General features: G+C 34.3%; 6 protein-coding genes and 2 pseudogenes across 9 annotated transcripts in view; 2 read left to right on the top strand and 6 right to left on the bottom strand.

Annotated features, from left to right (window-relative positions):
• LOC143531870 (homeobox-leucine zipper protein ANTHOCYANINLESS 2-like) overlaps positions 1-3,327 on the bottom strand; it is a 3,394-nt gene extending 67 nt beyond the window's left edge. Inside the window, exons 1-8 of the mRNA XM_077027073.1 lie at positions 3,158-3,327; positions 2,979-3,057; positions 1,880-2,183; positions 1,454-1,773; positions 1,261-1,362; positions 980-1,174; positions 373-903; positions 1-281 (exon numbers count right to left, since the gene is read on the bottom strand). The exon at positions 1-281 is cut by the window's left edge and continues 67 nt beyond it. Of these exons, the coding sequence (XP_076883188.1) occupies positions 1-281; positions 373-903; positions 980-1,174; positions 1,261-1,362; positions 1,454-1,773; positions 1,880-2,183; positions 2,979-3,057; positions 3,158-3,327 (1,982 nt within the window). The remainder of the gene's footprint in view (positions 282-372; positions 904-979; positions 1,175-1,260; positions 1,363-1,453; positions 1,774-1,879; positions 2,184-2,978; positions 3,058-3,157) is intronic.
• Positions 3,328-28,018: 24,691 nt separating this feature from the next.
• Positions 28,019-31,209, top strand: LOC143531857 (PI-PLC X domain-containing protein At5g67130-like; annotated as a pseudogene). The gene is made up of 8 exons (XR_013135091.1): positions 28,019-28,099; positions 28,187-28,309; positions 28,394-28,531; positions 29,202-29,300; positions 29,391-29,694; positions 30,378-30,600; positions 30,671-30,757; positions 30,823-31,209. The product of XR_013135091.1 is annotated as a PI-PLC X domain-containing protein At5g67130-like (transcript).
• Positions 31,210-32,171: 962 nt separating this feature from the next.
• Positions 32,172-33,908, bottom strand: LOC143531856 (tRNA nucleotidyltransferase cca2-like). The gene has a single exon (XM_077027064.1). The coding sequence runs from the start codon at positions 33,906-33,908 to the stop codon at positions 32,172-32,174; it is 1,737 nt and encodes a 578-aa protein (XP_076883179.1).
• Positions 33,909-36,413: 2,505 nt separating this feature from the next.
• On the bottom strand, positions 36,414-37,853 carry LOC143531869 (uncharacterized). The gene has a single exon (XM_077027072.1). It carries the CDS (start codon positions 37,851-37,853, stop codon positions 36,414-36,416), a length of 1,440 nt encoding a protein of 479 aa, XP_076883187.1.
• Positions 37,854-41,463: 3,610 nt separating this feature from the next.
• Positions 41,464-43,423, bottom strand: LOC143531855 (F-box protein At5g67140-like). Of its 2 annotated transcripts, none has more exons than XM_077027062.1 (5): positions 43,317-43,423; positions 43,059-43,205; positions 42,014-42,170; positions 41,830-41,928; positions 41,464-41,756 (listed from the first exon to the last, which is right to left on the bottom strand). In XM_077027062.1, exons 1-5 carry the CDS (start codon positions 43,415-43,417, stop codon positions 41,547-41,549), a joined length of 714 nt encoding a protein of 237 aa, XP_076883177.1. In that variant the 5' UTR covers positions 43,418-43,423; the 3' UTR covers positions 41,464-41,546. The 2 variants fall into 2 exon arrangements, with proteins under 2 accessions (XP_076883177.1, XP_076883178.1); XM_077027063.1 differs by having other exon boundaries at positions 42,014-42,149.
• A 3,519-nt stretch (positions 43,424-46,942) lies between these two features.
• LOC143531868 (uncharacterized) lies at positions 46,943-52,600 on the bottom strand. The gene is made up of 6 exons (XM_077027071.1): positions 52,565-52,600; positions 52,444-52,491; positions 52,074-52,133; positions 48,720-49,773; positions 48,209-48,340; positions 46,943-48,108 (listed from the first exon to the last, which is right to left on the bottom strand). Exons 1-6 carry the CDS (start codon positions 52,598-52,600, stop codon positions 46,943-46,945), a joined length of 2,496 nt encoding a protein of 831 aa, XP_076883186.1.
• A 6,233-nt stretch (positions 52,601-58,833) lies between these two features.
• LOC143531877 (transcription factor SPATULA-like) lies at positions 58,834-61,310 on the top strand (annotated as a pseudogene). The gene is made up of 5 exons (XR_013135093.1): positions 58,834-59,049; positions 60,596-60,700; positions 60,773-60,838; positions 60,921-60,986; positions 61,067-61,310. The product of XR_013135093.1 is annotated as a transcription factor SPATULA-like (transcript).
• Positions 61,311-61,861: 551 nt separating this feature from the next.
• Positions 61,862-69,050, bottom strand: LOC143531867 (PI-PLC X domain-containing protein At5g67130-like). The gene is made up of 7 exons (XM_077027070.1): positions 68,841-69,050; positions 68,621-68,758; positions 63,924-64,022; positions 63,522-63,825; positions 63,224-63,447; positions 62,080-62,166; positions 61,862-61,999 (listed from the first exon to the last, which is right to left on the bottom strand). Exons 1-7 carry the CDS (start codon positions 69,048-69,050, stop codon positions 61,862-61,864), a joined length of 1,200 nt encoding a protein of 399 aa, XP_076883185.1.
• Between the last annotated feature and the right edge of the window lie 3,039 nt (positions 69,051-72,089).

Below are 72,089 nucleotides of genomic sequence, written 5' to 3'. Positions count from 1 at the left end.
GTGCTGATGGTTTCCGTCATGAGGTTTGGGGTAGCTTGTAATATTTGGTATCTCACAGTCACCATGGATCCACGTTCACCATCCGGTGCACCTATGCCATATTCCCCATAACCCGGGATAATAGATAACCCTGATGGTAAGAGAGCCACTGAAGAAGTGTCTTTGCCATACAGCAGCGTGGACACTGTTGGGGAATCTACAGTTGCATAGACAATGAGTGATCCTGTTATGTCACTCGAATTCTCTTGGAAAACCATAATTTGATCTTCTTTCATGGGTCTCTACATGAAAAAAAAGTATATAAAGTTAGAAAATAAGCATTTGATCATTAAGACTAGTAAATATAAGTAGAAAATAGCTTTTCAAACTTACATTGGAATTCAAAATCAAGATGCAGTTAGAGTCGGTTTTATCTTGGCCCAATGGGAAATGGATCATGGCATTTGTAGCAATCCTATGGCACATCATATCCCACATACACCTCAAGTCTTTTCTTAGCAACAAACCAAACAAGTGGTGATGGTTTGTTGGTATCCACACTGAATGGGTTGCACTAGTGATTAGTCCTAATGGTTCGCTAGAACCAACTACGCACTTGCGTGCCATGATCGTTGGACTTCCCGGTGCATCCGAAATCAAATCCCATCCTTGACAATCAGTCAAACATATCCCAGCACAAAAGATGCTCTTCATGCGTTGTGCTAGGCATTTCAAGCTTCTTTTTGTATCTTTAAGCAAATGGGTGTTAAGAGTGGGTGACGTGGTGGATCTTAAGCCCTCACAATGCCGCATAAGTGCGGTAATCCATCTTATTGCTCCAAAGCCAAGACCAGAGCTAATTAACTTGCGATACTGATGCGGAACCGATTGCTTGTTGTATTCAACATGTTCAATCCATATGATCTACACATATTATAATTATATTTTTGTTAGTTATTATGCAATAAGAATATATATACAAATGATTATATATATGTACCTTTGATAAACCATTTGGCATATCATGAATGATACAACCAGACGGACACCTTCTTGTTACGTACTGTTCCATTCCATAATTAATGGATACATCAGCCACAATCCATAGCCCCTCTGCTTGTTGCTTGGCGAATCTAATAAACTTCAGGACTCGAACTGGTACTAAAGGTGAGATGACTTGAATTTTGGCTTCCATCTGCAAAATTTTTTGATCGTTTAGCATTAATTAAACAATAGTTTTAATACAAGATAGTAAAAGCAAAGAAATCCAAGAAGGCTTACAAGTTGGAGAGCACCGCTTCTTGAACCACCTACGCCTTTAGAAATCACTTTCGTTGTAGTACAACTTCCGATCAAACCCATAAACATATCTCTCCATTGATCCTGTAATATACAAAATTAATCAAATTTCCGTATAACCTAATAAAACCCTTGATTTTCTATTAAACTAAGAAAGACAAAAAAGAAAAGTTACCTCATTGAGTAATGCTTCTACAAGGGTTGAACCACTTATTGGTACCACATTGCTAGCCCTTGTAGCCTCGGATACGAATCCAGGTGGTTTTGTGCCAAGGCAAGGAGTAAACGCCTTTACATATTCGACGAGCTCAAGGGTTTCTCCTCCACATTCCTTGTTTCTTTTCCATAGTGGAGCATTGACTAGCCCAAGCCTCAAGATCTCTTCCATTGCCCTTGATGCTTGCTCAAGATATACATTCCTTTGAATATCTATTTCGTTGCGGATTTGTGATTGCGACTCCATTGGGCTTATAATATTATTGCTGGAGCTTCCTTCTATGCATTCGACATTATTATTTGTTAGTAACAAAGCAAGAAATTTTATAAGGTGAAACATTTAAAATTTATGAGATGTATTAAATATGTAAACATTTATGTATACCCGTTAACTCTTCCATGTTTATGTCATTAGAACTTGTCATTTTGTTTGGCAATGAACTAGAAAGCGTCGAAGGCGTGCCAAGCGTGTTATTCAAGGCGCGTGTCGCTCTACTAAGCTTCTCTTTTAATCGCTCATTCTCTATCTTGAGCTTTTGTTGTTCAATGGAACTATCCAGAATTGTTGCTTGCGCACCACATTTGCTGCAAATTGGGTTCTTTATAGCTTCTTTCAATGCTAAAATCTCAAGCTTAAGTTTCTCATTCTCTTTCTTTAGAGAAATACTTTCATCACGCTCCATTTGAGCCTACACAAATGTAGCTAATGAATTATAATACCAGTTAATTAGATCCCATCCCAATAATAGTGGGTCTAGGTCTAGGAGTAGGGTGCAAACCAGGCGAGCCACTGGCGAGCTTCTCGAGATCAGCTTGTGAAAAATCTCGATCGAGCCGCGCTGAATCGAGCTCGAGCTCGAGCCCGAGCTATAGCCTAAAACTAAGCTCGTAATAACCGAGCCCAAGCTTCACTTATCGAGCTTGAGCCGGCTCATAAGCCGGAACGAGCCTGTCATTTATATAATATTTTAAAATATAAATTTAATAATTACTAATTATTATATATAATATTATGGGAAAATAACTAAATAATATATATTATTTTATACATAAAATTATAATTGAAAAAAATATAATATATAAAAAATAATTAATAATAGTAAAAGAGCCGAGCTCGAGCTTGAAAATCTACTCACGATCCGATCCCAAGCTTTAAAAATAGAGCTCAAAACGAGCCGAGATCAAGCCTAGTCGAACTCAGGCTTGGCTCGACTCGACTCGTTTGCACTACTATCTAGGAGTGGGTAGTAGAAGTAACATATTTTAAAAAAAAAAATAATGGGTAAAGAATTTCTTTTCCAAATCCATATATATTAATATAAGAAAATTATTTGAAATTTATGCATTAAAATGTCAAATATTTGTATATTTTTTAAACTTAAATTTTTTATCATAGAATTTTCACATATCTCACTGTTTCAAAAGTAAATATATTCAAACATTACCTTTATTTGAGTTCTTCTATTTTGAAACCAAAATTTGACCTTTTTCTCTTCGATGTTGAGTTTCCTTCCGATGTCTGTCCTTTCTTTCTCACCAGGGTGATCGTTCTTCTTAAACAACCTAGTAACACAAAACAAAACAAACAAAACAAAATAACTATACATGCATGGACTCAAATTTAATTTAGCAAATACTAGAAAGAGGAAAAAATGAGTATTACTTTTCGAATTCTTCAATTTGATATGGCGAATGACGAGTGTATTGTACTCTTTGTGAAATTAAAGAACGATGGATTTCCTGTTCGTTACTAGATGCGAATGTTGAATTCTCGTTTTCACCAGATGTGGTTGTAGACACTATTTCTTTCCCATAATAACTATATCCTTCCATTTTTGGCTTTCGTCTACAGAATCATAACGCAAATTTCACTTTAATTAAAATCTGCTACTAATAAAGACTAATGGATTCTTAAAAAAAAAAAAAACTATATATGAGAAGACCATAATAAAAGGTGTATGTTTCTAGTTTTTTGAAAAATATTTACTATAAATAAATCATATATTAATCTTGAACTATTTTTTATTTTTTATTTTTTTTAATCTTTTGTAACAAACACCTCAGACGTGATAATATTTCATTTTCTGTTATCAAATGATAAAAATAAAAAACTTTTCTTTTTCATGCAGTTAAAAAAACAATAAACAATACGTTATGACAAAACGTCATTGTTTGTTTAATTTCACCACCTAAAAGATCTAACCAACAAAAAAAAAATTAACAAGTTTGGGTGTTAAATCGTAAGACTTGTTTTTTCTTGCGTCATATATACAAAAATAAAAATGGTGTATTATATATAAAAAATAAGATGTGCATTAATATTTATTATAGCAATTCAGATTCGATTTTCTAGCAGGTTCAGTTCAAAAACCAACATTTCAAGATTCGATATGAACAACAAATGTGATTTTTTTTTATTTATCTGCCAAAATGAGAAACCAAAATGCAATTAACATAAAATTTAAGGTACGTTTTTCATAACAAAAAAAAAATGCAGTCTTTCTTTTTTAATATATTTTTTCTGAAAGGCAAGGACTATGTTAGAAAATCTCCATCGGTAAGAAACTAGAAAAGGCCAGACAAAATCCAATAGAAATATGACCCATTGTTAAAGACTCACAAAAACATGAGCAAGACTAAAAGATAAATAAAAACATGTACTAAAAGATAAATAAAAACATGTAACAAGTACAAAATAAAAATAGAAGAAGATACTTTATCACTTGTTAAGAACTTTTAATCAACAAATGAGCTTTCTCCTTAAATATTTTAACTAACAAGACAAATTGTGCTAAGTGATGTAGTGATGTGAAGAGATGCAGAGATATATATATACACACATCAAGAAATGGGATGTAAATCGAAATATGTTGAAATTTTTATTTTAATTCTTTTCATTTAGTTTCAAATTTAATATTCCTTCTCAATATGAAAATATATCCCGTTTCACATAGTCATTGCATTAACCTAACCTAACTTTTAAATATAAAACAAATCTCATAAATTAGTACCTAAATCTTTTATAAGAAATAAAATTAAGTCTAACTTTATTTGTAATATTATAGAGATTAATATAATACCTCTTAAACGAATTAGGAGTAATTATGCATCTACGAATTCATTTGTACATTAATGTATATTTGACCGATTCAGTTAAGTCAGATGTTGCCATCACCACTTTGGTGGGGGTGGTCAGAGAGGTTTTCCCAAAGGTTCACTTTCTTTGGGTGGTCAGGGGTTCGAGTCATGGTAAGGGAAAATTTGTTAAAAGTACATTTCAAGAACAAAGATGTATTAGCTGTTAAAACAAAAGATTAAATCAAATGTTGTAAGTCTTCAGAAACAATAAGTATTTAATTGATTGTGTGGTTCATATAAACAATGAAACAAAACAAAGATTTAAAAAAAAGTTAAAAGTTTATCGTGTTGTATAATATTATAGCTATCATACTAATAATTGAATTCATATATGCTGTCAAATTTTCTTTACCTTGGACACCTTTTTGTTTATTAAATTATCTTAAATGTACAAAGCAATCAATTTTTTGTATTCCTATAAATAAATGAAAATCTGAAATAGTAAATATATTAAATGGTGATTAAAATTTTTTATCCAGTAATTAGCTGTGATCCTTCGAATTAAATTATCATTTGTTTTTATTATTTTTTATTTTTTATCTTTATCATCTTATAAAAATGGTTTTTTTCTTTGAAGTTATTACACCATAATATTTGCATCTACTACTTTTTTTTAAGGAAATGCAAGATAAATATAATATATTTTTGAAAAAAAATAGAGTTTTTAAGGTGCTAACTACTAAAGATAACATACAAATTAACAAATAAAACAAAATAGAAAATTGTAATGATATAAATATATTTCCATCTCATAAACCAGAGATCATAATAAAATTTTGGAAACAATTATAGCTAATTATTATTTTCATTGTATTATCATTTTTCCATTAACTATGTACAATAACAAATGATAATCTTTTGGTTAAATTAATTACCATAAACTATTGATTTTTAATTAGTAAAAAAAGAAATATTTAACTTCTTTAGACATTGAAGTTGAACTTAAAATATGTTATACATATATTAACACATTTTCTAATTTATTGCATGTTAATTTTAGTTTTTATTTTAATCATCTTACTAAATTTTTAGAAACTTAAAAATATTTCAATAAAAAATGAAATGTAAGCATGTTCCATTGAACTTTGAGGTAATGACAATAAAAACAATATATTAATGTCAACCCAATTATATATTAATTAATGTTTGAATAAAGAGAATACGCATATTATACTTTAACACTATTTAATAAAAGAACAAAATATACAACATTTAAATTATCAATAATATATACACCATGTAACATAATCAATCATCCTAGAATTTTTTGATTTAGTTATTATTATAAATATAGGCGTTTTAAGGGATTAAAATTGAGCCGGTTCCAAACCGGTTAATTGAACTGAAAACAGTCCAAAACTGGTCGAGAAGCGGTCAAAAACCAATCATTAACCGTTCAAAAAACTGGTTTAACCCGAATCGAAACCAATCATAAACCTGTTTTGAGTTTTGACAGTTGTTGACCTAGCGAACAAGGTTCAACCCAAACCGGTTAAGGGATTAAAATCGGTTTGTGCATCTCTACATATAACAAGTGAAATACTAATGCATTTTCTAAAGATCAACTCCCAAATAACTTTGATCATCAAGACGTTAATCTAGAAAAGTAGTCATAACTCTGATTTGCTTTTAACAATAAATGAAAACCAAAATAATAATCTAGATTACGATTATCGTATATAAATGTCTTTAGGATTAATATACATGTGTAAATAAAGAAAAAATCTCGCAATAGATTTTTTGAATGCATATGAATAGAATAAAATGAATGACATGTGGTAACCTGAATGAGAGACGGATTCAAGTATTTCATAGCGGAAAACCATATCAATATAAAGAGGCCTTTGTTGGAGTCTTCAATCAGATGACAAAGGGCTTTGATCGCGTTTTAAGAAGTAACAAGAACTTGATTGTGTTACAAATAATATTATAAAATAACCGGTTAAGAAAGAGACTTTGTTTTAGGGTAACGAGACTCACAATTGAATATTTTTTTTCGTTTGAGTACCGATGTTAATATATATAGCGTTTTTTCATTGAGGTTATAATCTTCTGTGTACACAATATACCTTATTGTATTGAAATGCTTGGAAAAAATCATAGTTTAATTGCTAGAAATAACTAAATAAAAAAGTTACATATTTGATAAATCTACTTTTATTATGTTATTATAATTTAGGTACATTGGCTTTAATTAATCCCAACTATCATCTTTTGGTCGCTGTCGGTCCCAACTAACGAATCAGCTGCTGACGGTCCCATCTTTTTACGTATTTATTCCCAACGGTCCGCGGCTGACAGAATCCTTGTTGGATTTAAGGACCGGTTCAGTTAAATAAACGTGGTTGACCGAGTTATGACATGTGAGAGTTACACCTTGGGTAACAAACATAAAACCCGCTTAAACTAGTTAGCCGGGATGGACTATTATTAACGAGATTATTTATTTATTTGGTAAATAAACATAGACTGGGCTAAAAGGATGAGATGGGCTTGTATGGACTTGGGGGGGCCCGGTTAAACTAACTAGTATATTATTAACTAGTTAGTTAGGGTAAACTAATCATATGTCACACCCCGGTCCAGGGCCTAGGGGCGTGACACCCAATTGGTACCTGTTTTGTAAATATATCAGAGTAGCGGGTTCATTTTAGCGTATGACTTTATAAAATATTAATTTACATTGAAAATTTACCCGGGAATTAAATACTTTAGTATTCAGTTAAAAATATTATTGTATTATTATTACAAGAATTTTTTATTCAAAATTGAGCCATCTTGAGCGATCTTCTATCATCATGACTCCTAATCCTCGTCTATTGCTATGAGCATTTAATTACCTGCAAAGGTTGGAAAAGCACGTCAGTAATGAGCTGGTGAAACGTTGACTTGATAAAATAATTTATAACAGTCATTAAATACAAACATAGTTTTCTGTTTCACAATCTCAGCAGGAACGCTTGTCATTCTTGGGATTTGTACCACTTCCCTACACACAGAATTCGAAGGTTCCCAAGTTCCATAGCCCCCGTTTCGGAGACAGTCTTCCCCTTGGCTATGTGACCCTGTTGGAAAACTGGTTATGACTGACTTGGTTTTGTATGCCAATTGCCAGCTATGTATGGATCCAGACACATGTGTATTCAGTCTGAGTTGCTTTTTATTATCTATTTTGTATTATAACGATTTTAGAGACAAGTAATCTCATGCAAACATTTATCAGACTCTTTTCAATAAATAACCTGTTTACTACAAGAGTAAAATCAGTTCAGTTGGTAAAAGGTTTAACGTATTCACCTGTTGTTGTCAGTTCGGCGTTGTTCAGAACCTTTTCCTTTCAGTGTGTTGTCAACCTATATTTGAAATAGGTTTGCATAAATACCTAGATGGTGTTTCTTGATTAGTCAGCAGACCTTTAGGTCTGATTTAACTCAGCAGACTTTAAGTCTGATTTAACTTTGATAGAGTTATAGTCGTTTTATGAAATATACTTGTATTTACAAATGACGTTTGGGTTAGCATGCTTTGGCCTAATAGGTTCTATCACGTTGGCAAACTTCTCCAGGTAAGTAAACGGGTCCCGTAGTTGATTGGGATTTGTACGAATTACTTACCTTATGTAAGAAAAGTCTACTAATGACATCCCCCTTCCAGTTACTACATGCCCGTCAAAATATATAGTTTGATAACATTACTTTTTGTGAAAGTAATGTCATTACTTTGGTAAAAACATTGTTTGGAAATCATTTACAGTTTAACGACTATACTCTTAACTAGGTCTTAAATAACTATGTAATAAAGTAACTAAAGCATAATCCCTACCTTAGGTGAGTACTCGAGAATGAGAACAAGAAAAGATCAGCAACTCGTCAATGGAACTTCACTTAACAAAATAGTAGGTCATTAACAGAGCTTCGGAACCTCGTTTCTTGCATAAACCTCGCGAAAACATGTCGTCGGAACGCTGGAAGACTTCGGGCACTAAATTCTAGGCTAAAGGTGTGTTTTATAAGGTGTTTTGGGACGGGATGGTTGAAACCGTAGCTTCCCTATTTAAAGTTGACTTTTAGCTCCTTCTCGTCTCGCGAAGGACAAACTCTGCCGTTCGCATCGCGCGAAGCGGGGGTCTGACATGTCAGGCCACGCGGCTTACCAGAACGTGCCACGTGTTGACACGTAGTTGGACACGTGCATCAAATTACTTAACGAGGTTTCGCGTAGCGTGAAGTATTGCTTCGCGTAGCGCGAAACTCCCTTTTTCTTGGTTTCAATGCCAGCTACTTCGCGTAGCGCGAAGTAGTTCAATGTTTAGCTTCGCGTCGCGCGAAGAATCATTAAAATCAGATTTTTCATTTTTGGCCCTTTAACTTTCATAATTGGCATTTTTAGCCAAATTTAGATGGGGTATTTTCACGATGTTACATCATAAGAGGTTAAGCAAAACTCTAGACACCAACTCTCTCCCTCTTGTCTCACTACCACCACTGGCTGGCCACTCCACCGAAGAGCCTCCACCGCCGCCGCTGCAGTATTACCCCGCCCCATCGCCGCAGCCGCTGCCACCGCCACCGCCACTGCCGGTTCTCATTTGGTCACCTAGCGAAGTTCGTTATCCCTTGGTGTCTCAACCGGTTATTTATTAAACGAGGTAAAATTAAATATATATTGTTTGTTAATAATTATATTTAATTGATTGTTAATATTACTGTGCTCGTATGGTTTTGTAACCGGATCCTGGTGGGTTCGTTAAAGTATTGATTACTCATTTTATTTCGTTGTGCATATATTGATTATTTGGATTAATTAATTATTTGACATATTATTGAACCGAGTTTAATAATAAAAACTTTTTTGACTGATCACCACTGGAACCCTACAGTAGTATCAGAGCCTTGCTTACAACATACGAGTCGGTACTGATCTTTTAACCAGAATTAGAACACAAACTTTAACCGGCTTTAAAGTTTCTGATCTAATTGTGTTTAGGGCAACTTTATATTTTGGTCAAAATTTTATTTGTTTTGTTTGGCCAAAAGCTTGCCTGAATTATTGTGTGATTGTTTTATAATATGTAAATCTAGACCGATCTTGTTTTGTGGTTGTTTGTGATGATTTGGTTTTTGGTTTTGATGATATTGATGGTTCAAAGTTGTAATAGTTAGGGTTTTTCCTTTATTGTATTTATTTATTTTATAAATATTGTATTTTCTTTATAAATAATGTAATAAACGAAAACCCAAAGACAAAGGCCAAGGAGGCTAAACTTGAATCACAAAGTCCGTGGGAGTTGCTTAGACAATGATTGGATGCACTCAAGTCCATCCTTGTGGTTGTTTGTGTGTTTTGACTCCGTGACCCGTTTGATATTTGCTAATAGGCTCTAACAAGATCGAACAAATTTTTGGCCATATAGATTTACATATTTTTATTGCTTTTGTGGTTGCTTATATTTTATAAATGTTATATAATAACCTACCTCACACCAATATATATATTTTAGAAGGAGTTTTAAAATATTAAAACAATCACATTGAAACAAGTTCTAAAGGGTTTTACAACTTGTCACTGTTTCCATTTACGTTATTGAACTTTTCACTGTTTCTAGCAACACATTGGTATTTGATACCGGATGTGGTTACCACATCGTTAACGTCTTGCAGGAGCTTGAAAAATGGAAGAAACTGAAACAAGGCAGCATGGCTCTCATCGTTGGTGATGGAAAGAGAATCCCAGTTTTTGCAACTGACACCTATCGTTTTGCTTGTCCATCTTTCCTTGTAGTTACTTTCAATAACTGTTTGTTTGCACCTAGTGTGACCAAAAACATTATTTCAGTTTCTTTACTTTTTGAACAAGGATTTAAGTACGCTTTTAATGGTATTGCTAGTTCTGATTACTTGAATGTTTTTTTTTATTTTGAGCCTAAACCATGAAATGGTATTTATGAGATTGATGTTCAATCAAATTAACAATAATGTATATAATCTTTCTAAACGTATCAGATATGGCATCTATGATACATTTCTATGGCATTGCCAACTTGGTCACATAAGCAAGGGACGAGTTAAGAGACTCCAATCCGAAGGGATTCTTGAATCCACAGGACCGGACTCTTTTAAAGATTGTGAATCTTGCTTAGCTGGCAAACTCGCCAAAGATTCCTTGACTCATATGAATGAACGAGCAAAGGATCTGTTAGGACTCATAAATACTGATGTCTACGACCTTTTCAGAACCACGTCAAGAAATCATGAAAGATACTTCGTTTATTTTATTGACGATTACAGTTGATATGCTTATGTGTATCTTATGAAACACGAGCATGAAACTTTTGAAAGGTTCAAAGAGTTTCAAAACAAAGTGGAAAACTAACTTGGAAAAAAAATTAAAATAATTCAATCAGATCGAGGTGAAGAGTATCTCAGCTCGGAATTCATCAATCATCTAAAAGAGCGTGGAATTGTTATACATCTCACTCCACCCGGCACACCCCAACCTAATAGCATGAGCGAGAGGAGAAATTTAACTTTGCTAAACATGGTCTGATCGATGATGTGTAGAACTAACTTGCCTCATTCCTTTTGGAGATTTGCCTTTATGACTGCCGCCCACATTGTGAATCTGGCTCCAACTAAAAAAAGGTAAACAAAACCCCATATGTCATATGGCATGGGTATAAACCCAATTTGTCTTTCCTTAGAGTATGAGGATGTGATGCGTATGCCACCAATGATTCTGATGACTAGCTCGATCCTCGTGGCGTAAAAGTTGTTTTCGTCGGATAATATAACCAAAGCAAATATTATTTCTTCAATCCTGATATAAATTTGATTTCTATCAAAAGGAAGGGTGATGTAACACAAAGTGTACATCTTATTGCATTGAATTATCCTCATATTTATGCCGAACTCCATGCAAGTTCATTGTTTTTGGTACTTATTTGAGTTATTTGTGAATTTGCAGGACCGGGCGCCCGCCCGACAAAGAAAACATGAAAAGATGGCGTTTCGGAAGCAAAAATAGCAATTTGCCAGACTTGCACGGCCATGCCAGGCCGTGCACCTGCCCGTGCCAAACAGGAAATGTGCCAGTACAAGCCAGTGCATGATCTAATGCTGAGAAAAGTCAAAATAACCAGCTAGTGCCAGCCCGTGCAAGCCCATGCCAGAACAGAGAAATCTGACTTTTTGGTCAGATTAAAGCCAATGGTTGACTTTCCACAAATAGGCACGGCCATGCAAGCCCGTGCAAGTGCCCGTGCCAGACGTCCAGACAGCATATATACACATCCATTATCCTCATTTTTGAGTGTGGAGTCTTGGGATTTTCTCTCAACCAAGTGCAGCAATTTTAGGGGATTCTTGGAGGCTTCCACCAACATAAGATTCATCATTCCATCCTTCAATCCTTGCTTAATTTTGGTTTGCATTTCTATGTTTAAGAGCATGTTTGTAAGCTTATTTCTAGTTTAATTGTAGTTGTATCAAGCCTTATGGGCTAAAAACATTTACTATCTATACATTGTTGAAGCTTTTACTATTGTGATTTTTATCTATGTATGGTTATGGTAATTTGGTTTTCTTTCAAGGAAATGTTGAAGTTATGAGTTAATATTGATGGTGTTCATGCTTGTTAGAATTGCATACCTTGTTAGTCTTACAAATGTTTAGGCATTCATGTTGGAAAACTATGTTCTAGATGTTTGTTTGTAAACTTTGAATGTTCATGTTTCTTTGTTTACATTGCTAAGTTAGGAATGACTAGTAAAGATTAGTTTGATTATAATATTATTTATGAGCATGAAACCCTACACTTGATATTGGAAAATTGATGAGTGTTGTTATGATTCTTGACTTGGTGATGACTTGCTAGTTAAAGTTTCATAAGTTGATGTTTAATTCATGAGTTTAGCTAATTTAGTGTAATTTTAGGTGGTTAGAATGTTGTTCATGCTAGATTTCCTTTGATTATGAGACTTTGTTGTTTTGATAAACAAGTTAGTCTATGTTTAATTCTTAATAGAAAACCCATCATGATGATTAATTGTTAGTATTGGGTTGCTTGATTGTAATCTAGTATTTATGTTTAGATTCATGATGTTTACCATATCATTGCTATTTTATCACATTGGTAGAGTGGATGCATGTCTAGGTAGTTTTGTTGGATTGATTGTTTCTTGTATTTTTACTTGCTTTGTTGTATGCTAGTTTAGTTAGTTAAAAACTCAAATTAAGATTTCTTTGTTCGGTTAGTCATTTACAAATATTTAGTACTAGAAAATGACCGTATCCATGGATTGACACTCGGTTCTTGCCGAAACTTTATTACAAACGATAGGTACACTTGCCTTTCGTGTGTGGTTTAGTTGTAGGTGAAAACCTATTTTTAAAACCCGATTTGTGTGAAACTTTTATCCATATATATATATATATATATTCACACACATCAAAGGGTCACTTCCTCGAGAAGAAAATTCTCGATCGAGGAACTGGAAATAATATTGTCGATCTTGAAGAAACTCAAGAACCACAAACAACTGCTGAGAAAGTTGGAACGTCTGATCAACAAGATGTTGCTAATACATCAGACATAAACACAAGCCTTCGCAGAAGTGGTAGGACTCGCGTACCAAATTCTAAATACCTATGGCATCTATATGGTCCCGAACTCCTATTAGTAGCCGAGTCAAATAACGAACCTACTAACTATAAATCTGCTTAGATCCAGAATCTAAGAAATGGCAAGAAGCCATGAACGCCGAGATGCAATTTATGCATAACAATCAAGTCTGGAACTTGGTTAAGCTACCCCCGAAGGTAGGGGCAGTAGGGAGCAAGTGGATTTTCAAAAGAAAAACCGACATGCACGAAAATATACAGACTTATAAAGCATAACTAGTCGCGAAAGGTTTTACTTAAACTCAGGGTATTGACTATGATGAAACCTTCTCGCCCGTTGATAAGGATATTACTTGCTGTAGACGCGTATTCTGACTACGAGATATGGCAAATGGATGCCAAAACTACTTTTCATAATAGACATCTTTCTGAAGATGTCTATATGTTTCAGCCAGAAGGTTTTGTCGATCCCAAATATCCTAACAGGGTGTGCAAACTGAATAAGTCTATTTATGGACTTAAATAAGCATCTCATAGCTCGAATATTCATTTTGATAAGCAAATCAAAGAGTTTGGTTTTATCAAAAATGAAGATGAGCCTTGTGTATATAGAAAGGCTAGTGCGAGCACCACCAACCGATTCCGACGACGGTTCTAGGGTTTCGGCGCTCTCAATAATTGGGAATTTTACTAGAAAAAGGTTCCTAGAGGTCCGAACCAATGTTATAAAGATGTTTGGGACGAAATGTTGAGTTCTCTGGAAAAAAATGTGAGTTTTTCGCCCAAAAAAATTTTCCCGGTGACCTGCAACTAACGACATTAAAATTTTGTTATTCGCGGACCGTTGGGAACAAATATGATTAAGGATGAGATTGTTAGCAGCCAATTCGTTAGTTGAGACAAATAGAGACCAAAAGATGATAGTTGGGATTAATAAAAACCAATACACCTATAATTTATACTCTCCATTAAATAAATGAGTAACATGGACAGTTAATTCCATCAGCAATTCATTAGAGAAGGCAGTTATCAATGGAAATTCGTCGGCGGAAAAACGATTGTTAGTTGTTTCATGAAATGCCCTGCATCCAAGGGTATGAACGGTCGAGTTTACACATGCAACATATTTCATAAACATAGAAAATTTATTGAAAACACGCACACACAAAAGAAGAATAAAAAAACACCAGTCATTAACCTGTCCACAACTAGATTACAAATCTTTAATTGAATTACACTTGTCTAAAACATAAATGCTGGGATGCCTGTCTTCAGCTAGGTAGCCCTTGTTTCAAAGCTATCTATGCCCATACTTTCTCATAATAAACTGTTTAACCTGACATGCATACGTAAAGTCAGCGTTGTTGAATAAGTTATAGCTTTCATAATTAAATAAAAGGGATTTAACATAAATATAACTTTAGCACTATCGTACATGCTAAAAAAGACTTTAACAAGCATGTCACAAGAATATGCAACTGTCAACTATCCGTTTGTCACCATTATCAAGCTATCATCATTTAATATAAGTCAAAATAGTTAACGGTCTAAGTTTGCAACTATTTTATACTATCGAAAATCGTCATCAAACCAACTATCAACCAATTGTATAATTTTGGTGAAGACTATGTTAACCCTAGGTTTAACGTAATTCCTAGACCGATGATGGAATGATATTAACCTAAACCCGGGTGGGCTCAGCTTAATATTCTCCGACGAGTCAATACTAAACTGTTATAAGTCCCGACAGCCCTAACCTGCAAAACCAAACACCGTGAGCTCGTTACGAGAAGGGGAATAGGGGGGGTCTTCTCGTAACCACCCTCCGGCGTGAGAATCGGTACGGTAAGTGGAGAATAAATTCCTAGAGAGAATGAGATTGTGTCCTTTACCATTAGTTTTCTTCTTATATTTATAGCAGAAGGGAAAGAAAAGGATTGGGTCGACTGCCCCCACTCAATGGAACCTTCTATTCTTATGGCTTAGCCTGATAATGACCCCTGATTGGTCCAAAAGCTACGGAATTCTATGTCATTGGCCGATACAACGTTGGCCTTTTCTTATTGGTCCATCGTGCAGTTGTTAATTTAATTAAAAAAAACCCAACATACAAAGACAGATAGAGAAATATAACAATTTAAACCATAATTTCAAGTTATTCCACATATTTCTAACTTATATCATGAAACAAAAAAAAACATATTGGTTAAACTTCATCATCTACTTAAGTCGTATTTTGTAAACCATAAAGCGTAAACATGTAGATGCTGTAACATAAGTTGTGTGTTATAAAAACTATTTTTATAGAAATTATAAAAAATTTAAGTACACAACATAAAAAATGTGAAAAATATGAATATAACAATGAGATATAATTATAATTTAATTAAACTGCGCGTTTAATAAAGCAAAATATAATCCAAACCTCTTGACTTAAACCACCATTTCAATCCAAACATTTAGTCCAAACGTTCATAAATAATTTCCCAAAATCCAAAAAAAATAATAATAATAACAATGTCTCAAACTTTAAAAAAATAATAATGAAAACAATTAATTGTCTTTATTACTCAATAAATGATAATTATAACAATTTATTTTAAAACTTTATTCAACTTAGGAGTTAATGTTTAAAATTAATGTTCAAATTTACATGTGAAAATTATATAAATGGAAAATTAATGAGTTGGAAGCTTATATGGATATGCTAGTTGAATGCCAAGTGAAAACATTGTATTGCTTTAATAGTATAGTAAGATAAGATTCAACTTAGGAGTTAATGTTTAAAATTAATGCTCAAATTTATATGTGAAAATTATATAAATGGAAAATTAGTGAGTTGGAAGCCTATGTGGATATGCTAGTTGAATGCCATGTGGAAACTTTGTATTGCTTTAATAGTATAGTAAGATAAGATAAGATTATTATAAGGTATCACATTGTTAATTTAATTAAAAAAAAAACCAACATACAAGACAGATAGAGAAATATAACAATTTAAACCATAATTTCAAGTTATTCCACATATTTCTAACTTATACAATGAAACAAAAAAGACATATTAGCTAAAACTTCATCATCTACTTAAGTCGTATGTTTTAAACTATGAAGCGTAAACATGTAGATGTTGTAACATAAGTTTTGTGTTATAAAACTATTTTTATAGAAATTATAAAATATTTAAGTACACAACATAATGCGAAAAATATGAATATAACAATGAGATATAGTTATAATTTTAATTAAACCGCGCGTTTAATAAAGCAAAATATAATCCAAACCTCATGACTTAAACTACCATTTCAATCTAAACGTTCATAAATAATTTCCCAAAATCCAAAAAATAAAATAAAATAAAATAAAATAACAAAGTCTCAAAATTTTAAAAATTAACAATTAAAACAATTAATTGTCTTTATTACTCAATAAATGATGATTATAACAATTTATTTTGAAACTTAATTCAACTTAGAAGTTAATGTTTAAAATTAATGTTCAAATTAACAAGTGGAAATTTTATAAATGGAGAATTAATGAGTTGGAAGCCTATGTGAATATGTTAGTTGAATGTCATGTGGAAACCTTGTATTGCTTTAATAGTATAGTAAGATAAGATTATATGAGATTTATTCAAAACGATGAATTGATAATGAGGTTAAAACAAAAAATGAAAAAAAAATGATTAAATATGGTATATTTCTAAATTTATTGTTTAGCATTAAGAACATTATCTTTCTATTAAATGACTTTGAAGTAATTAAAAATATATTATAGTGATGAATTGATAATGAGGTTAAAACGAAAAACGAATAAATAAATAAAAAAACATCGATTAAATTTGGTATATTTCTAATTACACTAAAAACGCTACATTAAAAAAAAACATTGATTTCCGGCAGTTTCTCTATCTTTATCTCTATAATTACACTAAAAACACTAAATTTTATCTCTCATATACAATTAAATAATATTTTTTACATCTTTATCGTTATTTTTTTCTCTCATCCACTCATAACCACTTTCAAATATATTAAATAAAAATAGATAATAAACATTGTTTCTCAAAATATACTACCTCTTTAAAATTTTATCTCATTTCCACTCACAACCACTTATAACCTCTAAAAAGATTTAGAGATTCATCTCACATAATTATAGGGGAGCTGCTGAGAATGCTCTAAGACACTATCTTTCTATTAAATGACTTTTAAGTAATTTATTTTTTCTTTTTTTTCTTTTAAATGAAGATTGGGCAAGTAAAAAATATATGAGATTCATTTATAGTAATGAGCTGATAATAAGGTTAAAATAAAAAATGAAAAAAAATGTTGATTAAATCTATTTCTAACTTTATTATTTACCATTAAGGACATTATATATCTTTCTATTAAATGACTTTGGAGTAATTTATTTTTTCTTTTTTTTTTCTCTCTTTTGAATGAAGACTGTACAAGTGAAAAAATATTTGAGATTTATTCATAGTGATAAATTGATAATGAGGTTAAAACAAAAAACGAAAAAAAAAACATTTATTAAATCTCGCATGTTTCTAACTATATTTTTTAGCATTAAGGACGCTATCTTTCTATTAAATGACTTGAAGGCAATTTATTTTTTCTCTTTTTTTTTCATTTAAATGAAAATTAGACAGGTGAAAAATATATGAGATTTATTCATAGTGATGAATTGATAATAGTTAAAAAAAAACATTGATTAAATCTGACATATTAAGGACATTATCTTTCTATTAAATGACTTTGAAGTAATTTCTTTTTTCTTTTCTTTTAAATGAAGATTGGTCTTGTGAAAAATATATGAGATTTATTCATAGTAACGAATTGATAATGAGGCTAAAACAAAACGTGAAAGAAAAAATTAAAGAGCATTTATTAAATTTGATATATTTCTAACATTATTATTTAGCATTAAGATTATCTTCCAATTAAATGACTTTGAAGTAGTTTAATTTTTCTTTTTTTTTTTATTTTAATGAAGATTGGACATGTGAAAATACATATGAAATTTATTCATAGTGATGAATTGATGATGAGGTTAAAACAAATAACATGAAAAAAATATTGATTACATTTGATATATTTCTAACTTTGACGTTTAGCATTAATGACATTAACTTTCTATTAAATGACTTTGAAATATTTTTTGTTTTTTTAATGAACATCGAAATATGTGACTTACTTTTTTTTTTTGAACGGTCATTTGTAACACTAGCGGGCCCATAACTCACCCGATCATCTCCATTATATCATCAGAATAAAACTCATCATAAGTGAGAAAACCCATGACCAAACCTGGAACCCCATAGTATTTTGTCACATCTGAAACTTGAACTCAAGACCACCCAATTTGTAAATAAAGTTTTTTGGCACATAACCATTTAGGTTTGGAATCATTAACAAAAGAGAAAACAAAAAAAAAGAAAATTAATAAAATAATTTATTAATAGTGATGAATTGCCGATGAGGTTAAGATAAATAATGAAAAAAAAAACATTGAGTAGATCTTAAAGAGCATATATAAACTACAAGCTTTAGAACTCGTGTAATGCATGAGATGCTTAAAAGAGATACAATTAAGCTACAAAAATTAAATGATTAAATTTAAAGCAAACATATGTTCTATCAAATTGAATTGTTTTACAAGTTCAAATTATACTTTTTAATAAAAATACATACGAATACGTGGTGTATTCTCACACAATTTCTTCATAATCATGAAAAATATGCACTTAATGATTTTATAAATTGTAATTATATTTTTTTAATGGAATAACGGATTCTAATAAAATATTATAAGATGTTTCAACATGAATAACATAAAAAAATATTATATATAAAATTAGCATAAATAAAGCACGATTTTGTATTATAGTTTCGAAAGAAAAGGATAAAAACTCCATTGAGGTTGAATGAATATGTGAAAATCAAATTGCTATTCATTTATAAATTCTTCTTGTCTTTATCATCTTAGACCTATAAATATTGTTAATTGAATTTTACCACACTCATCACCTATACTCAAAAGTGTATATAAATTAATTTAATAAAGAAAAGATAGATGTGACTTCATTAAATATATAAATATTTTTTTAAAATAAATATTTTAATTTTATTAACATAGATACCTGCATAGTTTTAATCCCATGTAATTTAGGTAATTAGTTATTTAATTATAAAATGAATTGATATGTTTTGATTACACTGACATATATATATATATATATTTTTATTAAAAATAAAAAATAGTTTGAGTAGAAAATTTAAGCTATGAATGAATCTTCAAGTGATATGTGTTCACATTTATTTTCTTTTATTAGAATAGGTAGATTATGAAGTATGTTTTATAATTGAAAAATCTAATCGCATTTATTACATATTCTTACACTGATTAATATAACCATTTTTCTACCTTTAAAGTAAAATTAAAATGTATGTATGTATGTATGTATGTATGTAGGGGTGGGTTATTGTATAATAATGGCTTTTCGTACATTACGTATGTGACATTCCAGAGCGTTGGATTAAAAAACACGCGGTGGCAGTTTCGTAAATAACCCAAACTAGTTCATGATCAAATTCGTCGATTACAATTCATTCTTATCCAAATTCTGAACTCATAATCTCATCCAATTTCTAACCCTAATCAAAGCTTAAAGTATGAAATCTCGAAAGTCAAAAACCAAAATAAAAATGAAATGTCGTTGAACATCAAGAATCTTCAAAATTGATCAAATATGATGATTTAATCAATCAAATTGATGTGTAGAAGGATTTAGATTCATCAATCGATTATGAAATTGCCGAATAATATACTCAATTGAGCTCTGATTACGATTCAAAATATTACGTTTAAACGTTCTGAACAAAACTGAAGGCGCTAAAACGTTCTGACCAAAACGAGCACCTTTAAACGTTCAAGTTAAATGTTCTGACAAAAAACGAACACCTTTAAACGTTCAAGTTAAACGTTCTGGCCAAAAACAAACACCTTTAGACGTTCAAGTTAAACGTTCTGAAAAAAATCAAACACCTTTAAACGTTCTGACAAAAAACGAACACCTTTAAACGTTCAAGTTTAGAAGTCCAGAATAAAAAGTTTAGAAGTTCATAACAAAAAGTTTAGAAGTTCAAAACCCTAATCAAAGGTAAAATCTGAAATTAAACATTCTAGACAAACCTTTAAACGCTCAGAAGCTCATATCTGAAATTAAACTATCTGTAACATGAAATCGAACGCTGTAATCACTTCATATAAACTCGTAATCATCCAGAAATCATCAATCGACCATCGATTTAATCATCGATTTCATCACATGAACAAATCTGTAACGTATTTAAAGTTCTGCAAATGGGTGTCTTTGCAAATGGCGTATTTCAATTCAATTCAATTGAAGTGGTGTCTGCAAATGGCCCGATGGCGATGGTTGAATCGGCGCAACGATTAATTGGGATGGAAACGAATTGAAATAATTTACAAATTTGCCACCGTGTGTTTTTTGAAATCAAGGTTTAAGGGTGTCGCGTACGTAATGTACGATAAGAGATTATTGTATCGGATCCTTTATGTGTGTGTGTTTGTGTGTGGGAAAGTTAACATACAAATGAAAATATCATGCTAACTGTGAGAATCAAGTAGTGTAATTAAATCGTAGTGTAATTACACTATGTTGTATATATAATTACACTACTTGATTCTTATATTTAGCATGTTAATTTTATTTGTATTTGACCGAACCCTATATATATATCGGCTTAAGTTCAAGTGAGAAGTGATTTTAGTGCGAGAAGTGTAAGAAATCATTCTAACCAATCACGTTTTTTCTTTTAATTTTCTGATTTATTTTATATAAAGGTATATTAGTCATATATATTTTGGTTCTATATTTGGAAATTAAGAGTAACTGAAAGTTAAAAATCAGTTTTGTTTATTATTTAAATGTTTATTTTAGTTCATTTTTTAGTCAAAATTTCTTTTTATCAAAAATCATTAACAAGGTAATAAGTTACCATGTTGTGTTTTTTTTTCACTTTTTAGTTATTTTTTTTTAATCAAAAATCATTAATAAGGTAATAAGTTATGATAGTGTGTTTTTTTTTAATATTATCTTTTATTTCAAAGTTATTTAAATGACAAAAATACCTATATGATATATAACTTACTAGCTTTTGAACCCGTATATTATACGGGATTTGTGAAATAATAAAAATAAATAAGGTACGTTTTTTTAAAAAATTAACTAAATTAAAGGTAAGAAGAAAATAAACTATATAGAACAAATAATAAGAAGTCTATAATCTCAAATTTATAAATTAGAATGAGATGACCCATTACAACAATATACAATATTTGTCTAAATTGTTTTGACCTATTTGTCAAAATTGTTTTGGCCCATGACATATGGATATGAAGGATAAATAAGATGAGTAATTAGAGAATTATAAAGGAAATTATAACTCATTTGCCAAAATTATATTTGGCTCATGACCCATGGATAGATATGAAGAATTGGACGGAAGATTAGAAAAAAATTATAACCCATTTGCCAAAATGGTTTCTACCCATAACCCATGAGTAGGTAGAATGAATGAGAAGAAAGATTAGACCAAGAATGAATGTGAGATTGTTACATCTTCTCATTATTTTCTTTTATTAGTAGAGTTATATTGAACAAAATCTACATATTTGTTCTGCCAATTACTTTAAGGATTTTATTGATATTCATAAATTAATCTCTATAAAAATGATAACTTAAATATACAAACAACCTAGGCTACATGGTTTTTCATTCAATTTAGTTAAATTGACGTTAAATTTTTAATAACAAAAATAATTAAAATAAAACTACACGTAAAGATGGACCTTTTCAAACATAAACAGATATATATATTCAAGTTAATATTTTAGACAGAAACATACAAATAATTTAAATATACAACCATAAAAAAACACACAGGTGTAATATAACTCATATACAATTTCTAAAAAAAACTTCTACACAAATAGTAAACAACTTAAATAAATAAATCATACTTCACATTAACAAATTCTAAAATATAGCTACATGCATAACAAACATCCTAAACCATAATACACAAAGTGCATGTAAGAATAAAACGAAAAATAATTGTTACACGGTAGAATATGACATACCAAAGTTTACATGCATAGCCTACACAGGCATGCATAACCCCCCTTCACAGTAATGCACAAACAAACACGTGTAAGAGAAAACCTAAAATAACTTCTACATAGTAGACGATAACATACTCAAGTTTACATATACATTACACAACTTGTTTCGCTTATTTTTAGTTATGTAGGCTTGGAACCAAATTTTTGTAGGGTGTTATCAATCTTTGTGTAGGATTCGTAACGGGATACAAATGACTGATAAGAAAATGTAAGAGAAAATAATAAATAATTGCTACAAAGTTTACCTTAACATACTAAAGTTTACATAAGGCCTACGCAATGGTTTTTGCTTATTTCCTATTGTGTAGGCTTGGAATCAAATTTGTGTAGGACATTTGTTAATCTTTATGTAGAATGTTATTAATCTTTGTGTAAGATTCTAACTGCAATCAACTTACATATTCCCTGTTGAATTGTCTTTAATATTTATACATTTTTCAACAATCAAATGTATTGATAAAAAATTAATACAATTTAATTAAGTATTTTCGGGATATAAGGGGAATTTGTTTTGGTAATTAAGAGGAGTAAAGCATAAAGAAGGGGATTCTGGTTGACAAAAGCCAGGTTTTCTTATTTAACATACTAAGGAAATTACCTTACTGTCCTTTTTCATTAAAAGTCACTAAAATCAGTTATAAATATGACACAACCATATATATATATATATATATATATATATATATATATATATATAGGGTTATGTTAGAATAAAAACACACTTGAGTTGTGAAAAACTCTAGAAACTCATTCTCAACCACATGTTTTTAATTAAAAATTAAATCTTGTGGTCCACAATTAAAGTTAATAAAAAATGTAAAAGTTTATTTACATTTTCTCTATCCGGAAAACATATATAAAAATTGCTAAAAAATGTAAAAAAAATAGCAAAACATTTTTTTTATGTTTTCAATGTTTTGTATTAAATGTAACAACATATATTACATGTAACAAAAAAAAACGATGTTACATAGGGTTTTCACGGGTTTTCTCAACTCAAGAGGGTTTTCAAACTATACTTCTCCTATATATATATAGAGAGAGAGAGAGAGGATGGATCATGCGAGAAGTCAAGTTGCAGCGAGAAGTGCGAGAACTCAATCTAGACCATAGATCAAGAAACAACCAACTTAATATGATTACATGTTATTTCCTGAAACTATGTAAAACCATACAAAAATCAAATCCTAATATGAAGCATTCTGATGTAAAATGAAACTATCGATAAACACCAATTAAGGGCAATAGGCTGCCGACCATGAAACGTTACGGTGAGATTCATAAATGAGAAAGTGAAGAAAAGTTGTGGCAAACTTGTAACTATTAAGATATTAATCTACCAATATTTTAATGAAAAAGGGTAGTTTAGTATTTACTTTGTAGACTTTTTAAAGTGAAACTTAAGCAATTAATAGCATTTATTTGTTATCATTACTAACTAATTAAAAGTTACCTATGAATTTTTAAATTGTTATTTTTTAATTGATGTTATTAATCATACTAATGTTAAACAAATATAATTTTAATCAAATACTATAATATCTTCAATCATATTTCTTTAAATGCATTAACTATTATATAATACCTACACAAATTTAATTATGTATCGCATACACATACATATTCATGTATAATGTAGGTGGAATCACGAATGCATATGTGAAAATCTTAAAATTGTTGGCTATTAACATGATTTGTTATTTATTATACGTAGTTTAATGTGAAAAATTAAAAAAAAAATGATTTTGTCCCATGTAGGATTTATAGATGTACTATTTAGGTGGTATCACGAATGTGTATGTGAAAATTTTACAAGTACAAGTTATTATCATTATCCGTTATTTATTATATATAGTTTAATGCAATAAAAAAAGTTTATTTTGTATTGTGTAGGTTCATTTATTTTTTGTGTAGGTTCGTATATGTACTGTGTATATGGTATTTTAATCCATGTATGTGTATTTTTTATTGTGTGTAGGTTCATTTATGTACTGTGTAGGTTCGTATACATACTATGTATCTTGTATTTCGAATTGTGTATGTGTAATTGTTATTGTTATTGTGCATAGGTTCATTTATGTAATATGTAGGTTCATTATTGTTAGGCTCATATATATACTATGTAGGTGGTATTTCGAATGGTGTATGTGTGATTTTTATCATGTATAGGTTCATTTATGCACAGTGTAGATTTATATATGTACTATGTAAGTGGTATTTTGAATTTTGTATGTGTAATTTTGTTCATGTGTATGCTCATTTATGTAGTGTATAAATATATCGGTGCTATTGAATTTAAGAACCACTATCTGGATAAAGGTATGAATATCAAATTACGAGAACAAAAAAAATAATATTGATAAACAACAATATTGAATATGATAAAATAAAATAAAAAAAGAATTACTTGTAACTTCTCCATACATTATGACCTACCAAATATGAAAAAATGTTCATTTTACTATAACACCCTTGTCATTAAATAACTAATAAAATAAAAGAAAAACTGTGAGTGGTTGGATTCATTTCTCGCACTTCTCGCAATAAGAAACACTTCTGAAATTAACCAAATCCTATATATATATATATGGTAAGGTTAAAATAAAAACTCATTTGAGTTGTGAAAACCCACGACAACCCTATGTAACATCGTTTTTTTTTTATTTTTTAACATTTTTTACTAATTTTTATATATGTCTTCAGGAGAGAGAAAAATTTATATTTATATTTACATTTTTTATTCACTTTAATTGTGGACCACAAGATTTAAACATTAATTAAAAATATGTGGTTGAGAATGGGTTTCTAGAGTTTTTATAACTCAAGTGGGTTTTTATTTTATACTTAGCCTATATATATATATATATATATATATATAGAATTTGGTTCATTTCAGAAGTATTATTAGTGTGAGAAGTGCGAGAAGTGGTTATAACCAATCACATTATTTCTTTTTTAATTTTTGATTATTTAAATATAATGGTATATTAGTAAAAAAAATGATTGTCTTTTTTTTTGTAACTAATACTAATTAAATTATATGTAAGTTACAATTCATTATTTCATTATATTCATCATTATTTGTCTAATATTTAATTCTATTTTTTTCATGATAAATCGAACCAATTTTCAAGACATTACTGTAAATTTGCATATTCTCCGGTTCATTCAAAGTTATTATTTGATTAATAATTTCAATATTGCTACTACATTAATTTTGCTATTGTGTATTCTCGTATTGTTGTATTTTACAAAAATTACTAATATATATAAATATGAACTTTGGTTCCGCAAGTGCCGTATTGGGCACTAGGTGGTGCCGTATTAGTTCGTGAAATTTGTTTTTTTTATTTAGTTCAGTTATCAGAACGAACACAAAGGAAACCGACTAGACATTAATTTTTTTTATATGAGTTCTAGATAATAGTTCCAAAATTTTTTTTTATTAGTTCATGAAATTTGTTTTTTTTGTTTGTCCAGATAATAGTTCCAAAATTCAACAGCGCTGATAATTACACAGAGTACTTAAATGAACCTACATAGTACATAAATGAACCTACACCTGAATAAAAATGAACACACACAATTAGAAATACCACCGACAAAGTATATATACGAACGTACGCAGCACATAAATGAACCTACATACGATAAAAAAAATTACACATACACTGTACATAAATAAACCTACAGATGATAAAAATTTATACATACACAATTTGAAATAATATATGCACAGTACATATACGAACCTACACAGTAAATATACGAACTTACACAGTACATAGTACATAAATGAACCTACACACGATAAAAATTAGACATACACAATTAAAATACCACCTACACGGTACATATATGAAACCACATACTACAAAATAAACTTTTTTTTATTACATTAAACAACAATATATGAATCCTACATAAATTTTTATATCACAAACACTGTACGTGTATGTATCATACACACACTATATATATATGGATCCTACACAAATTTTTATATCACAAACACTATACGTGTATACAATATGCAAGCTAGTCTGAAAAAAAAACACTAAAAAAACAAGAAAAAAGACTATCATAATAACATATGAAATAAAAGAAAATTAAATAAATCACAAATGAATTGAATTTAATTAATTATCAATCAATGAAAATTAAAGGTTGAAGCTTTTAACAAGGAACATTGGGAGTTATACTTTGTGTTAAACAAGTTACCACATTACCCTTTTTAATTAAAATAATTCTTATAATAAATTCTTATTAATTGCAAAATTGTCACTTTCGTTAATGACCATTGATTAGTAACATTAATGGTTGAAATCAACTTCTCGCACTTCTCGCTATAATATCACTTCTCGCAAGATCCATCCCATATATATATATATATATATATATATATATATATTCTTTTAGTTTTAGTCCAATGACTTTTTTTTTAGTTTTTGACTTTGTAGTCCAATAGTTTTCTTTTCTTTTCTTTTTTTTTTCTTTTAAGCTTTATTATTAGTATTTAATTCTTTGTGGGTTTTTTTATCTTGCGGTCTTGAGCCCAAATTTTCACTTCCTATTTAATATCAGTTGAGCTAAAATTTATTGGCCTTTGAATTGTTTTTATTACAAAACTTATTTCAATGTATATTTTTTTATCTTATCAATGTTTTGTTTTCATTGTTAGTTGTAGGTCCTTCTTAATATAGTATAGTGGTAGGGAGTTTGGGTTTCTCAATGAAGGAATTTGGGTTTCCTAAGTTCAATTCTCATTTACAACTGGGATCTTTGTGATATGCGGTTCGATCCTGAGAGCATCCGGGTTTTACAACCAGTAGGCCTTCGGGCGGGTGGGTTTTCCCCGAAACTGTAGATAACTTAGAGGCGCTTAATGGTTCCGTACTGCTAGGTTGGGCCAGTTGGCGGTGGCCTTTAGTCATTGGTCACCCCGTACGAAGTACCTAGGCATTCTATATTTGTTGGCTGTTCAAAAAAAAAATTATTAATTGTAATTACACTTAATTTGTTAACTAAAAGGTACGAAAACTAGGCTTCATTTGGGAGGTCGCTAGTTCGAATCCGCACCAAACATGATGTTATATACATTGGTTGTAAAATATAAATCACTCGTAAACTTATATTCTATAAGAAATAACAATTTTTAAAATTACACAAGATTTACAAAGAATTTACATCTATTACAAAAATGTGTTTGTAAACTTATAGGTAAAATTGCTTGATAACAAACACTATCTAAACAAAAAACCCAATTCGATACATCATCACCTACCATACAAACTAAAAAATAAATATAAAACTTTAAATTCATTCTCCGATTGATCCATTCCTACCTCTTTTGACTATTTAATATTTAATAAGATAAGCAATAAAACGGTAACCACCATGTAGTATTATTATTATTATTATTATTATTATTATTATTATTATTTATTAAACACTAAAAAATGGTGAATAACTAACTTTACCTTCATCTTGTTTCTGTTTGGTTGTGGCTTTACACTAACTACATCTTCATGAAGATGAAGATGAAGATGAAGATGAAGATGAAGACATCATTGCTTCTTCATCTTCTTCTCTTTACTTTCATCCTCACTACCTCTGCTTGCTCCAATGGCGCTTGCCAGGTACTGATTCTTCTACTCTAGATCTCTTCAATTTCCCTATACAAATTAATATTATTATTAATCTACCTACATCTGAAACCACTACAGCTACTCGAATCATGCTCTACAGCTACTGACTGTGCACCTGGCCTCTACTGCGGCAACTGCCCTCAGTTAGGCAAGACTCAGCCCTTCTGCACTAGAGGCCAAGCTATTATCCCTACCGCCACTGTAAGCTTTAATTGGACTCCAATTAAGCTTTCATTTTATTTAGGTTTCTAATTTTGAATTTGACTGCATCATGTTGGTGGTTAGATCAATGAGTTGCCTTTTAATAAGTACACCTGGCTTGTAACTCATAATGCCTTTTCCATTGTCGATGCCTCGTTATTAACCGGTCCTCAACGGATCACGTTTTACAACCAGGAAGATTCTGTCACCAATCAGTTAAGAGTGAGTATGTTTATTTGTCGGGAAAATTCCCAAAATAAGCGTTTACAAAAACAAATTTCTGGTGTTAGGTACCGTTTGCAAAAAATTCCAGAAATAGGTATTATAAACTAGTCGTGACGAGTGGTTTGTAGAAACCAATTAGAACTTGCCACGTGTCCTTAAACTAACCGTAACGAGCACGTTCACTAATCATTTACTCGTCACGACTAAATAAGTTTCATGCCAACGCCCACAAGTAATTTTATAAGTCTTTTAGTCACGACGAGTAGATTATAAGGTTAAACTAGTCACGACGAGTTAACTACTAATAAACTACTCGTGTAGGGAATGTAAACCGGGTAAACTAGTCGTCACGACTAAAGGACTTATGAATTACTCGTGGGCGTTGATTATGAGGCATAAAACTTAATTAGTCGTGACGAGTAAATGATTAGTGAACGTGCTTGTTACGGTTAGTTTAAGGACGCACAGAAATTTTTAATTGGTTACAAACTACTCGTCACGACTAGATTATAATATCTATTTCTGGAATTTTTTGCAAATGATACCTAAAACTAGAAATTTGTTTTCATAAATGCTTATTTTGGGAATCTTCCCTTTGTCGGTATACAAACTATAAACAACATTTTCTCTAACTGTTTTTTTTTACCATTTGTTTCAATGGTGCTAGAATGGAGTTAGAGGATTAATGTTGGATATGTACGACTTTGAGAACGATATCTGGCTCTGTCACTCGTTTCGTGGCCAGTGTAACAACATCACCGCTTTTGTAATCATCTTATTTTCTTTCATATGTTTGGCCTTAGAAGTTGTAACTACTAGTTTATAATGTGCTTAATGTTGTTAATAATTTGTTTAGCAACCTGCAATTAACGCGTTGAGGGAAGTGGAAGCGTTCTTGAGTTCAAATCCAACCGAGATTGTAACGATTATAATCGAGGATTATGTGCATACGCCTAAAGGGTTGACTAAATTATTCATGGATGCCGGTTTGGATAAGTACTGGTTTCCGGTTTCTCAGATGCCTAAAAAGGGTGAAGATTGGCCAACTGTCACTGATATGGCACAAGATAATCATAGGTTATTGGTTTTCACCTCTGATTCTTCGAAGGAAGCGTCCGAAGGTATTGCTTATCAATGGAGATACATGGTGGAAAATGAACGTAAGTATTAGCTATTAAATATTTAAATCATAGTTATTAGCGTTGCTTAGTATATGGCTGATGTGGCGGTTTTGACCTGTTTGCCTTAAAATGAGTTGATTTGGGTTGTGTTTTATCCCCAACGAGTCAAATTTTAAACGTTTTATAAAAAAGAACACAAGTCACACTAGGGGTGTGTGCAGGTCGGTTTGGGCTCAAACCTAACCAAAAACTGACATACAGTTTTGATTTTTCTATTTGGCCTTGAAACTTTTGGGCCGAAATAAGTGGCTCAAAATAATGACTTTCAGCCTGAAATTTTGTTTCTAATAGTATTTTGTTAATGGATTATTGAATATCTGGGCCTAAAATTTATGGGTTACACCATGTCACCATTTAATAATTCTTTAGATTACTTAACATTTAAAATTTAAATATAAAAATTTTAATCCATACATTTAATAGCGAAAGTCAATATTTTCGATTTTTACGTGCCCGGTTCAGTTTTTTCAGTTTTCGGTAAATGCAATACCCAAATCGAAACCGAGTGGTAAATTCGGTTCTTTGAAAAAATATAAAACCAAACAGTCAGTGGTTAGGGTTGGTTATTTTCGGTTTCATGCACGTTCCTAAGTCGAAAGTCGCGAAAAGTGATATTATATGTATGTTTTAATGACGAAGCATAAATTTGTGTGATGTTTTAGCTGGGGATCCCGGAATCAACAAGGTTCACGCCCTAATAGAAAAGGATCAAAACCGCTCACTTCAAAAAGCGCATCTCTTTTTCTTCAAAACTACTTTCCAACAATGCCCGTACAAGCGGATGCTTGCAAAGAGAATTCAGCTCCATTGATGGATATGGTTGCCACCTGCTACAAGGCAGCTGGGAATACAATGCCCAACTTCCTAGCTGTCAATTTCTATATGGTATATAATATTCATGCAAGGGTAAAATGGTAAATTGCTCATTCCAAATGCTAACTCATGAGTTTTACAGAGAAGTGATGGAGGAGGTGTTTTTGATGCTTTAGATAGAATGAATGGTCAGACATTATGTGGCTGTGTTTCAGTAGCTTCTTGCCAGGTTTGTCTTCATAATATAATTAATAGCATATTTTTTTAAAATTGATTTTTTTTAAATATTTTAAGGCTGGGGCATCTTTCGGAGCTTGCAAAAACAATGCAGCGTCTAATAATTCCACGTCACCAGCGGGTAATTCTGGAAGTTTTTCGGGGAGTGTACAAGTGACGGCATCTGCCACACAAATAGATCTTACGAGTCTCTTTGTTGTTTACGGATTTTGTTTTTTGATGAATATGTTGGTATTTCAGTTCAAGTAGATAATATGTCATTTGAAGCGTTGAGGGCTACTTCATTGAGGCTTGGTTATTGTATGTTATATATATTAAGTTATATTTAGGACAGTTATACTTCATGTCCGGTTTATATGGTGAAATGTCAAGCATTGGTTTGATATGAAGAATATGAACAGCTTATGAGTCGGGTATGTTTGGTTTCATCTCGTGACATAATGATTATATCCTAAGATGCATTTTAATGGTCGCTAGTTGTTCAGCGACTTCTAGATGCCAAACAGACTAACTTCAGTTTTAAAACTAATTTTGTGTTTGATTTTGTAGGGTTTTCTTTTGGTAAATCAAGTAGGAGAAACCAACATGCAGCATTTGGGAGATGGCCCTTGTTTTCTTTTTGTATTCAGTTTGTTTTGTTTATTCTAAAGTGTAATGTATGATCTTTCTTTTTGGAATACAGTAATTTATATATTACTTAAATTGGGTATGGCAAGACGGGCGGGTCTGATGGTTCAAGTGACTGGAAATGAGTTCAGGTCAATATGGTCGTTTAAGAAAACATATCAAGTTGGCTCAGGTTAAAACAAGCCTTTGAACAAAATATCAATTTAATTTGGGTTAAAATGGATGGTGGTGGAAGCGGTAGTTAGTTATTTGACTTAACCAAATAGAACGATAAACCGACGGTTTGGCTGTCCAATGAACCGAAAATTTTTGTGTATTGTGGTTTTGGTGTTTGGCATAGCAGAATTAACCGAACCAAACCAATTATACGCAGCTATTTAAAATAATAGATGTTATTCCTGGCTTATGTTGTGGTGCGAATGCTGGGGGGTGGGCACCAATAGTGGAGTGGCGGCACGTTGGCGAAGACAATGTTTATGGGTGGTGCTAACCTATTTGGACCATTTTTTTAAGCAAACCAAGTTTTATAATAATAGCGTGTTTTGACTCGTTGACTAATTTAGTAAAACCCAAATTAACCCGTATAATTGTACCAACTGAAATCAGCTCATTCTTTAATCATGTTCATCATATTTGATAACTTGCACAAAACACTGCAGTTTCAATTCCGTTCAAAACTTCCAACAAAACCGCTAACCAGAAAGATTAACATCCAACCAATCCTACATAATTCTAAGCATTTTAACGACGGAAATTGAACTCTAAATAAAACTGTCACTTCATGTTCTGGCTCGTTTCAATTGCATCTGCCTTGTCATCCAATCAACACATTCCTCAACGGTTCCAGAAGGATACGCGAGCTGCCATTGTAACAGTTTTCGTTGGCACTCACTAACAACCGGACCTCCTTTTCCAAGCTCCAAAATCTTTATTATCTCCTTACCATTAATCAAAGGTTTAACTTCCCACACTTTCTCCAACCCTAATTTCAATATTTCTTCCTCGACAACCTTAAACACTTGTCTTCGTTTACCTAATTCCCACTCATCGACCTCAAAACACGAATCACTGTTATGTAAAAGAGAAGACAGCGTTAACGCAACCCTCCAAAAATCCTTAATTTCTCTTACAACTAAACCCAACAAGATCCTTAATTTCAACGACAAATTAACATCAATAACATCCACTTCCCATTTGCTTTCACCAATTTGTGTATCTTCATGCAGATCGAAAGGAATCAATAACAAAAACTTCTCAACCGCGTTATGCAGCCTCATGACATCATCAGCATCACTAGCTTTCAACTTAAGTGAGCTTCTAAAAACATGGTTCACAACGGGTACGGTTTTCTTTTTGTTATCAACATAAACGGTTTTCCTAAATGGAATAAACAAAGATGCATACAAATACAACCGTCTTTGTTTGTCACTAAAAACACATCCCACTTCTTGCAACAGTTTCCATGCAGCATCCATATATCCAACACAGATCTTATCATGATCTTCCAAGACCAACGGCTCACAGTTTTTGGGTATCGTGAAGACAACCCAAAATAACCCTAACTCGGATATACGAGCCATTGCTTTAACCGGTTGGTTCCCGCTCACCATAAGATCGATTTCATGACCGATTCGTTCTCTGCTAATTTTATCACCAATTGCAGATTTCACATCATTATCTGCAGCTGCAACCTTTAATTCCTCCACCATTTCAAACTCAAACCGAGCACTAAACCGAATCGCTCTCAAAACTCTTAACGGGTCATCTAAAAAGGTCTCTTTTGGCGGTAAAGGTGTCACGATTTTGCCAGATTTTAAATCTTGTAACCCTCTTGATGTGAAGTCTTCAACTTTGGATGTATTAATATTATAAAACAAGCTGTTAATGGTTAAATCTCTTCTAAAAGCATCTTGCTCTGCAGAACCGAACTGCATAGTTGGAATCCTGCTGTTTTCAGCATAATCTTCAGATCTTAAGTTGACAAAATCAATCCAAATATCAAAAAGACGCATCCTTGCAGTTTCCAAATGCTTGGATTGATCCGGATTGCTTTGAATCACACCAATCCCTTGTGTTTCTTCGCCTGTAGACGTCAAATACTCATTGACCTTTTCACAAAACTCTCGCCCCAACATATTATCAAGAGCAATGTCGATATCGTAACACTCTTTCCCTAAAAGCTTGTCACGAACCCACCCGCCAGCAACATGGAGCTTGGTTTCAAGTTTGAAATGATGAAGAACTTCAAGCAAACGATTAAATATCTGTTTCTCTTTATCAGTTAGATCAATGTTTTCCTTCACCACAAAAGGTGGACTTGACGAAAACATTCCATTTGCGTTGGACATTGCTCTGCAAGACAAGTGCAAGATATGAGTTCTTGGAAAGCGTTTGTTGTTCGATTTAACGGTGAATATAAGCACGGGAACGAGGGGGGGCTTCCCTGTAAAAGGTGTAGCGAAAGAAGGTCCGTCAAACCGCCACCCTAATCGGGTAATTATTTTCCCTCTAATCATACCCACAGAAAAGTTGGCCGCAAATGATTCTATGGTTGTTACTAGATATTATGGAAAATGAAACATGATGGTGTAAATAAGCTAAATAGTCTGTATACAGTGTTTAAATAAATCTAATATTCAATCATGACAGGCTTCTAAATTAGGGTTTATATCATATTATCAACCAAAGAAGGAAGCCCTAAGTGTGATGTTAAAAGCAAGCAAGCAAGCAGACAATTGAATGGAATATTAAGATTATTATTAAGTGTAATTAGCAAAGCAGAATGAAATGAAAGAGATATACCTGTGGCTGTGGCTGTGGCTGTAATCACCACAAGTTTGCGAGGAGATTCAGACGACGGCTAGTAGCCGGAGAGGTGTTTCAACCTTTTAACCTAAAACCACGTCCGGTTGTATAATAATAAAATATTATTTGATTTTGAATTACTCCACGGTGACCCAATGGCAAAAGCAAACGTCAGCCGGACCAACCCAGCCGTACGGAGCTTTTAAGCGCCTTCAAATTATCTTCAGTTTCAGAGGAAATCTATCCGCCCAAAAGCCTACTGATGATAAAACCTGGACGCCTTCTGGATCAAACCGTGATGCCCTTTGATAGTTATACAACTAAATATTATTATTATTATTGTTGTTAATTAAAATGTTCACAACTAAAATAAAAAAGTCAGCTAAAGCCAAAATGTGAGAAATGGTGCATGTTCTTGTTTTGAATAATTTTGTAAGAGTATATTATATTATGTGTGTTACTAATGATTCAGAGCGTTGTCCGGTTTCTCAAAATTTTGTGAGGAGAGTTTGTAAATTATAGGGTGGGGTTTTAAATGGTTGTGAGTGTAAATTATAGGGTGGAGAGAGAAAAGCTAGTATTTTTTATAAATTTGGGGAAAATATAGTGATTTTGTGTAAAGTGTATGGTGGAGAGATGAAATGTAGTGAGTTTTTGTAAATTTGGGGAAAATGTAGTGATTTGTGTAAATTATATGGTGGAGGGAAAAAACTGTAATGATTAAGTACAAAAAAGTTATTATTTAATTAAACAGAAAAGAAAAATGTAGTGTTTTTAATATAATTATAGAGATGGGGATAGTGGATCGATTGATAATGCTCTAATGTATTTATACGAGGTTAGCTGCTTGTTAGTCTTCTTCTAAGTTTTAATAAAAGTTGGCTGTTTAAAAAAAGATAATCAAGCCAAAATTTAACTTGAGTCAAATACGCATCAAATGAAGACTTTTGAGTTGATCGTCTTAGCTCGTATAGTTACAAACTCAAATCAGAACAGTATCGACTTAGCTATGATCGCTTGTTAGACGGTCATGCCTGAAAATAAACCCTCTAGTAACTAGTTATCCTTTATAATTTGAAAAATGCTTTTCCACCAACATGTATTGAGTTTATGTAAGGGGGTGTTATAAAAATATACATAAGTTTAGAGTTATGAAGACAAACTTTAAATGTTCTCTCATATTACTTTTCATATAGCTTATCAAAGCAAAAGATATATAGGCTTGAAGCTTAAATCTCACAATTGATAGACCATTCTCTCTATTCCCTTTAGTTGCTTTCCAGTTGTTTTAAGTTATTGGACATTTGTTGTGTTAAACGAGACGATATTTAAGGACGGTTCAGTATATCATATGGGGTGGTTTGAATGAGATTTTAAATAATAATTCATTTATTACTTATTAATAAGTTAGTCTTATTCTAAATCCTATTTGTGTTGGTATCAAATTGTGTATTTGAGTGCGAGTAAGACTAGAATTACGGGTGTTATATCTTCTGTTTCCTTACTGTACGTCCAAAAGCAACAAGTCAAAAAGAAACAAGATTTGTTTTGTGTTTTGCACATTTAAGACCAGTTCTTAATTGAAATCGATTCCCTTAGTGCTATATTTAACATGTTGGTCTTAATAAAACTCTTTCTTTTCCCAATTCAAGAAGCAAAAACACTAGAGACCACTTTGTTATTTGCATATGTATACAAGTACTGGTCAGCGGTTACAAAAGTTGCTCTGAATTCAAATTTCTACATCAATTTTACATGAAGATTGCCTCAAAATTCAAATCAAGCGCTACGTCTCTTTTTTATTAAATAATCCCAATCTTTGTGTACCTTAGTGTTCCTATCCACTCATTTTTATCAGTCTACTTTTATGTATGGTAATAGATACTAAAAATCTCATAAACTTGATCATTTGAACTTGCTTCAAGTCAAGTTGACTAATCACTCAATCTAGGGGTAAACAGTTTCTCATGCGTATATTTACTTTTCTTAATTTTTTTACACGGGAAACGAAATTCAATCTTTTTTACTACAAATTATAATCCGCTTTCCCTTCAAAAGCAATATAGAAACTATCTAGCTTCCTTCATCAGCCCTCGAGTAATAAATAGAAAAAGGAAAACGTATCTAAACTCATGACACTTCCTTCCTATAAAGAAAAGAAGTTGCAGGAAATTTATGCCTTAATGAATAAAATGGTTTTCGAGGAAAGGAACGGTTTAGACAAGCACGCCATTGTCAAACATCTCACACGTATTTAAGCTTGAGAGTTGGTGATCTTGAAGGGCGTTGATTATCTTCATAGTCTCACCAAGAAGTCGGGCTGCTGCATGCACACTCGCCTCCCTTTTCTCTATCACATCAGTGTGGCATTTCATTGCAATGACTCGAGGTAAGTTGGAGAGACAAGCAGCCAATATGTCAGCAATCCTTGTTGACAATTTATTGAATAGCTCCTCTTGGCTTATATTATCAACAATTGGGTGGTCGGATAAAAGGATTGTTTGAGTAACGCGATACATTGAATTGGCACAAATATTCAATCTTTCTACCTCAGCGGTCATGTTTTCTGCCATCTCTCTAAAACATTCAAGAATCTGTTTTGCTGTTTTATCGTGTGGGGCAAGTTCCTCCAGCTTGTTGCCTAGCCACTTGTGATGCACTTCAACTTCTACCCACAACGATTTAGCCGCCTTTTGCATGCTCACATAATCACCACTAGCATTGAAGGTTTCTTCCACAAGTGTCGCATACACAAGACCTTCGCTCACACTACTTACCAACCTATCCGTTATTTTTTCTGGGATGTCGGGAAGAGAAATAGCAACCGTTGTAAGAGTTACCGATGTTAAGCTCCAACAAGTGAGATAATCGTCTGCCTGTAACTGCGTTACATCTCCGCCTCCTTTAAAAGCACTACATGATTCCTCTAGGAACTTCATGAGATTATTGGGTTGGTTCTTCGCAGCCTTTTCGATCACGAGGTTAATAGATTTTGTAATACCTTCTAGTGTTCTCTCAGCAACCTCAATATCCTCTTCAAGTGTTAAAATATACGGCTGAAGATGTTCAAACTTTTCTAGTTGTGCGGGCCTATGTTGTACCAACACATGAACACGCTGATCAGAGCTAAATAGGCCTTTTATCCATTTCCAACCGCGCATAAAACACCAGACACTGACCACAAAGAAAATTGGGAATATCGATATCGTCTTGCATGCTACAACAACCATCTTTTGAAATCCTATACAAATGCTAAGAATTATGGTTAATAATTTTTGAACGATAATCTTGTTTTTGCGGCTACTTATTGAGAATGGTATGCTACCATGTTTCCAATCACACAATTTTTGAGTCCAGTAGCCTTCAACTTTGAACACATTTATATGGTTCCACATCCAATTTATGGATTGATTAAAGCTTAAGTCAGCAAAACATCTTAAAAGTGGTGCCACTGAACCTAGTATTACTCCAACGAACTGCGTTATGAATATCACTAACATCGACCACTTATAATCTGACTTATACTCCCTTAGATGTCCAAATGTCATATAAATCATAAGAACAGGGAACACGGCGCTACAAACGCATATTACCCCCGACGCAGAGGTTGTAGCAGAGCAAGATGTCACAAATACGCGACTGCTAGTTCCTGCCATGATCCAATAGTTTCTTACATGTTGCTTTAACTTCTCAACAGTTAATCGTCCTGTTAAATCTGATTGTACATCCTTTAAAATTGTTTCATGAGCTCCCTGGTATTTGGAATTTAGAATTTGTTTGGACTTTAAAATCGCGATAGAAGAACATGCATATATTATCAGCAACATGAGTAACATACCTACATAAAAGGTTGCTACAATTCCATAGCGATGTGCGTATGCATACATGTATGGTGATAACATTTCCTCTTGATGATGCAAAGAAAGAAGGCCGGTTTTTATTTGAATGCAAACATTCACAACCAAGGTGATTACCAAAACACCCAACGCTATGATGTTTGTGAGAAGCTCTTTGTTATCCATGGTTTTGCTAGAGAGGGCAACACATTAGCCATCATGGTGCACATGAATGCCAAGCTTCCGACCTTTGCGTCCAGGTCCATACGACCAGGCATTGAATTGTTTAGATCCATGGGAAGCTTGATTGCTACGGCTATGACTGAAAGAGAGGCGGCGTTTAGAGTGAAGTATTTACATGGAAACCATAGTTTTCGGTTGCGTATGCCATGTACCAGATCAGCCACCATAGCAAGGGTGCAAAGGAGTGAAGCTAGCGTGATATACATCCCAATCCACAACATAGGTTTGCTGAACCTGTTTTGCTGGTCCGATTGGTAGATTAGCAAGGTGAAGCGGCTAAAGGATGATATGAGATGTTGTGGAATGTTGGTGTAAGTCTTGAGATGGTTCAAAATCTGGTTGTACTCGAATAAGTTGGAGCCCATGGTTATGGTGGTGTTAAATAAAAGATGATGAATAACAAGATAATATAGTCAAGTATTTGTCTTGATGAGAACTAAAGCTCTTAATTGTATTTCTAAATACATAAAAGAAGTGGTAAGAGATATGCAAGGTACATAGATAAGAAAAGGAAGAGGTCCAAAATGAAATTTCTAGCCACTTTCCTGTGACTTTCAAACTTATAAACTAATTAAGCAACCATCTTATTCTTGACTTTTTCTTAACACTTTGGTTCAATGTTTGTGGGACCAGTTAGGCTATAATTTATACAACAGTAGAGGAATGAGGAACACTCCCAAAGCTGCACGACTTCATATCCACGGAAGCTTCTCAGTTCTCACTAAAAGTAGACAGAATTAAAAATTTTGTCCTTTAAAATAAGACGAATTACGGTTCGTGTCCTTTTCTAAGTTTCCTTGCAGGCGGTGTACTTTAAACTTTTTTTTCCTACAAGTTTTGTCCTTTACGCTAACTGGGTTAGAAAAAGTCAGTTAAATCCCATCACGTGAGGCGCATGTGAGGGCATATTGGTCTTTTTGCCTACCCTGCAACTTCTTCTTCTTCTTCATTTTGATCACCACCGCCACCACAGCTCCAGCTCCGACCATGGGTATCGAATGCGAACTTCCGATATACTTTTTCAAAACAAGTATAATTTCTCAAATACTTGTTTTTCGGCAAGCTTAAACACCATACCACTTAACCAGATCAGTCAACTCACATCTCAATCCACATGTCAACTTTTTTAAAAAACAAAATGTCAAGAACAACCACCACCACGACGTCGTATTGGTGCTACAGATGCACACGCTTTGTTAGACTCCCAGCAAACGACACCGTTTTGTGTCCATACTGTGACACTGGATTCATTGAAGCCGTTGAATCCAACGAGCCTCCACCGTTATCCACTACTCGCTGGCGTGTACCTTCAACGACGTCGTTTCTAAACAATAATAATAATAATAATAATAATAATAATAATAATAATAACCGTTCAGATCTAACGTCTCGCCGTGGCCGTCGCCGGAACAACGGCGGCCGGTCACCGTTTAATCCGGTAATCGTCCTACGTGGCCACGGCGAGACGTTAGATCTGAACGGTTATTATTATTATTATTATTATTATTATTATTATTGTTTAGAAACGACGTCGTTGAAGGTACACGCCAGCGAGTAGTATATAACGGTGGAGGCTCGTTGGATTCAACGGCTTCAACGAATCCAGTGTCACAGTATGGACACAAAACGGTGTCGTTTGCTGGGAGTCTAACAAAGCGTTTGCATCTGTAGCACCAATACGACGTCGTGGTGGTGGTTGTTCTTGACATTTTGTTTTTTAAAAAAGTTGACACGTGGATTGAGATGTGAGTTGACTGATCTGGTTAAGTGGTATGGTGTTTAAGCTTGCCGAAAAACAAGTATTTGAGAAATTATACTTGTTTTGAAAAAGTTTATCGGAAGTTCGCATTCGATACCCATGGTCGGAGCTGGAGCTGTGGTGGCGGTGGTGATCAAAATGAAGAAGAAGAAGTTGCAGGGTAGGCAAAAAGACCAATATGCCCTCACATGCGCCTCACGTGATGGGATTTAACTGACTTTTTCTAACCCAGTTAGCGTAAAGGACAAAACTTGTAGGAAAAAAAAGTTTAAAGTACACCGCCTGCAAGGAAACTTAGAAAAGGACACGAACCGTAATTCGTCTTATTTTAAACGAAAAAAATTTGTAATTCTGTCCTAAAAGTATTATAAAAGAATAAAGAAAAAAGAATTCTGGTTTATTTGACTATCCTCAACGCTAACTGGCGTATTTCTAACATGCAAACTTAGTTAGCATGTCACATCAGCTTTTCAGTTATTCTTCTCACATGCACATTTCACCCTCAACACTGCCACACTCATTCTTCCAACATGCAACCTTATTATTTCCGCATCATCAATATACTTTATATTTATGTACCAAATATTTTCTTTTTATTCAAATTTTTAAAAAAATAAAATTGTTGGAAAGTTCTAAAGAAAACTAGGCGATAGGCTTTAAAAATTATTAAACTAGGCGCTAGACAAAAAAAACTAGCCAATAGGAAACAAAAAAAACTAGCCGTTATTAAGTTGTTATTTATTTAATATTATTAATTAGTTGTTAATTTTAGAGCTTCGAGTAGTTATCATCTGTTAACTGTATTTATATAAATTATTACTTATTACTTATTATTATTAAGTAGTGATCATTGATAAGTATTATTATTATTATTATTATTATTATTTGTATTTAATAGATAAAATGAAAGGAATCGGTGAATGGAATAAAGGACCCACCCAGCCACCAACCTCCGCATTTAACTCGTTTTTCATGACGTGCATCTGCTTCATTTTCATCATACCCCACCGCTACATGTCCGGAGTGCAAAGGCCACATTTAATCCCGCTTTGCGGGCAGTCTTATAGTAATTTAAAATGTCAGTGTAAGTTTGGTGACAAAAACATCAATAGTTTTCGAACATTTACCAGATCTTAGGTTGTTTCTTATAACATATGATTATTCCTACAGTTTCAAGGGTCAATTGTTTGCAACACATAAAACATTGGGGGCTACTTCATAAGCCCATTACAACTAAACATTGGAGTTATGTTTTGTCATTTGTGTCTATGTATTGTGTAAACAGAAACACATCAAATTCATCACTAAAAATGGACAACTTATGATACAACAAAACTTACACAAAGACTAAAATCAACAAATTTACCATATCATTGCTTGTAGCAAGACCACACAAACACATGTTGCAATGTCCAGTTTATATTTATCGATAAATCAAATACAATAACAACATATGTACACATTATTCACGAGATAATTAACAAATCTGTACACAATGCATTCACACCACCTCAAAAAACAGGTAACAGAGGTATATTTCCCATATTGAGTAGCGATTGAGGTACAATCTGAAGAGTCGGACGAATGGTCAACAGAGTCAAGAAAAAGTCAAAAGGCACTCTCATCCCCCATACGTTTATCGTCATCAGTTTAGGACACTTGTTTACCAAAACCACAAGTCCATTTTCAGTTACATGTCGACATCCCCACAATACCACACTCTGAAAATTAAACATGTCAATCACTATTATCATTCTATTAACAACTTCACAAATGAAAGTTAAAGAAACCAACCTTCAAATGTGGACAGCTGGCGGCAATTGCGAACACGGACTCGTCGGTTATGAAAGTACCCCCAATGTTTAGGTGTTGCAGAGAATTGGCCCTTGATATCTGCATAACGACAATATTGTAAATGATTTCAAAATTTATTGAAAATGTATGATCAGTTAAATAAAAGGAATGCTGATATCAATACCAGTTGAACGACGCCATGGTCAGTGATCCCTGTCATGCCCCATAACGATATAGAGGTCAGGTTTACAATGCATTTTGCTGTGGATAATTGGTTCAGTCCGTTATCTGTAATTTGGCATCCCCAACGGCTTTTAGAACTGAAACCATAACACGAAGAACTGTAAAGCCGAGACAACACAACAGGGATATCAAATTTGATTCAAATATTCAAACACTGATCGTCGTCGTGATATGCAAGGATTTAAACAATAATACTTACACACTATGTGAAAAATAAGCTGTAAATCTCATTATCAAAAAGTGTACAAAACTGGCATCCATATGAACAGTGGCGAAGCTTGGACTAAGACACCGGGGGGGGGGGGGGGGCGGACTCAAAATGTATACAAAAATTCACAAACGATGGGAGGCCGGACTCAAATTTTTGGCCGAAAACGCCTAAATTTACACTACGCATAAAAAATTTCTGACAAAAACGGGTAAATTTACACTACTACGCGAAAAAACGGGGGGGGTAACTAAGCTTCGCCAGTGCATATGAATCTATACAAAATATCCCCAACAGTAAACAAACCATGTGGCAAACAAACATTATACAAAATGACAATAGTACCCCTATGCACAAACTATGTAACAAACATAGGCCTGTAAATGAACCGAACGAACATAAACACTTAATCAGACAAATATTAGTGTTCATGTTCGTTCATCTATAAACTGAACATGTTCGTGCTCGTTTATGTACGCTCATTTAATATCTAAACGAACAGTTGACGAACTTAAATGAACATAGTTGAACAAAGATAAATGAACAAACATATGCGAATGTTCACGAACATAAATGAACGAAACATGTATTCATGTTTGTTCATTTAATTAAATGATCACATGTATTTTGCTCATGTTTGTTTGTTTATTAAATGAATGAACATAAATGAACTTCCCGCCATGGATATCGAATTGATGTCTGTTTTCAATTTCAATTGTAGGTCAAAACTAATCACGATCACGTGGTTCTATCAAACAAATTGGCAAAGAAGACGTACATATCAAGCTCCTTGAGGCCGTAAGCGTGACGAACGATACGCGAAGTAGATTTATCGTCCATCTTCCATCCTGCAAAGCTCAATCTCTCCTTCCTCCCGATCGATTGCTTCACACCTTCCCTCCATTTTCTACACACACTGCTCGTCCTTCAAATTCAATCACACACAAAACGCATAATTAACGAAAAGCAATTTAAATTGAAATGATCGGAATTCGGAAAACAGGAAGATTAAAATAATTAATAATAATAAAGTTACTGAGCCAAATCCTTGAAACAGGTGATGAAGACGAAAACATGAGCGAGCAGGTCCATGGGAAGGCGGTCAATTTGAGCTTCTTCTCCTTCTTCCATGGCCATCACAGAGAGAGAAAAAGGCCCTAATTAATTTACAGAGAGAGAAAGATTAAGACGTAAATTTAAACGGTTTTCGTGAAGAGGTGTAGAAGAAAGCAGTGGCGGAAGGATGTGGTGATGGTTATGCCATCAGATTCCCTCCATGGCACGTGTTTAATTCAACATGGAACCCATCTTCTGCTTAGCATGGTTGTACTTTGCTTATGTTCGGTTGTACATGGATTTAAAAGTGTCGTCACTTTATGTGACTTTTACATGTACTCTACCACTCTCTTGATTGGTGTCCAAGTAAACATGAACAAATCTGAATGATTCAAAATGAAGTTTGCAAAAAGTCAATAAACGGTGATATTTATTTTTATTTATTTGAAATGTTTAACAAATCCGTCCAATGAGCTACTAATTATTAAATTCATAATATCAGGTTGCACTCATCTGTTAATTCGAAGAGAAACACTCACCTAATGCCAACGTCTATAAACACTCATCCGAAGGCACGACAGTGCGATGAGATAAAACTTGTTCAGTTCAAAGATCCAACTATTGAACGTCACCTACTCGCCTAGTCTCTCATCATCATCTGGTGCTGACGAAACTAAATGATGGAAAATAATCAAACTTGAGTCACATGGAATGTCATGTTTCTCCCGCGTAGTGATTATAGAAGAAGAGACGATGAATATTAATTAAGTGTAATTAAAAATAAACACAATTAAATCATATTTTTAATTATTGTGAAGATGATTAAAATAAGCATTATCTTTTTTTATCAGTTGGATTTTATTAAAACAACAATGACCAACAAAAGACTAGTCTAGGTAGAACAAATACGCCCCAATAAAGGGTGGATGTATAAACCTTGGATCGAGTGGACTGGAACCCACTAATAACCCAACCCCCCCCCCCCCCCTTTCGATGAATTTTTTTACTCAGTAGTTTAAACTTAGCGTTTTCATACATATTTAGATAGCCTTCCCTCGTTTATGATTTATTTATTTTTAATGAGCATCTAGTGTTGCTATTTTGCCCATCTTCATTTTCCACCCGAAAAGATTAGCTTAAAAGGAAAACCTATTCCATTCTTAAACGGAATATGGGGGTACATTACTTTGGTTCCTACATACCATTTGACATGACTTTGGTTCCTACATACCATTCCAATGACTCTAATTGAAACACTTAACCATGTGAGAATGAAACAGTTACCACATGCCTTGATAGGCCACTAGCCCTTACCTATTTCATAAGAAGAAATTAGCCTTTCTATTTTAGAACAACATTCGTCATCAGCATTTGTGATCAAAAGGTTTTTCCTTAAGCCCTTCCTCTGAGAGGCCCTGAGTTTGAATCTAGAACATTAAACTAATAATAAACCGTTATAACTTCGTCTCAAAGCTCGAACTCAAATTCATGTATATATTGATGATTGCTAGGTGTAACGATTTACTATATAAAAGGCATAGAGCGGACAATACAAAGAAAAAAAACAAGGGACTAAGGTTTTGTTTGTTTTTTATTAAAAGGTTTGCAAGGGGTATACGTTTGCGGGCGCACAGACTTAAGCTTCTGAAGACTGTTTGTTTTTATATATAAAAAAGATCTGAAATTTGCTTTAATAGTTTTAAAAAATAAGCTATTATTCAACTTTTTCACACTTTTTAACATCCTACCAGCACCCAAAGTCCAACACCATCACCACCCACCGTGCGTCATCCCCATTCCCCACCACCACCACTCACCGTGCGTCACCATCACTACCACCATCCACCACCACCACCACCCGCCGTTCGTCACCCATCGGCCGCCACCACCACCGTCCATCACCACCACCACCCACCGTCGGCTACAACCATCGTTCAATTTATAAAACGAACATTATTATATTTTCAGATTGCAGACCAAATTTTAGTCGCAGACATGAAATTAGATTGTAGACAGTTTTTACCTTAAAAAACAAACAGTACCTAAATCAAGGAACAAAATCCCAAAAACGTAGTGACTTCCTACAAATCTTGACCACTGTTAAAGGTCTAGAATAAATGCAACCCGCTACAAAAGCCTAGAAACTCCCTGTACATCTTTTGACAATTCGGATTATAAACAGAGACCCCTTGTAACCTAAGGCTGAGGGGTGTGGGGGGCGTGAGAGGGGCGCGAGTGGGGGCTCCAGCCTTTAATATTGTGACGTGTGGCAGAGAGAGAAACTTGATAAGATGGGTGTTGGTTGTGGTGCTCGCGCCCCGGGCCATGGTGTGGAGGGGCGCGAGAGGGGGCGCGAGCGGTTTTTTTTTATTTTTTTATAAATGTATTAAAAAAACGAATTATTATAAAAACTCATAAATTATTTAAAAAAACACAATAAAACATTTAATTCGAAACAGTTTGTTTCCCGCGAACCCATTCTGTTTCGAACGATCACAAAACACATGCAGCCATGAATAATAATAATAATAATAATAATAATAAAGCAACCTCATAAATCATAATTTTAACTTCTCTCTCACTCCAACCCCTTTATTATTATTATGATATTATCTCTCACCGACTGCTACCCACTGAATCATAGATCTCCGGCTACAATACCCAGTTCTCCGATCACCGGTCAGCCAGGTCAGTCACTTTTCCGGACAGTATTGCCAACATCATAAAAAATTTTTTTTTTTTAATAAACAAAGAGCCCAACGGCTCTATTTACGCATTCCCATGCCGTTCACGAGCGCTACCCCTCTTGCGCCTGCCTCTTTTTCCGCGCTCGCGCCCCTCTCGCGACCCTCTCGCGCCTCGGTGGTGTGGTGCTCGCGCCCCGGGACGCGAGCGGCTGGCCTCACGCGCCCTTTCTCGCGCTCCACACCCCTCAGCCTAATACTTACATAGTTATCCTTGCCCAATCAGAACATGCCACGTCCATCAACCCCATCTCGTTTGTACGTTCTGGTCGCAAGGTTTTCAACAAAGTTGATCAAATCAACAAATGTCAACCGTCAGATCAAACAATGACATACATCTTATTTTGATTGACACGTCAGTATCGTAAAAAAAGCTGGTTGGGTTTTTGCTTGCCGTGTTACTCTGATGTGGGTGACGTCATACGATGATTGATGAGATAATGGTGTTGAATTGATTACTACGGTGGTCCCTCATGGGCTCATGTAGTGTATCAAACTATCAACATTTAATAGGGGGGCTTTAAATATACCAAAAGTTTTTATTTGGTATACCAAGTCAACCTTATTAATCTACTACTAATCATTCAATCAACTACTAATCATATCAATCATCATTTTTATTCTATTTTATTTAAATATAACTACTAATCATTACATAATAATTATTTAAACTACTAATATCTATTTTTTAATTAGGTTTTTTTAAAGACTATTGTAATTAGTTTTTTGCAATACTAGTATTAATAATAGTATATTAAATATTTTATTATACAATTATGAATATTACCAGTCTTCTAAAAAGTACTCAAATATATAAATACGAAAATACAAGTTCATTATGAATGTAAAAACACTAAAATAATTAATCACTTAAATCCACAAACCCACTTTCAGGACGATAAAGTTGGCTGTACAGTTCTAGACGCGACTTATACATTGTTTCCCACCTAACTGCAGACCGGCTAATATTGTTAAGATTCCAATAAGGCGTGATAACAGGCATTGGGGATTCTCCTTGTAACTCTACCATGACATAATGGGTCTCACCAAATACTAAAGCAATTGTAAGAGCTCTGTGATGTTGACTTTCTTCTGGACCACTCCAAAATGGGAAAATAGTGGTACTGCCTGACATGCTTAAAGAATGGATGATAACACCAAACCTATTGGCAATCAGAACACCTGCCTCAGGCATTTTCATCCAGTGTTCTTCTGGACAAGGTGACCCAAAAAAACACAAGTCATGATACAATAAATTTACATCTCTGACAAACATATTTTTATAAATATCGTATCGATTTTGTAACTCTTCTCTCATTTGCTGTCGAATGTACTCATAAGATTTTTCTTCATCAAGTCCGAGGCAAACAGCTATTGCTCGAAATCCACAGTTTCCATCGCCTTTAACATTCTGTATATTTGTTATATATGGATGAAATACTTTTGGAATATCGCTCATTATATTGGAATCATTCAACTGTGACATTACATTTAAGTCTATCATGTATGAACGCTCAAAACATTCACCTGGGACTTCATTCAAGTCTATCAACGGTTCACTGTTCAGGTCAAATTCGAATGAACTATGTCTGGCTGGCTCCTTAATCGGATCAACAAAATTGGGCACATTTGAGCAACTATATCTGGCTGAACAAAATTCAGCACGCCTTTTCTGTTGTGATTTTTTCAAGCTTGGCCGTCCACGAGTATTTTTCTGAACTCGAGGTTCCTGAATATCAGTTGTACCTTGACCGACACGTCTTTTTTGTTGTGATTTCTTCAAATTTGGTCTTCCACGAGTATTTTTCTGAATTTGAGGTTCTTGAATATCTGTTGTACCGAGACCTATTATGTCCTTCAGCTTTCTTAACCAACTTTTTTTCCCAGCTTTGGACTGCTTGTTGAAGTTTTCTTTAAAATGTTTTAGTTCATTCTCGCAACTAACATCGTCATCTTGGACAGTTGTTGAAGGTACAAAATCTAGCTTCCTCCAAAAGATATCAATCGAATCCAAGGAAATACATTGACCTATGTTAAAATATAAATAAGTAATATATTAACAATTTTATAGAATCATTATTAAAAAAATCTGAACTAATATTAAAATAATCAATCAGATTATACTTACCTGAACTAATATACATTGAAAGTTCGCAAGCACATGGTAACCCACAGCTGTTGCGAAGTCGACAACCACAATTTGAAGAGTCTGCTTGAAGATTCTTCCAGCTTTCATGGTCCGCAAGAATTATATCGAGAGCTTCATTTGAAACAAAACCGCGCAATAGTTTAAAACATCGTATATTGTGTTGATGTATGCGAACAACTCTGCTTTTCTCAAAACTTTCTTTGATTGATGTATGTTGCGACTGCACGAGACGATTAATACAACCCACAAATTTATCCAAACAACATTTTGAAGATTTCAAATATTTTTTCAATATCGCATGCTGGCTTTCTACTCTATTGGTTGTGTTATTTCCAAAATTGAGATGTTGATCAATCCAGACAGACATAAACATCTCCTTGTATTTGTTCAACCAATTTTCATTTACATATTTTAAAACACCTGAAAAAGTAATTAAACTTATAAGAGATATATAAAAAGAAAAAAATATATCGGGGCGTAGAAAACATACGTGGATATTTTATCAAGAATGACTGAAGTTGCTTGTAATTGTTTGTGTAAGAAACCAAAGTTGTAGAATCTTCTAGTAACTCCCATAATTTTAGAAAGTTGTCCCAATCACGTGCTGACCTGATAGATTGCCTACAGTTCTTGAATATGTTGCGACTAATGTGCCATCTACAAAGTAATTGAGTAGCATTCGGGAAAACTTCTTTGCATGCATTCACTAAAGCCAACTCCCTGTCTGTAAGTATAACACGTGGGTGCATACACTTGTCTAATGTTAACTTTAGACAGTTTAAGACCCATGTATAGCTTTCTATCTTTTCATTTTGCATGAAGGCAAAAGCTATGGAAAATGTCTTGTTGGTCGAAGTTATACCAACAATATGAACAAAAGGCATATTATAGCTGTTTGTTTTGTACGTGGCATCTATAATCAACACGTGTGGGAATGCACGCCAACTATCGAATGATATTGGATGAACGAAAAATAAATTTTCTAACTCGTTTGAACCAGTTGTAGTAAATTCATAAACATAACCATTAGAATGTAAAATAGACATGAGAACCTGCATCGGAGAATTGCCTGCTTGCTCACTCATGCGAATTTTAGTGCGTGCATTGTAAATCGTACTGATTGTAGATGCATTACTTAGGTTCCTCTCCTTCAGTATCGATAGAATATCACGTGGTACCACATTCATCCTTGTCAATTCTGCAACCAAACTAAATTCATCATCAGTTAACCGCTTAGCATATGGATGGCCTTCCATATGCTGTACAGGCGGATGGTTATGTTCATCACATATCATCGTTAACGTCCAGGAATTATATTCTATTGAATATTTCCCTTCTAATTCGAATGGGCAGTCAGTTTTTTTTGTGCCAGAAACTTTACTTGAATCCTTAACTTTATATTTTCCGCCACGATCACACATGATTACAACTTTATACACGAACCCATTAGGATATTTGTTCGATCTTTTAGTGACGACGACAACACCAAGAGAGCGTGCCAAGTTTTGTACCCAATTCATCAATTCTTCATGGGACCCGAACACCTAAAAATTAATAAAAAGTTAATAAAAAGAATAGATAATACACTTAATAATAAAAAGTTAATAAAAAATGTGTATATATAAGTTAATAAAAAAGAATAAATGATACACCTAATAATAAAAAAGTTAATAAAAACATGTATATATAAGTTAATAATAAAAAGTTAATAAAAACATGTGTCCATAAGTTAATAATAATAAGAATAAATTATGCACCTAATAATAAAAAGTTAATAAAAAACTTAATAATAAAAAGTTAATAATATATTAGTTAATAAAAAAATAAATAATACACTTAATAATTAAAAGTTAATAATGTATATATAAATTAATAATAAAAATAAATAATACACTTAATAATAAAAATTTAATTATATATATATATATATATATATATATATGTAAAAGTTAATAAAAGATGTAACAAATGAAAGTTAATAAAAAACATTTTTATATATAAGTTAATAAAAGAGGTAAAAAAACTAGTAAAAATAAGTATAAGTTATGAAAGTTGGATTCTTTATTTATTAAACTAGAAATAGTTAAAGGATTGTAAAGTTAATAAAACCCCTTCGCCGCCGTCGCCGCCGTCTCCACCGTCGCCACCATCTCCGCACCGCAGGATACCCGCGCCATCGTCTCCTTTCTTTGCCGTCTCTGTATTTCGCTACCACCACCGAGCTCTCCGTCGTCTCCTCTTCTCCACCACCGTGGGTTTTGGTCACGGCGTCGTTTCTGTTTGCGAGCGTCTCCGTCGTCTCCGTCTTCACCGCCACCACACCTAGCCCTATCTTCGTCGTTGTTCTTTGCTATCGGACGCCTAACCCTTCCCCGTCATGGCCGCCGCCGTCGCCGCCGTCTCCACCTTCGCCGCCATCTCCACACCTAGCCTTTCTTCTTCAAAACCTCTTCTCTGTCGTCTCCTTTTCTCCACCACCGTGGGTTTTGGTCACACCACCACACCTAGCCCAATCTTCGTCGCCGTCTCCGTTCTTCGCTACCACCGCCGGCGATATCGAAACCCTAACCACCGTCTACCACCACGATTTTGAAAGAAAACCTAACCCAACACTGATTATACCTGATGAGTGAAAAATTGTGGTGTAGTCATGATAAATTCGTTATCTGCCATGGTAAGAAATCGGAATATTAGTTTAGTTTAATCCTAAGAATTTTGTTATTGTTATTGTTAAATAATATTGAATCTGTTCATAAATTTTCAACTGTATTTTTTGTTTTGTTATGGTATAAATTTTCAACTGTATTTTGGGTTATGTAAAGATTTAAATTTTCATTGTTTTCTAGGTTTACAAATAAATGCTGACAACTGTTGGTTTTCAGTCTGACAGAAAGTAAATTTTCTTAAAAGTCTTTGACTTTGGTATATTTTTGGTATATTTAACAGAACCCCATTTAATATGGTGATTTTTGGTCCAACAAGAAATTGCCATCTATTGTATGATTTATTTATTTTTTTTGGAAGGCCGGTTAATTATTTGTTTGTCTGGTTAAGCTGACGATTTGGTGTTGGACTGGATGCTTCTACAGATCACTGGCCCACTTTGACCATCATTTTGCTTGAGTTGTGAAAAAAAACATGTGAATATGACACTTTGGTCTCTCTAACGAAAGAAATGGGTTATAAAAAGATGTCATTTTTTAAGGAAAATTCTCAAAATAACCTTGTTTAGAGAGAGAGTCCCTAAAATAGTCATTTTTTCCTCAAAATTTTTGAAGATTTGGACTTTTCAGACGTATTGGAAAAAGATAATAATATAGGGGTAGCAGGCCAAATTTCTAAAGAAAGTGAAGGAGGAGACCAGATTTGGAAAAATAATGAAGGGAAAGTCCAATTTTTTTTGAAATCTTAGAGTAAAAGTTTAGATTTTTACTAAATTTTTTTCTCAAAAAACCGTCTTGAGAGACTGCTTTTTTATGTTTCCTACCTTTTCCGTCCCTATTTTCAAATTCTAGGAAAAAGAGATTTTGAAGTCTCATCTTGAGAGACGAGATTCTACCACCACCACCCACCGTTCACCTTCTACCACCACCACTACCGCCACCACCATCCACCCCCACCACCCACCCATTTCCCGCCACCGTCGCCATCGCCACCACCGTCTCCGACGACCATTATCAATTGGCTTCCCGGAACCATTAAATATGCGTCCAAGCATATCCATAGAATCAGTAGTTTTTAAAACTTGAAATTGTCACTTATCACAATGAAGCTACTAAACTATATAATGCACTTTTAAGTAAAATATGAAGGAAATAAAAGAGGTAAAAGAAAGGTTGCACACCTCCCCTGTGAACTGAACAGTGGTGAACTTATTGTCAATTCCTGATGTTCCTTCGAAAACCTGGTAAAAAAAAAAGCAATGATATTTGCATTAAGGGGCATTTAAATTCTAACAAATCAACTTATATTTAATCTTTTGTTTCTGAAATCTTTTGTCGCGCGCCGCCATGAGACACCTGCATAGATTCGTTAACTTTAGTTCATTTGTTAACTCGCTTAAGGCATAAAATCGTTTATTTTAAGCATGTTTGAGTGAATTAAGGACCAAGTAATCATAATATAACTAAAATACAAGTTCTACTTCGTTTACCCTTGATCAAGATCAGATCTTTATGGATCTTTCGACGATTCTTTCCTTAATACGTATTTACCTGCTTAAACGGGCCAAAAAGCCTATAATTAGTTCGTTTTTTGTTTTCCTATATAAAAAAGACATAACCATCTGTTGTAAACTTTAATCAAACCCTAAAGATCATACTCCAGCCGTCCTACCTTCTGCTCAGCTCGTAAACCCTTCAGTTTTTGCATATTCGTTAAAGATTCAAGACTTGTTCGTTGACTTTGCTTGCTTTAGGATATTTGACTTCCGTTTCTCTTCAATCCTTTCGCTTTCTGGGTAAGTTGTAAACTGTAAAATCGTTCATACATATTCCCTAGTCAATAACCTTCAATCAATTTCGGTGATTGAAGGGTGTTGACTGGTCAATTGCTTCAAAACCCGATAAAGGGTAAAACCGTCAACAAGTTTGACTTATCGTTTTCTCATACTTCTGGTCGGATTCAACGTTCGGTCCAGAAGACTTTTATTTTCAAAACATAATTTTAAGGCTACTGCCCAAAACCCGACTTCCGAATCGCTGTTCAGATTCTGGTCAGTATCAGCTCACTTAAATCTTAAATTCAACATAACTATAGTTCTACTCATCCGTTTGGATTGATTCCAGCGGCATTAAGTTCGTTTTTATTTATAATTTCATATCACAAAGTTTCAGGTTCTGATTTGTTATCTCGTTTGACGCGTTATTGGACGACTCGCTTAAACCTTACTTGTTTATCGTATTTATTAATCACTTGCCTTCAATTTAAGGTGAGTTTGATCATGCCCCTTTTTATACACTGTTTTCTAACGTTTTGGGGACATATGCGTACTTACTCATATTTTCTATTCTATATATATACTCAAAATCGCAAACATAATTATTGTGTGAATATCAGTTGAATGCTATTTGCTAATTGCTACATGTTTAATTGTTTACTTGATAACGTTCGGAGAGGTCCAACATATCCCATTGTAGAGGGTTCTCATTAGTATGATCATACGACCGTCTTAGTAACCAGAGCCCGATTCGCTTGGCGAAGGTAAACCGACAATTTAGTTATTGTAATCAATGCCCGATTCGCTTGGCAGCGATTCATTGGCACACGAGTACAACTTGGTTTTGGTTTGTTAAGGTTTGATTGATTATTACCACATAGATTGGTTTGCGCATTTAACACTTATCGTTTATTGTTTAATTATTATATAACTATTTGTTGTGTCAAAATTGGTGATCATCTCACTCAACATGTTTGTTGACAAAACTCCATTTTCTACGCATATGCAGGTTGCTTAGATTGAAGTATGGATATTTAGTCAAGACCATAGGTTATATTGAAGACAAACTTAAATTTAATTGATTGTATTTATTTATTTGAATTGTTTTATTGTATTTGATTATTGTGTGCACATTTGAATTAAAATAATTAATTAGATATTGTCACATTTTATTTATGATAGTATCTTCGAGCTGTGAGCAATCGGATCACGTCCCGGCATTTCCGCCTTAGGTTGGGGTGTGATAGAAAGAAAGAGAAAAGATAATGATAAAATATAAAAAATATTTTATTTAATTAAACAGAAAAGAGAAAAAACAGTTATTTTTAGTATAATTATATGATATATATGGGGATATATGGTAGGGAATACTCTAAGAATTAACAAAAGATAGTATTTCTAATGTTTGGTCAGATTGTCTTAAACAATATGCGCGAATTCATAGCCGGGGAGGGGGGGGGGGGGGGGGGATGTGGGAAAATCTCCACGCTGAGCAAAAGTTCAAAGAGGAAGAAGGGGTGGCAAAGGTAAGCAGTGAGGAGTGAGGGAACGGGGTCCATTTCTGCACCGGCAGTGGTGGTGAGCGTGGAACGGAATGCATACCACACATTAGTACAACCTCAGGCTTGAGGAACCGAAGCTAATCAGTTGTGGCGTTTGTTTTTATGTATGTTTGTCTAACTATTGTTGTGTCACTTTCTTTGTTGAGGTGATTGATCCCAACACCTAGGATGTTTTGCATAAATCTCGTAGACTAGTATGAATGTTGGTGTCCATACTATGAGGAAAAGGAAAACTAGTTTTAGAAAAGATAGAAAAACATTAAAAACGATGTGTAGTCGGTTGTAAGACCCATGCAGTGTGGTTGCGAGCCGACACGAGTTCGGTAGGTATCAAGTTGCAGCACCAAAACTAAACCAAAAGATAAATTCAACAACGTCCAAATACAAAAGGCTAACATATTTAATGTAACAAGAAAAAAATAACTTGTGTGACGCAGTGACGGAGTTTATGTGAATTCGTTCGATATCAGGTTATGACACCAGAACTATACTAAAAAATAAACTTGTCAACACCCAAGTACAACATCACAATTAAAAGTTAAAACAAAAAACGCCTTTGCATTATGGCGACGAACCAACACGAGTGGTATTGGTGTCGATGGTACAAAGTACAAACACTAAACTATAAATATAAATAAGCATAAAAAAAACATTTACATAAAAAAAGGGGAAAAAAAGAAACTTATGTGACAACACCATATTGTGTCACATGGTCCAATTAAAGTTTGTGACAACAACCCTACCTTTTCCCTACTAACAATTAGGGTCTTCCGATATCAACTTTATATATATAGATAATATAATTTGTGAGTTTCTGTTATCGCCAATTTTACACATATACATATGAAAATAATTAAATAATGAAAGAAATAAATTGGTGGAATGATTATTTGTGATATTATCAAGAAAGTATGAATCTTTTGGCTCTAATATTAATGACCATTGATTAGTTCATTGTCGATTAACTTGATACTGATCGATAAAGAACTATTTTCCGCAGTAAACACAATGAAAGCATTTGAATGAGTTGAACAAAACTAATTAAAGACAAAGTTAGAGAGTAGTCAGGTGAGAGTGACTGCCTTTAAATATTAAAATTAAGAAAAGAAAAATAAATAAGTGAGAGGGACTAGTGCCCCTAACTAGATATAAGCTAAGAAACACTAAATTTTGTAGCGTTGTTGGATCGTATATCTTTCTGAATCGTACATAGTCAGTTTTCAGTTTAAACTTTAAAGTAAGTTGCGTTTTCAAATTAATAATAGAATTAGACAGGACGCTTTTCATAACGAGAGATTCTAATATGTGATATTTGAGTGTATGAAATCATACCAAATGGTTCTTGTCTATAGGGGTTTAATAAGTGCATTAAACCATCATAATTAGCCTATCATAAAACGAAATGACAATTGGCAATAAAGCTGTCATAAACCCATAAGTTTTTTTTTTTTTTTTTTTGAATGTTTAAGCTTGCCTCCTACTATTTAGGATAAACCGCCATTGCCAGGGATCGAACCCTGGACCTCTCACCCAAAGGCCTAAGCCTTTACCATCCCACCAAAGTGGAGATGGCCATAAATCCGTAAGTGCTGCAGTTACATCAGTTTTCGCTTAACAACAATTTTGGTTTCGAAAAACAAAGTTGGTACTGACCAACAGTTTTGACACTAAAGAACAAACTTGACATTAAGAACAAAGTTGGTATGTGTAACAATTTTGATACTAAATAACAAAGTTGATACAAATCTTCATTTAGTACTGAAAACCTAATATCGATGATTGAAGTCACCGATGAGCAAATTCAAGTAACTTATAACCCTAGCCAAGGGCTTCGTGGCTTTGCCGTTTGAACCCACCAGGGGCCACCGTTCTTGGGACCCTGCTACTAGGTTGGACCCTGCTAATAGGTTGTAGTCTGTAATCTCATTTGGTCTTAAGAGAATATTTCAATTCCCCAAAATGTCCTGACAACACTAAAATCACCAACAAGTTGGTGAGGCCTGTCTTTTATGATAAAGTGTTCGATAATAGCTACTTAAAATCATGTTTAAATACTTAATTCTGAAACAATGCAAGTAGTGTAAAGATGGCAACAATGCAACCATAACAATTTGTAAATCTAGGGTTTATTCATAGAAATATATTAATGTTTTTAAATACTTACGTAGACGTTTTGTTCTTGGTTTTTCATATAAATTAGTTGTTATAATACGCTTTTGCTAGCGAGTCTAAAAATTTTCACTATAGACGATGACAAGTTAGGAGGAGATATAGAAGGTGGTTTAGTTATATATATATTTTTTAATTTTTTGATGATACAATACTTTAATATGCAGGCTTATCAAGTCAAAATGGTTATAAAAAGATAAAAAGTTCGGTTTTTTTTACTGAATCCATAAAAAATACTTTTTAGTAACCTTCCAACAATTATTACAAACTACTTTTTGGTCAATAACCTTTTATTAATTAAGATTCGGAGAAAAAAAGATTAAAATCAATAGCCAAATTTAATAATACGTTGGAAGTACAAAAGAGTTGTGCACAACAGCACAGGCTAGTGTTGGTCACGTGTGCCGAGCAAAGTGGAAAGACTTAGTTACTTGTTGCAAGTTAATTAAGGGAATGAATGTTCCCCACGCCTATCTCCACCATCTTCGTAACATACAACCAAGTTTTGAGTGGAGGAAGTATAGGTTTTGTGGTTTATTCTATAAAATCAATGTACGAATTAGATAGTTTAAAAAATAAAACAATTTGTTGGTACGAAAATTCTATTATAAGACCATGTGTAGTGGTGGATGGGAAAAACGCCCCATCCTTCTTCTCCCTTGGCTGGAAACAAACTTGGTTCCACCTTCTTCTCCTTCAAGCGTTATGTACAAAGCGCGTGGGGACTTTTTGTAGCCCAAAACGCACGGGGGCAGTGTTCTAGGCATTTGGGGGGGGGTGGAGGATGGGAAATGTGTACTCAAAAACCGTGTTTGAAACGTATTGTGCATTCTCTATATAGGCAATGAATGAACCAACACAATGTTTTGTTGAAACGTAACAACAATTCAAGAAAAAGTATGTAATAGTTAAAGCCGCTGACAGTTGTTCGGTTAAACAGGCAATAACTTTAGCCATAAAAAAAACTATTAGTACTAGCTCAATACCCGATGATTGGCATTTTAACAATAGCTCAGCTACTGCTAGTCGCTTAAGTTACGACCAGTTACTGCTAATCAAAGTTACTGCTTCTTGCAGCTGCTTCTTTCTCCTGATAAGAATTAATTACGAAATTGTTGATCATCTATGTTACCAATACTCAGTGCATATCTTCATTAAAGCATTAAAAAAAAAGTTAAGATTATGTTATCAAATTGATAGTTTAAAAAATGTTTTGAGCTAATGAGCTTTAGATTAAATGACACTAAAGGGGAAGTGAAAAATTGGGATGCATGCCGCAAGGTTTCAAGTTCGAATCCAATCCCAACTGGGTTTTAGCTTAGTGGGCCTTCGGACGGTGAGTTTTCACCAAACAGAATATGCAGTGCCTGACTGCCTGGGCTATCTATTGTTGTCTGCGATCGTAGGCATATGAGTCGCCTTTTTTGCCATTTGGTTACCGTGGATACTCGGGATTTATTCATTGGTCATTAGAAAAATGTTTTGAAAACGAAAAGGAAACATAAATAAATAAGCAATTGAGACCGCCCTATGCTTCGTGGTTTGCCAGGTGTTAACATTATCGAGAATACGTTAAGAGGTTCTCAATAAATGCACTAACATATGAGTAAATCTATCCAAACCCACTTTGGCCTGACGTCCGTCTTGACTCAAACCAAAATAACTCCTTTTATGTTACCTGTTTTGACACGACATGCTGCTCGGCCCGACTAATATGCATTATAATAATATCAAACTTATTACTAAAAGAAAGTTCAATAAAATATATATTTCAAACTAAATTAAGAAATTCAACTAATTAGTAAATATTAAACAATATGAACTAAACGTAGTGGGATAGTGACTAAAAGATGTTTACCTCTTTAAAAAGTTAAATTACTTAAAACAAAATATATTAAGTGCTGTCTTATACGAATAAAAAGTTGTAAAACTTTAAAATAAAAAAGCTTTTAATATGTTTTTTTCTATCAACAAATGTTTTATAACAGAAAAGATATTTAAAATAGTCATGTTAACCTTCACATTTTCAGCTTTAGTCATCAATTAATCAAAATCCCTAAAATAGCCATGAAGAATGTTCTTTAATGAGTTATGTCAGATCTAACAGTTCTTGATGGTTATTTTAAGGATTTTAATTAATTAATTGATGGCTAAAGTTAAAAATGAGGAGATCAGCATGGCTATTTTAGAGATTTCTCTTTTTATTATAATATAGTATATGGGGTATTTAACTATTTATCATCTGTAATATGAAATGTTTTGTAATAGTATTTAGACAAGTCTCATGGGCGCGTGACATGTATTCATTCATTCATTCCCATGTAGCTATTTAACCTTAAGCAGAGCCCATAACTCTTTCCTCGATTCCTGATATCCTTCAGTTTTCTTTCTCTCCTCCACCACTTAACACTCGATCTTCTTGCTTTTATTTATTAATGGCCAACATTAACATGTATCATCATCAACCACCCGATGACATCTCTCTTCTCCTCCATCAAATCCTCTTCATCATCATCAGCTGCTTCTTCTTCCACTTCCAAACAAGTCAAATGTGAACTCCCCAACGGCCACACTGCAAATATTCCGGTGGTCATGTGGCTTCTTCTTCTGTTGATTCCGACCCAGATCATGAATATGATAGTGAAAGTGAGGTAGTATAGTATGCATACTCATCTATATCTATTTTATTTTTTACTTTCTCATCATTTTCTAGTTAATAAATGTCTGAAAATATATATTAAACCAAGTACACATACTTTATGATTATGTTTTATTAATTTCAAAGTAACGTTACTCTTTAATTACCGGCGGTACGTACGTAGCAACACAGGACCTAACCGATATCTAGTGTGCATTTAATGTTGATGTCGCTTCTCCTATGTCATCACAACATGTGAATATTTTTTTTATATATGTACACTCATTTGATATATTATAAGTTTAAGTTTAAATAAATAAAAATTTTGATTTGGTAAACATGTTAAAAAATATATATTTATTTATAATTCTGCTCCACAACATTTTTTCTTCTTCATGTTTTGGCATTTTGGATGCATTAGCTGACATGAATAGATGATAAATTATGGGTGAATATTTAGTTTACAACATGATTTAAGTTTATCTGTTAAAAAATTAAATAAAAGATCTAAAGTTATTTTCTTTAAACTTTGTTCGATTCTTAGAAAACTGGCAAACTCGCCACGCGCGCACATTTGCGTCGCACATGCGTAGCAAAAGACAAATATGAAGCAATTGCGACTCACGTGATAAGCGGGAAGAACCCCTCGCAAAATCATGCCGGGTAAAATATGTTTACATGAACATCAAAGTTTAACAGTTTGAAAGCAATGATATATCTCCATTTTTGAAAATGTATAGCAATTTTACATGTGTATGCAGTGTATATGTGTACATGTATTTTAAACAAAATGCTACTAATACCATATCTAAAAAATAAATGTAAAAAATAATGAAATTTAATATATTCTAGTTAATAGTTAATTTATATATATGACAAATAGTGTAATGTTCCAAAATGATTCTCGTAGCTTTCAACATATCATTAGCTTTAAAGCGAACGCCCTGCTTGCGGTGCGCGCATATAATGTATATATGTGTGAACCCACGGGTGGGCAAAAGTGAAATTGCACTAATTTTGACGTTATTTTACTAATCTCGTGAAAATAACGTTAAAAGTGGCGGAAGGTTAATCAGGCATCATGTGGTGGCGTTGATAGCCGAAAGACAAGTGTACATGCACCGATCAGCCGGTGTCCCGATGATTGAGTGTTATGTGCCTTATGTCCAAGGCTTGATGCAAAACTACTATCGAGCCGGGGGTCTCACCGGAAGCAGCCTCTCTATCCCTATGGGGTAGAGGTAAGGTTGTCTACATCTTACCCTCCTCAGACCCTACCATAGCTTTGCTATTGGCGGGATATACTGAGTACGATGATGATGATGATATGTTTGTGTAGTCATTAAGAAATTATTCATCAAATGTCCATAATTTTATTTTATTTTTGCTTCTTACATACAATGTGAAGGTTATGCACATAAATAAACAATCAAACTAATTTTTATTCATGTGCTTAATTTAACTTTTAGTTCTATACAGTTTACTTAACATAGTGAGTTGTATTACCTAAGAATTTGTAATAAACTAACAATTAATATATTGTTTCCTCTCTTCTAAAGGAGGGGTTGGGACACTTGATGGAAGAAATGGCTGCAAAACCAGACCGTCCTCGTAACCCTTCAAAACGGACACGTGCTGCGGAGGTTCATAACATGTCTGAAAAGGTATCGATGTATTATAGTAACAAAGTGCTTACGTTGTTCTACATTTGATAAATGAGTTATTGTTTCGGTCAGAGGAGGAGAAGCCGGATAAATGAGAAGATGAAGGCCTTACAGAAACTTATCCCCAATTCAAATAAGGTTTGTCACTCTGTTTGTGTCAACACAAAAAACATGTTTTTTTTAAACATTTGATTCAATATTAACATGATTGATTCATAAGACCGACAAGGCTTCGATGCTGGATGAAGCCATCGAATATCTGAAGCAGCTACAACTTCAAGTGCAGGTGCAAGCCTCCAACCATTTTTATTAATAAATGTCAAAAATAATCAGTTTGTACTAATAATATGTTGATTAATGTTTCAGATGTTAACAATGAGAAATGGGATAAATTTGTACTCCATGTGTGCACCAGCACCACATGGTGTTCTTCAACCAAACCATCGACCCACTGGCCTGAACCTTGGGAACCAGTCCATCCACATGACAGCAAACCATGGACCACTTGTGAACCACATGCTTAGCCATAACCCGCCACCAGTACTCGACTTTTCACGAACAATCAATCAGGACCCTTTGTTTGGAACTCAACTTGGATCATCCTAGTTTCGGTTCCTTCCAAGACAATTGATTATGATTTAGTCGTGTTGTTTCCAACTTTCAGTTTCTTTATCGTTGTTAGAATGCGTTTGTTTGCCACTCCGACATGAAACTTTAGCGTCTCTAGATGTTCGGATCCGGATTTTGTTGTGTCGGCTTATGCATACAACTTGTTCAATGCATTTTTCGTTTTTCAGGAATTCAACATCTAGAAAATGAAAATTTTCGTGTAACGATGGTTATATATGTAGTATTAGTCATTGTCGTTGTCATTGACTCATGGGCACGTTAAAGATTTGTATAGGGTTTCGGGTTTTGTTTTTTCTATATATTGAAAGGCCCCCCTCTATTGCAGACAATATATAGATACATTATTATTATTATTATTATTATTCCGGTCTTGTTAACAATGAGCACCAAAACTCGTAGATATAAATGAACGATAAGCATCCTCGATACAACATAAGCAACAAGTATACAAATGTGCATGTATTCGGCCGCAAAAGAATTTAACCCAATAGAATACTCTTCAGCTAGGCAAAACTTACAACAATAACAAGATCAAGGTGGACCAACAAACCATTGTGGTCGAGCCACCTCATGAACTGAGTAACCCTGGCTCGAACCACCAGAACCTCCAGGGGAAAGCTGTGCTGGTGGTGGAGGCGACAAGACCGGTGTGTCACATGTCCCGTTAACCTGCACGCCCATTTGTTCATTTAATACATTTATGAAATAAATTACTAGAAATTCACAGAAAACTGATTTAAATAATATACCCCACAATAAGCAATGTTATCACATCCACATGTCAAATGACCATTGGCTACATCAACCGCTTCAGCTGCTCCTCCACCATCGCTCCTCTGCACCCAAAAACACTCAATGAATGTCCAAGCTAGGGGTGAACAAAAAACCGAAAACATAAAAACCAACAAATCAAAACCGAAAGAAATAGGGTTGGCAAATGTGACCCATGGGTTGAATGGGTTGTAATAAAATATATATAATGGGTCAAACTAAAAAAAGAAAAGGATTGAAATGGGTCAAAACGGGTTGACAACTTGACATTTCTTGAGTTTTTTCTTATTTTTTTTTATAGAACGAGAAAAACGGAGGAAACTTTTTAGTTTTTTACCTTTTTAGTTTTTGATTTATATTTCGAGTTATGATTTTTTAATTATTTTTTTTGAATATTTTAGTGGGGCATTTTGACCCATTTCGAAAACCCCTCATTATAAAATAATTAAAAAATCATAACTCGAAATATAAATCAAAAACTAAAAAAGGAAAAAAAACTAAAATGTTTCCTCCGTTTTTCTCGTTCCATAAAAAAAAAGGCAGCCCGTTTCAATCATTTTCCTTTTTTAGCTTAACCCATTCTGACCCATTATATACATTTTATTACAACCCATGGGTCACATTTGCCACCTCTAGAAAGAACCTACTTAAACTAATAATTAACGTTCGGTTTCATTTTCTTTGAAAACCAGAAATGACGGTTCAGTTTCGATAATGCACTAGCTTCTAAACGGTTCGCTTTCATTTTCTTTGAAAAACAGAAATGGTGGTTCGGTTTCGATTATGCATTCGCTTCAAAACCGAACCGTCCAAAACCGAGCCACACTGACACACAGAACTTGTTTGAATGTTAGTCATTAAATTTACAGCCAAATTTATTATTTTGGGTCAAAAGTTTAATACCTAAATTCATAAGCAGGAACTTAACCAAAAATAAAATGAGGCCCAACTCTCTAATATTTTGGGTCAATTTTTACAGGCCCAAACATTTCAAACCCAAATGTAAAACTGAAAACCGACCCATAAATGAACCAAACCCGCATGAAAACCAAAACTTCAATTGTGGTTTTGTTTTAAGCCCAAAATCAAACCAAACCGACTAATGCACACCCCAAATTTTACCTGGTAAAAGTCGACGGCAATATAATTTGGCCAACGATTGCCTGCAGCTATCTGACATGTGTTCATCATGGAAATAATCGAAGCAGAGTTATCAATACACGCTCCAGTCACATTAGGATTAGTTGAAAAGTAGTTTTGTAAAACCAACGCTCGCGATGTCGTGTTCATCGAGGCTGATTCGGATCGACTAGGACACGAACCCGAAATCTGTCCCTCACTTCCATCTACATAATTCAAATAAAATTCATAAACCACAAAATAATAATAATAATAATAAACTATGTGAAAACAAACTTACATTGATTTTCAACTACGTATGTCCACTCATACGCGATCCCTTCAGAAGCCTCTTTTGATGATTTGGAGGTGAAAACAATCAACCGTTGATTTTGCTTAACCATATCGGTGATCGTGGGCCAGTCACTGCCGTTTTTAGGCATTTGTCTTACAGGAAACATGTAGGTAGTGAGACCAGCTGCAGCAAAAAGCTTTGTCAAACCGTTTGGGGATGTGACATAATCCTCGATGAAGATGGTAATGATTTCTGATGGATTTGCTTGTAGAAACTTTTGAATGTCACGATGCACGTTTATAGCTGGTTGCTGTAAGTTGAGTTGCAAACACCACAAATCAGATTATATGTATAACTGCTATAATAACTATTAATAAGCATAACATTGTTTCGAATTAATGTACTTACGAATGCTGTGATGTTGTAGCATCTACTGCCGAAGGAGTGACATAACCATATGTCGTTGTTGAAGTCGTACATATCCAACATTAGTCCTCGGACACCATTCTACATAAAGTTTCACTAAATCTATTATCTGTCATGTATTTGGATTATTTTTAACTAACAATAATGCCTACATAATGCACGATACAAAATGTATGTCACGTTTTCTTTTCTCGAATTCAATTTCTTATTACATTCAGCTGTATAGAAACCGCACATTGTTTGTGATTTGATCTAAAGCCATCAAGATAACGAACAATGCTAGTTGAAAACCTTTACAAGTACCGGAAAGGATTTATTTAAGCGAATAAAACGTCAAGAACAACTTTAAACTATGTAATCGATTTAATATAAAGCTTAGAATGTTAAAAAAATTCTTTAGAAAATATATATATATATATATATAGGGAAGATTTCAAATGAGAACCACTTTAAGTTTTAAGAACTCGAAAGAACTCATTGTAACAAATTTTTTTATGAATTTTTTTTTATACAAGCGTAATATATGTAGGTTACATGTACGTAAACAAATTACAGAATTTTTTTTACACATGCGTAATATATTTTCAATGCTACTTCTATTATTAATATTAATATGAAGAGAAAAGCAAAAGGTCCATATTTGTTGAACACAAAGTTAATTGTTCTAACTTTTAATAATTGAGTGACAGAACAAACTTTTTAATAGACACACACGGCATGTTCTTTTTTTATCATCATATTAATAATAGAAGTAGCATTGAAAATAGCAGACTTTTTTCTTTTCTTCTTTTTTCTAGAAAACAAATGCAACTTCGCTGCTTTTGGTATTGAAAAACATTTATTTACGAAATTAATAACTCCATAACCACCCACCCAGACAAGTGGAATATTAAACAGAGATTAGATGCTTATTTTACAAGAAAAAAACAATAACTTAATTAATAATTTACTGACTACCTGTTCCCCATACACCAAACCAATTAGGCTAAGGGGTGTGGGGAGCTCTAATGGGGGCTCTAGTGGGGGCTCCAGCCAATAATATTATGACGTGTGGCAGAGAGAGAAACTGGATAATGGGGGTGTTGGAGCCCCCGTTGGAGCCCCTGGCCCTGGTGTGGAGGGGCTCCAGCAGGGGCTTCAGCGAATTTTTTTTTTATTTTTTTATATGTATATTCAAACAACGTATTATTAAAAAAACCTATAAATTATTAAAAAAACACACATTTTGTTGATCACTAATTGTGGACGGTTGTGGTGGAATGTCACCTTGGTAGTTTTGGCAGATAGCTTTGCCCTCGTCTTCAAACGTCATGTTGTGTAGGATCAGACACGTGTAGACGACGTCCGTTATCCTCTCCCGAGTCCAATAACGTATCGGGTTCGCCAGAATTTTTAAAAATCAGCAAATCATCCTCTTCGGAGGAGTCGGAATCAGACGAGTACGACGACATTATTTTTAAAAAAAAAGTTGGGAAGATGGGTTGATTTTGGGTTTTATTTTGAACTTGTGGTGATTGATATGGGTGAAATGGGGTATTTTATAGATGAAATGGGGTATTATTTAGGTAAAAAATATTTTTTTTTTAATTTAACCGTGTCCCAACGGCTATTTCTCCATTCCCAACGTCCATTTTCTCTCTCTTCTCCCGCGACCAGGCTTACGTCTGCCTGGATTTCCGCGCTCGCGCCCCGGCTCGCGCCCCGGTGGTGTGGGGTTAGCGCCCCGAGGCGCGAGCGGAGGGGCTCTAGCGCCCCGGTTAGCGCCCCACACCCCTCAGCCTTATAAAAAAAACATCTCACTGACAACTCTTTCATAAAAAGTCATAGACGTGGCAAAAGTTTATCTCGTGTAACATTCAAATACAAAATCAATTTTAAACAAAGAAATATTAAATATTAGGTTTTATCCCTCTTATTACGTGGTTGTTTACATTTTTTTTCTAATATTTATATATTTTTTGGATTTTAATTTTATTTATTGTAAAAAGTTAATAATGTACTTAAAGTTTGATCATGAAAGGGTTTCACAAATAAATAAGATGTTATAATCCGTTTAAAAGCTATCTAGGTTCGGTGAGACCCATAACCCACTTTTTTTTTAATATGAAATTGTTTCTTAATATAAATAAATCTTTTTAAAAAAATTGGATATTAATTTTTAACATATCCTTATTTTATATGATTTTCATATCAAATATATAGTGAAATTAATCTTTAATATTATGAGATGTTATGACCCGTTTAAAGGTTATCTGGGTTCGATGAGTCCCAAACCCATGAATTCGAGTCAAGTGTATGAGAAGCCTTCATTTACAAATAAAGCAATCTGGTGACTTGAGAGAATGTAGGAAGCAACCAGATAGCTTTTGAAGGTTTCGTTTATATATATTTAAGATTAATGAAACAAGAGAAAAATAAAAATAAAATAAAATGTGACCGACTCAACCAACTTATTGGCTCGTTAATTTTGCTTACACATGAACACAAAAGTCATGAGCAAATTAACATCAAATATTTATTACAAGTTTACAACTATCAAAATTGCTGGCCAACTATTTTTTTCTTTTCTTTAACCGCGTTTGAAAACTACCCCAATACCGACTGAGTCACGTCAAAACAATAGCTGCACTAGTCAGGACTATTAAGGCTGAGGGGTATGGGGGGCTTTAATGGGGGCTTCAGTGGGGGCTCCAACCAATAATATTATGACGTGTGGCAGAGAGAGAAACTGGATAAGGGGGTTGTTGGAGCCCCCGTTGGAGCCCTGGCCCTTGGTGTGGAGGGGCTCCAACAGGGGCTCCAGCGAAAATTTTTTTTTTTGTATTTTTTTATAAATATATTCAAACAACGTATTATTAAAAAAACTCATAAATTATTAAAAAAACACACATTAATAAAAAAACACATTAATATATAAAATTCAAATTACAAAAAAAAACATACTAAAAATTAAACAAACAATAATACTTAATAATAACACTAATCTAATACAAGATCATCGGGTCGCCTCGCCCACAAATGTTCAACCAACTCATGTCGAAGATTCCCGTGTATCTCACGGCTCTTGATATTTGCTATGTTATGAAGTCTTTGTTGATCACTGATTGTGGACGGTTGTGGCGGAATGTCACCTTGGTAGTTTTGGCAGATAGCTTTGCCCTCGTCTTCTAACGTCATGTTGTGTAGGATCAGACACGTGTAGACGACGTCCATTATCCTCTCCCGAGTCCAATAACGTATCGGGTTCGCCAGTACATAATATTGTTTTTTCAGAGCTCCAAAAGCTCTTTCAAAATCTTTTCTAGCAGACTCTTGCTTCTTCGTAAAATACTTCCGTTTGTCGGCGATTGGATCTGTAAAAGCTTGAACTAACAAAGCCCATTCGTTGTAAATACCATCGACCAGATAGTACCCGTACTTGAAGAGTTCTCCATTTGCAACAAAAGATTGAGGTGGTTCAACCCCGTCGATAAGGTCGTTGATCAAATGTGACTGATCGATAACATTAAGGTCGTTATTTGACCCAGCAACACCAAAAAAAGCATGCCAAAACCAAAGATCCTGTGACACCGCCGCCTCAAGTATAAGGGTCGGCCCTTCATGATCACCACGGTGGAACTGACCTCGCTAGGTCGTTGGACACATAGCCCATCCAACATGCGTACAATCGATGCTACCTAGCATCCCAGGAAAACCATGTTTTTCTGCGTGCACCTCATATATGCGTTGGATGTCATACATTGTAGGTTTACGCAGATATCTCCGAGAGTAAATCGATATGACTCCTACGTATATAAAATAATCTATAAACATATAATATATATTACAAAATGTAATAAATATTTAATAAAAACTAAAATTAATGTTTTTTACCTTGGCAGAAAAAATGAAGGGATTCACGTGCAACCCTTTTCGACATCTGTAAATACTCATCCAAAGCGTCCGACGAGATGCCGTACGCTAATTGACGGATAGCAGCCGTGCATTTTTGAAGAGAGGTAAAACCGGGGAGACCCCTAGCATCCTCCCTTTGTTGAAAAAAGGGATACCGTGCCTCTAAATCACTTGCTATACGCATGAACAATTGTCTGCTCATTCGGAAACGAGTTCGAAAATCCGACTCCTCGTATACCGGTTGAGGGCTAAAATAATGCCTAATCAAAGTATCGTTAGCACCCGATCGATCACGATCACGAGGTGGTGCTCTAACTCTCGGGACTCGAGGTTGATGGGCTTGATTTTGCAAGAGATCCACCACGGTTGCGGTCAAAACTCCCCCTACATGAAGAAGCAAATCATCCTCTTCGGAGAGTCGGAATCAGACGAGTACCACGACATTTTTTTTGTGTTAGTTTTGAGAGGATTTTAGGAGGAAAGGTGTATAATTGTGAAATGAAGTATATTTTATAACGATATATATTTATAGTTTAAGAAAATATTTTTTTTTTTAATTTAATCAAAACCATCAACGGCTCTTTTCCGACTTCCTATACAACTTTACTCTCTCTTCCCCCGCTAACCCCATCACGCCTGCATGTTTTTTCGCGCTAGCGCCCCGGTGGTGTGGTGTTAGCGCCTGGGGGCGCGAGCGGAGGGGCTCTAGCGCCCCCGTTGAAGCCCCACAACCCTCAGCCTAATCATGAGTTAAAAAAGCAGGTTGAAAGATAAGTCTGACGTACCTTTAACTGAGACGCCACATCATCTTCCTGGTTAGCCGGGCCCAGAATCGGTGACCCGGTGGGTGATTTGGTACCCGAAACCGCAAATGAGTTGTGAGTTGTCAACCATGTGTAGTGATTAAACGGTAACCCATTAGCCTGCTCCAAAAACAATTAAACCCTAAAAACAGAACACATACATAATAATTAAATTAAAAGAGAGATAATTAAAAACAGCAACCTTAGAAGTAGGGGTGGCAGGTTGAACTCGAACACATCTGGGGCGCGTGTTGCCACTCGCGGGACAAGTGCCACAGCGTAAGCCGGAGTCGCAGTTGTTGCTGCTGGTGGAACATGTTTCTCCGATCTTGAGAGATGAAGTTGAATGGAAGATGTGTGTTAGTGTTAGGGCGAAGACGATGATGATGAGGTTGTGGTCGGATCGCCGCATGTTGAAATTAAATGATGAGAAGAGAAGAAGAGTGGTCCGTTTGGTTTTATTATTATTATTATTATTTGGTGGAAGGAAAAAGAGATTATTGAAGCAAAATGACAGGTGGCTCGTAATCGAAAGGGGGCAGACGTATAAATGTTAACACGAGTTTAGTGGACCCTGCTTGGAATAATCAAAAATCACACTTCATGAAATTTCGAATATTTGTCGTAAATTGACCTCTTCTTTCGAATATTTGTCGTAATCAACCATTGTGAAATATAAATCTTTTTGCGGGTAAGACCGCTACTTTCGTTGGGTTCCTTGCTTTGTAAACGTTGTATGACTTGCATACTTTAGTTTAAATTAGCAATTTTCCAAGTGTTTTAGAATAAGTTAACCTTTGAACGTGGTAGATAATAGGTTGAAGTTTTGCTTCCACTTTCGTGATTGTGCGGGTAGGACCGTCACTTGCAATTAGTAGGATGGCTAAACTTTACCTGCGTCTAACCTGCGTGTAGGTTTTCCTCATCTTTTCTGAGGATAAGTTAACCTTTGAACGTGGTAGATAATAGGTGTGAAGTTTTGCTTCCTCTTTCGTGATTGTGCGGGTAGGACCGTCACTTGCACTTAGTAGGATGGCTAAACTTTACCTACGTCTGACCAGCGTGTAGGTTTTCCTCATCCTTTTCTGAAATTTCTAAGTGTTTAGGATAAGTTAACCTTTGAACGTGGTAGATAATAGGTTGAAGTTTTGCTTCCTCTTTCGTGATTGTGCGGGTAGGACCGTCACTTGCACTTAGTAGGATGGCTAAACTTTAACCTATATCCGACCTGCGTGTAGGTTTTCCTCATCCTTTTGTTAGAAATTCTGTTTTGAATAACCGTTCGACGCCCGGTTGTTAATAGGTTAGTGTTCAGTATCCTCTCATGATTCATGCGGATAGACCGGCACTTTCATTTAGTGGGATAACTGAACTTTTCCCCTTCAACTGACCTGCGTGAAGGTTTGTCGTTTATTGGGTTTATGCGGGTTTTGCCGCCTTCCCCATGCAACGACTTTCCACGTAATTATGCAGTGAAAACCGGCATTTTAGTGTTGAATTAACCGTTCGACGCGCGGTTGTTAATAGGTTAGTGTTCAGTATCCTTTCATGATTCATGCGGATAGACCGGCACTTTCATTTAGTGGGATAACTGAACTTTTCCCCTTCAACTGACCTGCGTGAAGGTTTCATGCGGGTTTTGCCGCCTTCCCCATGCAACGACTTTCCACGTAATTATGCGGTGAAAACCGGCATATTAGTTTGAATTAACCGTTCGACGCGCGGTTGTTAATAGGTTAGTGTTCAGTTTCCTCTTATCATGATTCGTGCGGATAGACCGGCACTTTCATTTAGTGGGATAACTGAACTTTTCCCCTTCAACTGACTTGCGTGAAGGTTTGTCGTTTTTTTGGGTTTATGCGGGTTTTGCCGCCTTCCCCATGCAACGAATTTCCACGTAATTATGCGGTGAAAACCGGCATATTAGTGTTGAATTAACCGTTCGAGGCGCGGTTGTTAATAGGTTAGTGTTCAGTTTCCTCTTATCATGATTCGTGCGGATAGACCGGCACTTTCATTTAGTGGGATAACTGAACTTTTCCCCTTCAACTGACCTGCGTGAAGGTTTGTCGTTTTTTGGGTTTATGCGGGTTTTGCCGCCTTCCCCATGCAACGACTTTCCACGTAATTATGCGGCGAAAACCGGCATATTAGTGTTGATAGTTCATATAAGTATAAATGTAAAATCATCAGCGTCGATGTTTTAAGGAGAATCATTTCCATTAGAAGTGGCTCTTGGCCTTTACTTTACAAATTTGGAATTGATTTACATGCAAAATGTGTAAATGAGCTCCCTTCCATGTTGTTGGGATGGGAGTGCCATCGAGCCGATACGCACCTGGTTCGGGATCTCGTTCTTTACGCAACATGTAGTCTCCACATTGAAGCTGGAATTTTATTCGTGTTTTCCCCAGCCGGGGTTCTACACGCATCTGCCTGCTCAGCGTTCATTGCGCCACGAGGTGCGCGAGCGTCCCATCTCTGACGAATGCTTCGACCATGTCCTTTACGTCTATGCATTCTTCAGTGTTGTGGCCTTTTGTCCTGTGAAAGTCACAGTATTTGTTCCGATCAGCATTGTGACGATGTCGGATTATTTGAGGCTTTGGCCATGGGAGCTCCTCGGTGGCGAATATCTCGGTGACGCTTTTGGTGAGCGGCGTCCATCTGGAGTTCTTGTTTGACTGTACATTATCCCTTCCGCCTAACCGATGCTGCAAGCCGGATGAGGTGTCAAAGTTTACCCTTGACTGCCAAATGCCTAGCTTTCGCTTTTTGTTTAATCGGGCGGTAAGGACGTTGTCTTCTCTTGTTTTCTGGGTGTAGAGGTTTGTGCTCTGTGGGAGATCTCTACCCAGTTGCTTCTCCGTTTCCGCAAAGCGTTTAACTGCTGTCATGATGGCATCCCATGTGGATGGCATGCCATCTTTTCCTGTTAAGGTGCGGATGAGCTCTGGGTCGTTCGCGCCGTGAATAAAGGCAGCGCGAACAAGATCTTCGCTAATGTTACCCAGACTTAGCTTCTTCGAATTGAAGCGAGTGATGAAGTCTAGCAAAGATTCGTCTTTTTCTCGAATGCACTTGAGGATTGTCCATTGCTCCTCTGTATATTTTCTTTGCTGGCTGAAGTGTTGGCTAAACTTCTGTTGGAAGTCTGCCCAGTCGTAGATGTGGTTGACCGGTAGTCGATCGAACCACGCTCTAGCAGCCCCAACAAGCGTAATTTGGAACATGTAACACCACGTGGGTTCCGTCCAACTACTGACGGTTGCCCCCGCTATGAATCTGTTCAAATGATCATCTGGGTCGGATATACCATCAGATGTGCCTATGCTGGACATTTGCTTGGCACTTTTCGGGGCAATTGCTTCTGCAATGTCCCTTGCAAATTTGGACGTTCCCGCATTTGCAACGTTTGGTCTGAATGTTTTGGAGAAGTCTCGTGGACTTC

This window comes from Bidens hawaiensis, unplaced genomic scaffold (genome assembly GCF_021521415.1).
Source record: "Bidens hawaiensis isolate Kalapana, Puna unplaced genomic scaffold, B.hawaiensis_p1.1 tig00009272_1, whole genome shotgun sequence".
NCBI classification, from domain to species: Eukaryota; Viridiplantae; Streptophyta; class Magnoliopsida; order Asterales; family Asteraceae; genus Bidens; species Bidens hawaiensis.
Note: the sequence above shows the minus strand (reverse complement) of the source record. Positions and strands in the feature narration are given on the sequence as shown.

Excerpts from the sequence above, each read along its gene's own strand:
- LOC143531855 (XM_077027062.1), bottom strand. The coding sequence starts at position 43,417 with ATGGCCATGGAAGAAGGAGAAGAAGCTCAAATTGACCGCCTTCCCATG. Across the intron at positions 43,206-43,316 it reads TGTTTCAAGGATTTGGCTCA|GACGAGCAGTGTGTGTAGAA; the intron begins GTAACTTTATTA and ends TTGAATTTGAAG. Across the intron at positions 41,929-42,013 it reads ACCATGGCGTCGTTCAACTG|ATATCAAGGGCCAATTCTCT; the intron begins GTATTGATATCA and ends GTCGTTATGCAG.
- LOC143531869 (XM_077027072.1), bottom strand. The coding sequence starts at position 37,853 with ATGGCAGGAACTAGCAGTCGCGTATTTGTGACATCTTGCTCTGCTACA.
- LOC143531867 (XM_077027070.1), bottom strand. The coding sequence starts at position 69,050 with ATGCGGCGATCCGACCACAACCTCATCATCATCGTCTTCGCCCTAACA. Across the intron at positions 63,448-63,521 it reads ATACGTAGTTGAAAATCAAT|ATGGAAGTGAGGGACAGATT; the intron begins GTAAGTTTGTTT and ends TGAATTATGTAG. Across the intron at positions 62,167-63,223 it reads TTGCCGTCGACTTTTACCAG|AGGAGCGATGGTGGAGGAGC; the intron begins GTAAAATTTGGG and ends TTTTGGGTGCAG.
- LOC143531868 (XM_077027071.1), bottom strand. The coding sequence starts at position 52,600 with ATGCAAAAACTGAAGGGTTTACGAGCTGAGCAGAAG. Across the intron at positions 49,774-52,073 it reads CTGTTCAGTTCACAGGGGAG|GTGTTCGGGTCCCATGAAGA; the intron begins GTGTGCAACCTT and ends ATTAATTTTTAG. Across the intron at positions 48,341-48,719 it reads ATTCTTGATAAAATATCCAC|CTCTCGATATAATTCTTGCG; the intron begins GTATGTTTTCTA and ends TTTCAAATGAAG.
- LOC143531856 (XM_077027064.1), bottom strand. The coding sequence starts at position 33,908 with ATGATTAGAGGGAAAATAATTACCCGATTAGGGTGGCGGTTTGACGGA.